The 60,948-nt window shown below is 38.2% G+C and overlaps 2 protein-coding genes across 3 annotated transcripts in view; both read left to right on the top strand.

Annotated features, from left to right (window-relative positions):
- Nucleotides 1-255: 255 nt before the first annotated feature.
- Nucleotides 256-38,193, top strand: CLCA4 (chloride channel accessory 4). 2 transcript variants are annotated; one of them, XM_074376069.1, is made up of 16 exons: nt 256-331; nt 5,578-5,615; nt 6,364-6,488; nt 17,579-17,719; nt 17,860-18,007; nt 21,314-21,422; nt 22,951-23,128; nt 23,458-23,676; nt 25,718-25,945; nt 28,602-28,779; nt 30,069-30,175; nt 32,826-33,041; nt 33,655-33,922; nt 35,859-36,029; nt 36,949-37,182; nt 37,540-38,193. In XM_074376069.1, the coding sequence occupies exons 4-16, from the start codon at nt 17,582-17,584 to the stop codon at nt 37,962-37,964; spliced, it is 2,619 nt and encodes an 872-aa protein (XP_074232170.1). In that variant the 5' UTR covers nt 256-331; nt 5,578-5,615; nt 6,364-6,488; nt 17,579-17,581; the 3' UTR covers nt 37,965-38,193. The 2 variants fall into 2 exon arrangements, with proteins under 2 accessions (XP_074232170.1, XP_010961609.2); XM_010963307.3 differs by lacking the exons at nt 256-331; nt 5,578-5,615 and having other exon boundaries at nt 6,259-6,488.
- A 13,553-nt stretch (nt 38,194-51,746) lies between these two features.
- Nucleotides 51,747-60,948, top strand: part of LOC105075470 (calcium-activated chloride channel regulator 1) — a 20,976-nt gene continuing 11,774 nt past the window's right edge. Inside the window, exons 1-6 of the mRNA XM_010963308.3 lie at nt 51,747-51,946; nt 53,115-53,255; nt 53,455-53,602; nt 54,386-54,494; nt 56,516-56,696; nt 60,221-60,448. Of these exons, the coding sequence (XP_010961610.1) occupies nt 51,788-51,946; nt 53,115-53,255; nt 53,455-53,602; nt 54,386-54,494; nt 56,516-56,696; nt 60,221-60,448 (966 nt within the window). The 5' untranslated portion in view covers nt 51,747-51,787. The remainder of the gene's footprint in view (nt 51,947-53,114; nt 53,256-53,454; nt 53,603-54,385; nt 54,495-56,515; nt 56,697-60,220; nt 60,449-60,948) is intronic.

Raw genomic sequence — 60,948 nt, 5'->3', positions numbered from 1 at the left:
GGAAAGAGAGTCAAGTGAGGTGCTGATTACAGGTGAAGTCCCATGGAGGTGGCACCAGGCTGATTACACAGGGATCTCTAGCATGTAAGTTACACCTTGGAACTTGTCTCAACCTGAAGCAAAGGTGCTAAGATTTCATATCTCTGCACTAGTCAGTCATTAGCTAAGGACCACCTGGGAGGATATAGGCTGCCTCTGGCTCAGAGTATAAACAGATAAAGCAGGTCTGGTAGCCTGAGGGCCATCCTCCAGAGAAGAGTTGCCAGTGTGAGCCACTGAGAGAAAAATTCCCCTGACACCAAGAGAAGAGGTATACAGGAACAGTAAAAAGGTATGAGGAGATTGGGGCGGAGCACCTACAGGGTCCACTACCATACCCCAAGGTGTAACAAACCAGGCAAAATATAGCATACCCATAGCATGATGTAGAGACATAAAGACATAAAATCAAATCCCATGTCCTTCCCTCTCCTGGCTATGCAGACTTGGACATACTTAACATCTCTGGTCTCTGTTTCACCATTTGTGGAAGGAGGAAGACAGTACCTATCTCAAAGAGTGATTATGAAAACTTAATGAGTTAATGTAAAGTTAACAGTAGGAGTATTGGACATGGGCTCTCAGTAAATACCAGTTCTCCCTAATCCTTACAGGATTCCCTAATATACGTAAAGAATGGATTATAGAGATCACTATGAACAGACGAATCTGTAAGTACTTAAAGTTCTTAGGGCAAACTTTCTGTTTAAAGCAATTTTGTTCAAGGGATTTTTTTTTCTACTTACGGCTCTTCCAATTCTTCTAATTACATGAACAGAAATTAATTTAGGAGTCATATGTTACAATATTTCTGTAGCATCTGCTAACTTGGACAACTCCTAAAGAGAAAGGAGTATCTTGAGCTCAGAATACAGCTGGTGTAGCAAATAGCAAAGCAGCAGCCAGCGAGAGGATGGAGGGACTGGCTCAGGGGTAATGCGGTGGAAGCCATGAGAGGTGGTCACACTGGGCCAACAGTCAGATGTTCTGATTCGAGCTTTGCCACTTAGTCACTTATCTTCCTAGGACATGCTGTCAATCACAACATCAGTGGTTGAGCTAGATGTCTCTCAGGGACCTTCCAGCACTAAATTCCATTATGAGGGTATTCAAAACCTCAACTCCTCAATTCTGAAATTTGGAGGATTTCCTGTGTAGAAAACCCTGTTATTATCCAAAGGGTACGAAGTTCAGAGAAGGGTAGGGACAGGATGGATTGGTCAGGGAACCCTTCATAGGAAGTAGAGTTCAAGGCAAATATTGAAGAATAGGCAGGAATTAGAAAAATGAATGTGGTCAAGGATATCATGGTGGAAAGTAAAAATAATTTTTCACAAAAATGTGAGTAGACCCCATTGATTAGAGGGAAAGCTTTATTACAGGTAGTGTTGGGAGATAAAACTGGAAACTAAAAATTGACCAGATTGCGATGTGTTCTGAATAGCTAGTGAAGGACTGTCCCAATCTAAAGATAATGATAATCTCTTGAAGGATTAGAGAAGGGAAAGATGGCATTGTACATTAGATAATTTGGTAACGCGCAAGAATTGGAGCTGGAAAATCTGTTGGCTAAGAATTCTGTAAGAAGACTGTCAAATTGCTAGGTTATGAGATAAAAAAATTTGAAAATTGAGGGTTTTATATCATTTGGTTGGTTTTGTAAAGAGATTAGTTGAACAGGGCATATAGTTCCTCTAACAATGAGAGAAAATGAAATCATCTCTGACTGTCCATCCTCGTGGAGAACCTGTAGGGAGGTAGACTTCCTTTTGTTTATATAAGTCTATATAACTCCTTATAAGCATAAATACCTTTCCTTAACAGGTGTGAATGTGCAAGTTTGGGAGCAGGAGAAGGAGAGAGCTAAAGTACTACTTTGCAAAATAGAGAGGTTTTTGAGGTTCTAGGAATTTAACAATCCTGAAATGAATGAGTGAGAAGCAGAGAGGGAGGGAAGAAAGGGGAAAGCTGGTCACTAGTAGGAAGAAGGGCCAATAAGAACCCTTTATTGGTGAGATCTTCCAAGAATATACAAGAATATGTGATTTTACATTTTTCTCTATTTAATTAATGCATTAGGCTCTAAAATGACCAACCAACCAACCAACGAACCCACCCCAGCCATTTCCCTATGAGAGTTTGGAACTAATTTGGAAACAGACATGGGAGTCAGACAGATCATCAAAATATTAGCTATATCAGTGGCAAAACTGCACTAAGGTAAATATTACTGGACCTGAAGTCACAGTTGGGATTTCTGATGCTTCTCTCCAAGTCTAGAACTCAGAAAGACACTCCCTTTACTACCACAAAACAGTCTGCAAAGCAGATACTTATCTGACTAGGTACAGAGGGAACCACAACCACAACCACACCTAAATTCGACACTAGTAGTAGGGAAGGAGAGACTGGTTTCCAGATCTAGCTCTGGAAGGCAGGACAGGATTCTGACCTCATGTGTGCTTAGCACAAGGAATCCAGAACAGAATGCACACACTGTGGACAGGGAGATCCAAAAAAGAATGAGGAAGGAACAGTCTCAAAGGATGAATTCCAACCTATGTATTCCCCAAGTTCTGTGTTAACAGTAATTAACTCATAATAATAGAAATTCTGTTGCCTTCAGAAGATTACATAAGGGTAACTCAGCTTTGCAATTCAGAAATAAGCTCTTTTCATTTTTTAAAATGAAGATATTACAGATATCATTCCTGCCAGGAAATCAAAAGTGAAGTCATAAGCCACATGCCTGCCTCCATAACAATAATCCAAATCCTCTTCTCATAAAGAAAGAAAATGGCTGTTAACAGTCTTATCTTGCAACTGACTCATGATTTTAAAGCCCCATGACAGGAAACCTCTGTGTCATCACGGTAATCAGAAACCTGACTCTCCCTGGAGAATTCAGTGTTGTTTACCCAAATTCCCAGAGAAGAGAAGAATCTGGGATGGAATGTTAGAAAGAAAAATAGAACATAAAATTAATATCGCATTTTCTTAGCCTGGCATACTGATTTCTCTGTGAGAATGTAAGAAGCCATTAAATGCTCATCACTAAGGGAACTCTTAAATTACAGTTAATCTATGTTACAAAATTATACTCAATATTTAACAAGAATAAGATAATTCTATATGAACTGCTGTATACCAGGTTTTCTAACCTCACGCATGTGCATACTAATTTCAGGATTATTGCCATGTTTATGTACCCATTCTGTTATTTTTTAATGTATCTTTAAATCAACTCACTTGGAAAAAATTTGGCATCATTTTAACTGTAGTATCTGTGAAATCGTGAGTTTGATGTGTCGTATAACAACTAAATTTTTTCAAAGCTCCTTGGTCCAGTAATGGACAAGGAAATTAGAGCCCTAAGTGAGGTTATTTCCCTAAGCACAATTTCATTTAGACTGACTGAGTACAGACCTTTTTGATTTTTGACCAGCCAGCCTCTACCCCAAATGCCTACCAGAGGTTGAGTTGATGGAGACAGTGGCTCTTATAGCTGGGGCTGCCAACTGGGAACCTGGAAGAGGCTGACTAGTTATGGATGCTGATGGCTCTGAGACACCAGAGCAGTTCCTCACTTTCCTCTTTACAAAGAGTATTAGAAATTCAGCAAAGGAAGAGAGGGTGTGAAGAAAAGGGAACCTTCCTACACTGTTGGTGGGAATGTAGTTTGGTGCAGCCATTACAGAAAACAGTATGAAGATCCCTCAAAAGAACTAAAAATAGACTGACCATATGATCCAGCAACCCCACTCCTGGGTATATATCCAGAGGGAATTCTAACTTGGAAAGATACATGCACTCCAATGTTCATAGTAGCACTATTTGCAATAGCTAAGACTTGGAAACAATCTAAATGTCCATTGACAAATGACTGGATAAAGAAGTTGTGATATATTTATACAATGGAATGCTACTCTGCCATAAAAAAAGAATAAAAGAATGCCATTTGCAGCAACATGGATGGACCTGGAGATCATAATTCTAAGTGAAGTAAGCCAGGAAAAGAAAGAAAAATACCATATGATAGCACTCATACGTAGAATCAAAAAGAAAAAAAAAAGACACAAATGAACTTATATACAAAACAGAAATAAGCTTGCAGACATAGTAAACAAGCTCATTGTTACCAGAGGGGAAAAGGAGTGAGAAGGGATAAATTGGGAGTTCAAGATTTGCAGATACTAACTACTGTATATAAAATAGATAAGTGACAAGTTTATACTGTATATATAACACAGAGAGCTATATCCAATATTTTGTAGTAACCTATAATAAAAAAGAATATGAAAACAAATGTGTATATGACTGAAACATTATGATGTACACCAGAAATTGACAAAACATTATAAACTGTCTATACTTCAATTTAAAAAATGGGAAAAGGAGATAGATGAAAAATAAGTTAAAGGTGTACAATTATCTTCAATAACAAAGAGGTCCCTTTTTAGGCCCCACAAAGCAACACTCCTTTCTATGCTGCCAGAAACAAGTAAAGGGACACTGTCATAAATATTTGTCTATTTTCATGGGGCTGCATATGCCCAGTATTTCAAGGGAGCTTTTCCTAACTCCTCTGGTAAAGATGAAGGATCTCTCTTCCAACCTTCCAACCAAGAGTTTCCTGATTTTATTGAGGGAGTAATGGCATCTGCTCAAAATAACCTATATATCCCCCAAACATTAGAGAGGATCTTTCTTCAACATTTCAAAGACTTTAAACAAATTTTTCTTTAGGCATTGTGATATGTTGTTATTTGGGGTTAAAATGATAATGATTCACTAATTCAGTCAGTCCATCTGTCAAAAACAATTGCCTGAGCACCACCTCTATGGGATGAGAGCACACGTGGTTTGCTTTAAGCCCCTAGGCTGGAGTTCAGGGAGAAGTAGGGGGCAGTAGGAAGGGAGGGCAGGGCCACGCAGGGTGTATTTGTATGCCCAGTCGCCTACCACCTCTAGGTAATTGCCGTTTCCCTGAAGTGGCCAGTGTAACAGCTTCATCCTGTATCTTGCTCAATGTATTAATTCTACGAATGTACGATTGTCCCATAATATTCCTGAGAGAATGGAAGGAGGGTGTGGGATGCTGCCTAAAAGGGCAGAGTCTAGACACCTGTGATAAAATCTTTACCTTGATAAAAATCTCTTGCTTATTCAGAATGCAACATAGGTATCCTCCTACTTCAATTCTTAATTTAAAGATATTTTCTACTATTCTGTTTTTAGTTCTCTTTTGGGTTCTGATGAGCCCTGGCTCCTTTTGCTTTAGGACTAGACATTCTTGATTCATCACAACCCCTAATCTGACCCCCTTTCTCCACTTTAATAAAATCTTATATTATTTGCCTTACAAAACAATATTACCTTATTGTGAAGTGATTACATCTATGACTCTGGAGTAAGACTATTCAGTTCAAACACTGACTTTGCCATTTACTAGCTATGTGATCGTGGCAAGTTAGTGAAACTGTGTGCTTCAGTTTCCCCATTCATAAAATGAAGATAATATTTATACTTACATTACAGAGTCCCAGTGAGGATTAAGTGAGAGAATCTCTGCCCTGGTAAGTACTGAATAAATATTAACTATTAGTATTATTCACCCTTCCTTAGTAATAATCAACACACACCAGACTTTTTTGATATACTTGGGTAAAAACAAATTCATTCTTTACTGGACAGGATTTTTAAAACATTTATTCTAATTATCAAATCTGCCTTAGTTTATCAGTCTTTAAAATTTTTAATTTAGGTTTCAAAGTCATCTTACCTAATTGGGTATTATTTACATTTAGCAATCTTACATTCTCTTCTATTATTTATACCATTAGTAAATAATCTAAATAATAATTAAATCACTGTGTAAAACTGAATAATAAAATTAGCATTACTGTTTCTATTAATTTCATTATGTGATTGTATTTATTTTCACATTGTACTCTTCAGAAAATACAAAGTGTATGTCTGTACAGAGGAAATTAGTCAGAATTAGAAAGTTTATAAAACATGTTCCCAAAAGGAATACAATGTATTTTATAAAAAGGTTTGGATTTTTCTATGACTCAGAGCATTTTCATAATAACATACAATAAAATGACTGTGTTAACTGAAGTCAAATATTTTCCCACAAACGTAACATTGATCTTTGTACAGTCAATGTCCCATAATTTGCCAACATTGATAACGTTCAGGAATATATATACATGGAGAGATTAAAGGTGGAAGAAAAGCCTCTTGAAACAACCAACACTGGAGCCAGGAACAACTCAAGTGAAGTAATGGGCTTATTCAGAAGTTTTGTCTTCCTCTTAGGCCTATGCCTGCTGCAGAGGTCCAATACTTCCTTCATTCAGCTGAATGACAATGGTTATGAAGGCATTATCATTGCTATAGACCCTGCTGTGCCCGAAGATGAAACACTAATTGAGCAGATAAAGGTAAGGAAGAAATGGAATTTCTTCTGTTTGAATTGTAGAGGGAAAAATGGCAGTTATTAATTATTGTGGAAACTTCCCAGTACTCCAGGAAGCTTAAAAGCAGCATAATTCAGAGAGGATAAAGCTGGAATGGGCAGTGGGAATTGAAGGTTCTAGACAGGGTCCTACCCTGTCTCACTATAAGACCAAAGGCCAAAAAGCACAGGGCTTCCCTGATTCTCAGTTTCTTAATCTGTAAATTAGCAATTGGACTTGTCTGTTCCTAAACAATTTATTGAATGCCTGCTAATGGCATGCCAGGATAAAGAGCAGTGAATTTTTAAAATCTCCCGATCTCCTGCAATATATATTCTTCTCAGATGATGTAGATACAAACATGTCCATATATATGGTAGTAAGTTGCTATGGAATAAATCAGCAGAGGGGGATAGGCAGTGTTGGTGCAGCTGGGGTAGGAGAAGAATGTGGGTTACTGTTTCATGCAGGTAGTCAGGGAAGGTCTCACTGTTAATGTGACATCTGAGCAGAGGCCTGAGATGAGGGAGGGAAGAGCCCATTGAAAACCCGGGGGAGGAAACAGTAGGTGCAGTAGCATGGCGGTGACAGCATGCTTGATGTGACCAAGGAAAAAACTGTGAATGAGCAGGAGGAAGGGTGGGAAGAGCTGAAACCAGAGACGCAGCAGGCCCCAGACCACTGGAAAGATCTGGACTTTTACTCTAAGTGACATCAAAATCCATAGAAGGGGAGAGTTGTCTCTCTCGTGCTTATTCTGGGGCCACTCTGTCAGCAGTGTTGAGGAAACACTGTAGAGGGTTTTCCATTGTCACATCTGGTATAAGCTCTGTTGCAGCATAGAGGTTTAGAAGGGCATCGGGTAGGAAGCTGTCATAAGTGACAGGTGCTGGTGGCTAGGAACAGGGACACTATGGTAGAGATCACTAACATGGTGTGATTCTGAATGTGTCCTTTGTCTATGAGGTTATCATAGACAAGTTTGATGGTGGTTTAGATGTGTGGGGTAGGGGAGGGGAGGAGGGAAAAATAAAAGTCAAAGAAGTCTTCAAGGGTTTTGGTCTGAACACTTGAAAGTATGGAATTATTGATTGAGAAGGGAAATACTCAAGTGGAGAAAATTTGGCAATTGAAAGATCAGAAGCTAGTTTGGGAATTTTTGACTTTGAGATGCTTATTAGATAATAACATGGGTTGAGATAGGAATGTGAATTTGGTAGGGGGAATATGGGTGGAGATAAAAATTTGGGAGGGAGTCATCAGTGTGTGGATGAGATTGCAAGTCATGAGAATTGAAGAATTCACTAGGAGGGGCAGATAGAAAAGAGAAAGGCTCCAGGACTGAACCCAGGACTGTGATATTTAAAGTTCCATCCAACTATAACATTCCACGTAATAAAGAGACTGGTATTATATTATGGCTGTGTAGTAGTTTTCCCTCTCGCTGACATCAACATTTACTAATTCCTTACATTCAATTCCCCCACTGCTGTGTCCTTGTGCTCACTGTTTCAGTCTTCTGCATCGGTGTTGTTATCCATCAGAAGCCAATGGGCTTGACCTGAGTGGCGAGCAGGTGATTCAATGGCTGCTATTTATCATTTGTTCTGTATAATCTTAAGCACGGTGGCGTTCACTTATTGATATCTTTTGAATTCCAGGAAAATATAGATTCCTTTACTGAAGAACACAGGCTTGAAGAGCAGTTAATATTAGCTAATTCTGAATGACGGCTTTTTAGTGTCCAGGAAGAGCTGATCAGTGTCAAAATTCTCTGAACCTCAGAAATCAGTATTTGGAAAAATTTGTAAGGGAAAAATTTAGTTAAAATCATGGTCTACTGAATATACAAGTAAAAGTTTGATTTCTAGTAAATATTTCTAGATTAGAACAATATTTCCTGACATTTTCTGGGTCTTTACAAGGTCGTTGCATTAATATTATCAGGAAAACTTGTGAAATACCTTCATCCACATTGCACAGAAGAGAAAACCTGGATTTAGAGAAGGAAATAATTTTTCCAAGGTCACATTAAATCATACAATCAGAGCTGACATCCAGCACATGGGTTTTGAAGGCTGACAGGTCTGAGTTTGCGTTCTGGCTTATATAAGATGACAAAAATCACTCTTTTTTGTAATTGATGAACAAACTTGTGGAAATAACATTACCCTGAGGATACTATCTGACCATATTAAGATTTATGTTTATGTTGAATTGACTCATAATTCATAACCTGAGTTTCAATTGTCAACTTTCTTTTTTTTTTGAGGGGGTGTGCCCTTATTTTTAACATTTTTTATTGATTTAAAATCATTTTACAATATTGTATCAAATTACAGTGTACAGCACAATTTTTCAGTTATACATGAACATATATATATTCATTGTCACATTTTTTTCTCCGTGAGCTACCATAAGATCTTGTATATATTTCCCTGTGCTATACAATATAATCTTGTTTATCTATTCTACAATTTTGAAATCCCGTCTATCCCTTCCCACCCTCCACCCCTATGGCAACCACAAGTTTGTATTCTATGTCTATGAGTCTATTTCTGTTTTGTATTTATGTTTTGTTTTTGTTTTTTGTTTTTTAGGTCCCAAATATGGGCGATCTCATATGGTATTTTTCTTTCTCTTTCTGGCTTACTTCACTTAGAATGACATTCTCCAGGAGCATCCATGTTGCTGCAAATGGAATTATGTTGTCTGTTTTTATGGCTGAGTAGTATTCCATTGTATAAATATACCACTTCTTCTTTATCCAGTCATCTGTTGATGGACATTTAGGCTGTCTTCATGTCTTGGTTATTGTAAATAGTGCTGCTATGAACATTGGGGTGCAGGTGTCATTTTGAAGTAGGGTTCCTTCTGGATATATGCCCAGGAGCGGGATTCCTGGGTCATACAGTAAGTCTATTCCTAGTCGTTTGAGGAATCTCCATACTGTTTTCCACAGTGGCTGCACCAAACTGCATTCCCACCAGCAGTGTAGGAGGGTTCCCTTTTCTCCACAGCCTCTCCAGCATTTGCCATTTCTGCACTTTTGAATGATGGCCATTCTGACTGATGTGAAGTGATACCTCATTGTAGTTTTGATTTGCATTTCTCTGATAATTAGTGATATTGAGCATTTTTTCATGTGCCTATTGATCATTTCTATGTCTTCCTTGGAGAATTGCTTGTTTAGATCTTCTGCCCATTTTTGGATTGGGTTGTTTGGTAGTTTCTTCTTAAGTCATATGAGCTACTTATATATTCTGGAGATCAAGCCTTTGTTGGTTTCATTTGCAAAAATGTTCTCCCATTCAATAAGTTGTCTTTTTGTTTTACTTATGGTTTCCTTTGCTGTGCAGAAGCTTGTAAGTTTCATTAGGTCCCATTTGTTTATTCTTGCTTTTATTTCTATTGCTTGAGTAGACTGTTCTAGGAGAACATTTTTGAGATGTATGTCAGATAATGTTTTGCCTATATTTTCTTCTAGGAAGTTTATTGTATCTTGTCTTATGTTTAAGTCTTTGATCCATTTTGAGTTTTTTTTGTGTGTGTGTGTATGGTGTAAGGGAGTGTTTTAGCTTCATTGCTTTACATGCTGCTGTCCTGTTTTCCCAACACCATTTGCTGAAGAGACTCTCTATTCCATTGTATATTCTTGCTTCCTTTGTTGAAGATTAGTTGACCAAAAGTTTGTGGGTTCATTTCTGGGCTCTCTGTTCTGTTCCATTGGTCTATATGTCTGTTTTTGTACCAATACCATGCTGTCTTGATGACTGTAGCTCTATAGTATTGTCTGAAGTCTGGGAGAGTTATTTCTCCAGCCTCTTTCTTTCTCTTCAGTAATGCTTTGGAAATTCTAGGTCTTTTGTGGTTCCCTATAAATTTTATTATGATTTGTTCTAGTTCTGTGAAATATGTCGTGGGTAATTTGATAGGGATTGCATCAAATCTGTAGATTGCCTTGGGCAGTGTGACCATTTTAACAATATGATTCTTCCAATCCAAGAGCATGGGATATCTTTCCATTTTTCAAAGTCTTCTTTAATTTCCTTCATCAATGGTTTATAATTGTCTGTGTATAATTCTTTCACCTCATTGGTTAGATTTATTCCTAGGTATTCTATTACTTTGGGTGCTATTTTAAAGGGGATTGTTTCTTTACTTTCTTTTTCTGTTGATTCATCGTTAGTGTAAAGAAATGCAACTGAGTTTTGAATGTTAATCTTGTAACCTGCTACCTTGCCGAATTCTTCGAACAGCCCTAGTAGTTTTTGTGTGGACCTTTTAGGATCTTCTATATATAGTAATATGTCATCTGCATATAGTGACACTTTTACCTCTTCTTTTCAAGTTTGGATCCCTTTTATTTCTCTCTCTTGCCTGATTGCTGTGGCTAGGTCTTCCAAGACTATGTTGAATAGGAGTGGTGATAGTGGGCAGCCTTGTCTTGTCCCAGATTTTAGTGGGAAGCTTTTGAGTTTTTCACCACTGAGTACTATGCTGGCTGTAGGTTTGCCATATATAGCTTTTATGATGTTGAGATATGTTCCCGCTATACCCACTTTGGTGAGAGTTTTCATCATAAATGGGTGTTGAATTTTATCAAATGATTCTTCTGCATCTATGGAGATGATCATCTGGTTTCTGTCCTTTCTTTTGTGGATGTGATGTATTACATTGATTGATTTGCATATGTTGAACCCCCCTTGTGTCCCTGGGATGAACCCCACTTGGTCATGATGTATAATCTTTTTTATGTGTTGTTGGATTCTACTTGCTAATATTTTGGTGAGGATTTTGGCGTCTATGTTCATCAGTGATATTGGCCTATAGTTCTCTTTTTTGGTAGTGTCTTTGCCTGGTTTTGGTATCAGGGTGATGGTGGCTTCATAGAATGAGTTTAGGAGTATTCCCTCCTTTTCAATCTTCTGGAAGAGTTTGAGAAGGACTGGTATGAGTTCTCCTTTGTGTGTTTGGTAGAATTCCCCAGTGAAGCCATCCAGTCCTGGACTTTTATTTGTAGGGCGGTCTTTTATTGCAATTTCGATTTCATTTCTAGTGATCGGTTTATTCAAGTGGTTAGTTTCTTCTTGATTCAGTCTTGGTGGACTGTATGTTTCCAGAAACTTGTCCATCTCTTCTAGGTTGTCCAGTTTGGTTCCATATAGTTTTTCATAATATTCTCATATGATGTTCTGTATTTCTATTTTATTTGTTGTAATTTCTCCATTTTCCTTTCTTATTTTGCTGATTTGTGCTCTCTTTGTTTTCTTCTTCGTGAGTTTGGCCAGAGGTTTGTCGATTTTATTTACTTTTTCCAAAAACTAGCTTTTGGTTTGATTGATTTCTTCTATGGTTTTTTTAATCTCTATTTTATTTATTTCCTCCCTGATCTTTATAATATCCTTCCTTCTGCTGCCTTTTGGGATTTTTTGTTCTTCTTTTTCTAGTTCTTTTAGTTGGTGTGTTAAATTATTTATTTGAGATTGTTCTTTTTTGAGGAAGTCCTGTATCGCTATAAACTTCCCTCTTATCACTGCCTTTGCTGTGTCCTATAAATTTTGTGTGGTTGTGCTTTCATTTTCATTTGTCTCAAGGTATTTTGTAATTTCAACTTTAATTTCCTCATTGACCCATTGGTTTTTTAATAGCATATTGTTTAATCTCCATGCTTTCCTTTTTTCTCCTTTGTTTCTTTGTTGTTGATTTGTAGTTTCATGGCATTGTGGTCAGTAAAGATGCTTGAGATAATTTCTATCTTCTTAAAATTGTTGAGGTTCCTTTTGTGCCCAAGTACATGATGAATCCTAGAAAATGTGCCACGTGCACTTGAAAAGAATGTATATCCTATTTTTGGGGGGTGTAATGCTCTGAAAATATCCACCAAATCTAATTTTTCTATTGTATCATTTAGTTTCTCTGTTGCCTTATTTATTTTCTGTCTGGAAGATCTGTCTAGTGATGTTAATGTGGTGTTAAAATCTCCAACTATGATTGTATTCCCATCAATATTCCCCTTCATCTCTGTTAGTAATTGTTTTATGTACTTAGGTGCTCCTATATTGGGTGCATATATATTAACGAGGGTAATATCCTCATCTTGTATCACTCCTTTAATCATTATAAAATACCCTTCCTTATCTTTCTTTATGGCCTTTGTTTTAAAGTCTACTTTGTCTGAAATCAGTACTGCAACACCTGCTTTTTTTGGCTTTTGCATTTGCATGGAATATCCTTTTCCATCCTTTCACTCTCAATCTATGTGTCTTTCTCCCTAAAGTGGGTCTCTTTTATGCAGCATATTGAAGGTTCTTGCTTTATTACCCAGTATGCCACTCTGTGTGTTTTGACTGGAGCATTTAGTCCATTAACATTTAGAGTAATTAATGATAGATGTGTGTTTATTGCCATTTTGAACTTATCTGTACATTTGATTTGGTATTTTTCTTTGTTCCCTTCTTCTTCCATTTGTGGCTTGGTAATTTTCCTTTGTATTATCATGGATTTTATTTAGTTTTTGTGACTCCCTTGTAAGTTTTTGGCTTGTGGTTACCCTCTTGTGTAAGTCTATTAGCCCAGTACTATAACTGTTTTTATTAAACTGATAGTAACATAATCTGAAACCCATCCTACCAAGAACAAAAAAAATTAGAAAAGAAAGAAAAAAAATTCTATATTTTCCTGCCTCTCTCTTCCAATGATTTAGATGTCTTCTTCTAAAATTTCATTTTATTTGTAATTCATGAGTTATCACCTTTCCAGTTGTGAGTTTCTCATTTCTGTAGCATCCTGCTGCTTTTCTATTTAGAGTAGACCTTTCAATATTTCTTTTAGCATGGGTTTAGTGTTGCTAAACTCTTTTAGTTTTTGCTTGTCTGTGAAGTTCTTTATCTCTCCTTCTATCCTAAAGGATAGCCTTGCTGGATTAAGTATCCTAGGCTGCATCTTTTTTTTCATTCAGGACTTTGAATATATGTTGCCACTCCCTTCTGGCCTGTAGTGTTTGTGTAGAGAAATCAGCTGAGAGCCTTATGGGGGTTCCCTTGTAACTCACTCTTTGGTTTTCTCTTTCTGCCTTTAGGATCATTTCTTTATCCTTAACTCTAGCCATCTTGATTATGATATGTCTTGGTGTGGGTCTATTTGGGTTCTTTCTGTTTGGGACCCTCTGAGCTTCCTGTACTTGGATATCTGGTTCCTTCTTTACGTTTGGGAAGTTTTCAGTCATGATTTCTTCCAATACCTTTTCAATCCCCTTTGATCTTTCTTCCCCTTCTGGGGCCCCTATTATGTGAAGATTGGCATGCTTTATATTATCCCATAGGTCCCTTATGCTATTGTCATTTGTTTTTATTTATTTATCTTGTAGCTGTTCTGATTGGGTGCTTTCTGTTGTCCTGTCTTCTAGGTCACTAATTCGTTCCTCTACATTATCTAGTCTGCTTTGCACAACCTTTAGATCATTTCTCATCTCAGCCAATGAGTTTACGAGTTCTACTTGGCTCTTCTTTATAGCTTCTATTTCGTTTTTGACATATTTTATATCTTTAAACACTATCTCTTTTAGTTCCTTCAGTACTTTGATCACTCCTTTTTTGAAATCTTGATCTAGTAGGCTAACGATGTCTATTTCATTGATCATTCTTTCAGGGGATTTCTCTTGTTCTTTTAATTGGGAATGGTTTCTCTGCTTCTCCATCTTGGTCATACCTCTCTGGCACTGTGGCTTATGGAGTATCAGTTATCTATTGTGATCCTTATGGAGTTTTTTAATTTATCTATCTAATGGCTATGTAGGAATAACACATAAAATAAAAAGAGAGAGAGAGAATTTTAAAAGAAGGGAGAAAAAAGTTTTGAAAACAGTGTATAATGAATAATAGAAGAGTAAGTTGAAGCAGAACAGCAGTCGGGTTGAGATGTCTTTTAAAAACCTTTAAAAAAGGGGAAAAGAGGGAAAAATGTATTTGAAACCTGTGTATAATCAATAACAGGACATCAAAACCAAGAGAAAAATGAAATGACTTGGATTTTTAAAAATAATAATAAAAATGTTTTTTAAAAATTTAAAAGGGATTAAAACTGGGAGTATATATAATTGTTTAAGAAGTAAAAATTAACAGGGTAATATAAAATAGAACAGGTAAAAACAGATTTTAAAAAAGGGGGGTAGGGTGTTCTGGAGACTGAGTGCTCTTAATGCGAAGTCTCTGTCTTCGCCCTGTTTTGGAAGCTCAGCTTGCTGTTTTCAGAGGCCCTCTGTTGGTGCCTTTGTCTGTGCTGCTCCCAGTGCCTGTCCACAAGCAGATCGCGCCCCCTCCCAACACTGGGTCAGGTGCAGCTCTCCTTTGCTGTGGGCGGGCGGGTCGCTGCCCCTCCGGATGCCGCAGTCAGGATGTTGCAGACCTGACAGGTAGGAGGGCGGGCCGCGCCCCCTCCCAGCACCGCGGTCAGGGACTGCGTTCCTGCCCGAAAGGCGGGGGTCGCCCGCCCTCTCCGGGCCCCAGCGGCTCCGCTGCTCTGTGCGGCTGCGCGCTCCGCCTCGGGTCTGCGCTCCGCAGGCGGGCTCGGGGAAGACCGCGGAACAGCCCTGCCCCTGCTCCGGGCCAGAACTCAGCTCCTTGGTTGTCTTGGCGGAGCAAGTTCTCTGAGGGACCAGGATGGAGGGATCCTATCTGCCCGGGGCTGTAGGCAAGTCTCTGTCTGGCCTTTGAGGCTGCTAAGCCCTTCGGTGCGGATGCAGGTTTCGCCCCCGCCCCCGCCTGGGTGCTCAGCGCGGAGGATATGGCGGCTGTGCCTGAGCCCCGCCTCTCTTCCCCCGAAAACTTTCCGCAGGTTTTCAGAGATGGGGTTGTGCACCCTTCCCCCGAGAGCACATCAACCTTGCTGTTTTATGGAGGGCTCAGGTTGTTCTGCCCTGTGCACCCACAGCCACGGCATGCAGCCCCCTGCGTTCCCCCGGGGCTGCCTCCGTGCAGCCACTCCGTCCTCCACCTGGCTAGGGCAGCCTGGCCCTGCCCGCCGCTGCAGGCCTGCGTCTCAGGCTGGGTGTCGGGGGGACCGTTTGTGCCCGTTTAGCTTAGTTCTGTCGGTCAAGGGCTACTCTGTACAGATCCGAGCCTCGGAGGCTCCCCCTCCGTCCCGCTGGCCTCTCGGTTGGAGAGGGGAGACCCAGCGAGCGAGCGGCAGTCCTCCTTTGCCGCTCCCTCCCCGCGGGGCCCGTCCCGCGCTGCTTTGCCTTTTCTTCTTTCTTTTTCCCTTTTCTCCTACCAGATTTTTGGCGTCTTTATCTTTTGAAGAGGACGATGTTCTGTCGGAGTTCCGCAGGTGCTCTGGTTGGCTGAGTGGGTCTGTGGATGTGAGTCTTGGTGTATCTGTGAGAGGGTGAGCTGCGAGCGTCCTACTACTCTGCCATCTTGGCCTCCTCCAATTGTCAACTTACTTTATTCCTTTCATTCATGTGTTTTTGCTTTTGAGAGTACTTATTCTTTTGAAACTTTGGTATCCTAATCTTCTTTGATCCAACTAGGATATTATAGGAATTTAGATGGAATATTGTATACAATATTCTGCTTGGAAGCTTGTGAGAACCATAATTAGCCACCCCAGCATGCCCCCAAGGTATCACAGTCATCTGATATAGGGTCTGGGCCATCCCTCATGACCTGAAACATACCAAAGATAGTTGTATAGAGTTATGAGACTACAAAGTAAATGGTTCCCTTGCCCAGCCCATGCAACTGTATGCAGCAACCCTACTTCCCCAAAGTGTACCACAGTTCAAGTCGCCATATATACGATAGACACTCATAGGCACAGAGCGAGCCATCTCTTTAAGCAGAAGGTAAAAACTGATTGAAATCTAAATGTACCAAAACAAAGAGGAGAGGCATTCTTAGGGAACATTCTCAGGTAGAAAATTCTCTCTGAAGTAACCTTCAATCTACTTTAGGAGATCTTTGAAGTCCTTTTCCTAACTCCTAGCCAGTCCTCTGGGTCTTCAGTTCTTTATACCCTGACTCCTGATTGATCCCTGGCTCTGAATCCAATCAGTTTGCTGATCTCTTCAGTACAAACGAGTCAGCACATTGGATTCTCTTCACGAGAACAGAGGAGAACCCTGGAATTCCTGAAGAAGAGTAATTCTAGTGGGGACTTACGTAGGTCAGGAAGCAGCATGGAGGAGGAGAACTTGCCATGAAGAGAACAACACTGTTGACTGGGGTGTTGCCAGCAAGATGGAGAGGTTGGCATCGTTATCCAACATGCAGGGTCCCACAATTATTCAGTGGGGTTAATCACATAGAATAGATTACCAAGGAACTTTTCTGTTTCCCCCACTAGGTAGTAAGCTCTAGGGAGAGACTATTTCCTTCACCAATCATTGTACCTTTGGGCTCAGGATACTGAAAAATATAAGGAGATATTATTTTCTGCTTGGTGACAGAGCAAAATGATCTGCCTATGACCCAAAAGCTCTGCCTCACCTATGATTTCTTTCATCACTCCACTCCCTGGGCTCCCAATCCAGTCCTTTCTCCTGAGGTTGGGAGTGCAGTGAAAAATATCTTCTATAACCCCTCCTTATAGACAACAGCTGAAGCCGTTCTCTACTAAGACTTATAAAAAGTGATGGTATCAAGCAGGTTTATGACTGCCTGTGTGCAGAGTACTTTATAGCTTATTCCATGTTTACAACAATTTTAAAGATGGGCTGTAATAGTCCACTGAGGCCAAATTCTATCACCCAGAAAGTGCTAATGCCAGTGTTGGAACCAAGTAGATGACTCTAAAATCTACGCCTTTATCATTTTATACAATTTCTCTTAACAGCAAACAGTAGCACTCGCTCCTCGTTGAAGGCTTATGGAAAACTCAAAGACCTTGATGTGTGGGATCAAGTTGTACTTTTGGGCTGACAAGTGGCAAAGTTGCAATTGTGAGGGAGAGACTCTGCTCATTAGTTAGTTGCTTTTTCTATCTACTCTTAATTGGGGAAATGCCTGTGACGAGCATCTGCTCATTTAGTCCACACTCACTTGGCCATCTTCTCATATTTTTTCCTTTAATAATAGGAAATGGTGACTGCAGCATCTACTTACCTGTTTGAAGCCACAGAAAAAAGATTTTTTTTCAAAAATGTATCAATATTAGTTCCAGAGAATTGGAAGAGCAATACTCAGTACAAAAGGCCAAAACATGAAAGCTATAAACATGTAAGTGTCAAAAAGCTTCTCTTAGAAACGTTTTCTCTGCTGCCTCTCGATTTTGACCTAAATTGATCATCTCTGAGTTTTCTCAGACACATGTTATCATTTCTATTCTGATGTTTGAACATATTTTTAAACGTCCTCAGGCTGATGTTTTGGTTGCACCACCTACCCTCCCAGGCAGGGATGAACCATATACCAAGCAGTTCACAGCCTGTGAAGAAAAAGGAGAATACATTCATCTCACTCCTGACTTCGTACTCGGAAAAAAACAAGATGCATATGGACCGTCAGGTAGGAATTTTGGTTAAAACACATATATTTTGGAATGATTCCAACAAGCAGCTTTGTATCCACGTTCAGTGTACAAGTCTTGGAACCAGAGTCCCTAGGGTCAAATCCTGATTCCCCTATAGCTGTGTGTGACCTTGGACGAGTGACCTAGCCTCTCTGTGCTTATTTCCTGTGACTAGAGGAGTTCCCACCTTACAGAACTGTTGGGAATATTACACTAGATACTCCTCGTGATTGTACTCAGCACAGTGTCTACAGAAAACTGAACACATGGGACAGCCATAGTCAATGTTTTTCACAAGGAATACTTTTTAGATTTTAATTTTTAAGTTTTCCACTCCTGAATGTTAATTGATCACATGCCCCCTCCATGGAAGGCAGATGCGTGGCAAACTGAAAGGGGCCCAGGTGACAGTTTCTGGCCAAGAGAAAACACTCCTAGGCTGTCAGTTTCTGATATTACTATTCAGCCAATCCTTTGAGCCAGATGACCCTGCCTCTAAGTGACTGTTTTTACCTATAAAAGTGTAAATTTCATCTAGTTCAATCTAAAAAGTTAAGATCACTGTTTCAAATGAACTAAAGCACATTATTTTTCCGATAAAAATGAAAATCATTGTCAAAGGAGGGCCACCCCGCATGTCAGTACTCAGTGGAAGCCTTCCTAGATTCACACTCTCCAGACTCACCTCTTCTTCTTCCGCTGCCCCTTCAATGAACATTCACTGTCTCTTATCTCTGTCAGACAGTCAGCTAGTCGTGGTCCTCAGCAGTGCCTGGACCTGCTCCCCACCCCAATCTTGAAGCCTCCCTCATCCTGTCCCATTCCAACCCGACCTCTCCCCCAGACGTCAGCCTGACCATGTTTGTTGTGCTTGGCGCCTCTAGCCCTTTGTGCCCTTCCAGCTGTACTTTCTTCCCTACCTGGCCTGTCCAGCAAAGTCAGTCATGTCAACTACAAGTATAAACAGCTCAGTTTCCTCACCATCCTTATATTTTATTCAACTTGCCCAACCTCTGTACTAAATTTCCAGCCAGTTTCTTTTGGTTCTTGTTAATATGTTTCCAATATTGTGAAAGAAAAATATAAAACTAATTGGTGTCTTTAAAAAACAAAGTTTCAAAGCCACTCAGTGATGTTTGGACTTGCCTCCTCTCATCTCAGTTTCTCATTCCCCGTAGCAGCTGTTCTAAACATCCACTTTTCTCAAGACCATTAGCCAGTCTTTTCAACTCCATCACTGGTGCTCTGATTGAGAAAACAGAGGCCCCTGTCTTCTTCCTCTCTACTGCTAAATCTTGTCCACCTTCATGGCCCCCTACCTCCACCTGTATTAGAAGAGGACGATTTTTCTCCAGTTTCTAAAGCCAATGTCCTCATCTGAGCTCTCGTTCTTTTCCCATACCACCCACCTTAACCCCACCCCATACCTTACAGTTTCCCCTTCCCTCCTAGACAGGTGTTTCTGCCATAATGTGATACAAGTGTTTGTGGGAAAAAAAACCCACATTCTGCAAAACAGTGCTTTAAAAACAATGAGGCTTTTAGGAAAATAAAATTAAGAAGAAACTCCTCAAGATCTATGTAATCTGTAATAAAAATGATAACAGCAATAACAGGAGGTCCCTGAAAAGATCCTTTCGACTGCCCAAGCTGCAGCTCAGTATGGCTGGAGGCTGCCAACAGAGCAGATTTTAAGAGCACACACACACTCATGCTGTGAAATGGTACTGAAAATGAGAACAGGGCTAGTGGGGACAAGGACAATGATGGAGATAAGAATGGAATTCTGAGCTCAAAGGGGTTGCTTTTGTAAGATAAAAATTGTTTACATTTGAGAGGTACAAGATGATGATTTGATACACATGTACGTCGTGAAATGATCACTACTGTTAAGCTAATCAACACATCATTTCCTCACATAGTTCCCTTTTTGTATGTGTGGTCAGAGCACCTGAATTCTATTCTTTTAGCAAACTGAGGTGAGCATGGGAGCCAGACAACCTGCCATGAGCTGATAAGGAAATGAGCCTGAGAGTGGACTGTTCTAATAAGGGAGCCAGAGGTGGAGGCCGAATTAAATTTCTTAAAATTCACCAAATTCCTCTCACAGTGGCTGATGTGGGAGCTTCTTCCTCCCACACTGAAGGATATATATAATTCATGCTCACTAATTTGGCTCCATTTGCCTAGGAAGCCTAAAAACAGTGTTCTTAAAAGTTTGATGTGTAGAGGAATAACTTAGGGATCTTGTTAATAAGCAGATTTGGAGCCAGTAGGTCTAGGGTGGATCTAAGATTCTGCATTTCTTATTAGTGCCCAGTGATGCTGACATGGCTAGTGTAGGGAGCACATTTTGGGTGGCAAGTGCTTAAAGGAGAAGCATGACTTCTGCATGATACTGATATTTTCTCCCTATTTTCAGGCCTCATGAGTTAATTGAGTTGGAGAAACACAGACTGTAGCAGACCAGAGCATATTTCCAACTTCTCTTTTTCCATTTCTATTTCCTCTGAATTTTTCCTAATACTGCTAAAATAAAAATTCCACTTATTTCTTCTTCCCGTATTTCAAGCTTGGATTTGCCTTTATTCTTCTACTCACCCTGAAATTTTTAGGGGAAAAGAACGATTTAATTCAGACTCCCTCTTTCTATCTTTATCCTAATCAAGGACCATATCTTATTTATCTTTATATTTCCTAGTAGCTAGTACCTAGTGCTGAATATATAATTAAAAATAATTGTTTCCATTTAATGAATGCTTATATGTGCTAAGTACTATAAATTAATTACTGCATTTAGACCCACCCTCCAAATTATGTATTGTCTATAGCAGTGTTTTTCAATCTTTTCTTCTTCATTATCAACCCTTTAAGGAACATATATAGATATTTTTTAACTAATCACACTTCTACGAAATTTTAATACCACAAACGTCATATATCTGTTTATGTTGTTGGTAGGACTGAGTTTGTAGAGCCAAAAACTACTGTAATATCTGAGACTTTTTGCCCCTCAAGAACCAAAACTCAAAGCCCAATCTGTTCCACCTATAGCATATACATAATAAATGTTTCGTTGATTTAACATGTTGTGGAATAAGAAAATAATATGCTAGAAAAGCTATATAACAGTAAAATGAAATGGAATACAATATGCTTTTTTATAAACAAAAATATGAATGTTAGCAGTTATTTAAAACCCAAATGTCCTGGATTTTAAAAAAAACCCACATCTTAAAATATATGAGGGACAAATTACGTCACTTGAATTATGATCATGTGTTTGAAATATTTTCCCACAGGCAGACTGTTTGTCCACGAGTGGGCCCACCTCCGCTGGGGGGTGTTTGATGAGTACAATGATGATGAGCCTTTCTACAGCGCTTCGTCAAAGAAAATCGAAGCAACAAGGCATGGCCACTTCAACTGTCTTAAATTACTTCAGGCAGTAATTTCTGATTTTCCTTAGCCTGGTTTCTTTCAAAATCCATTTACTTATTTTTGTTCCAATGTGGGTAACAAATGCTTTGTCACAAATGGTGCCTTCCTGTTTTTTTAAAAAAATATATCTTAAAGTAGCTGGTTGATCATTTAAAACACACATAACTTCAAGAGCAGTTTGCAGCCAAGCTAGCATATCTTTACACCTCTCCACATCAGTTGCTGGAACTCATTTGTGCTGAAGTTAGTGCTCTGTGAAGAGGGTTGCACTTTGTGCCAGGAGATCAAAATTATTTATGCTGCTAAAGAAAGAAAGGGATAGCTATACTTATGGAGTAGTGTGAATGCCGACTGAGTAGGAAATCAACCAGCTTCAAAGAGCCAAACAGAAATGTCTTGGGATTTATAAAGTTCACGTTAAACTACCAATCTAACATCACAGTTAATAACAGACAATCCTCTTGGTTCTGAGATCAAGAGAACAGAATGTTTGGGGGAATCAATCTAAAATTGGGTGCCATCAGCTTAATCAATCTTAGATGCCCGGCTGGGGTTGGAGATTATCAAAAATACAAATTTCAGTAAAATCTGAATTTCCTCAGAACCACTGCGCCAACTTGCAGGATGCTTATTTTAAAGACTATTGTGTTGATTACATTTGTTTACATTGCATTCACCTAAATGTCTAAGTCTCTGCCAAAGAATATTCATCATGATTGTTAATACAGATAACATCATTACATTCGCTGAGTTTTGAGGCAATAAAGGCATGCATATATTTAGAAGACTCCATAAATTACTGAATGAAATCTAGTCATTGCTTTTTGAATTTGAACTGGATGCACATTGAAAAGATGAGATACAGTCACATTCCAGCATATTTATGGTAATCACTGCCACTTGTGGCCAATTCCACGAAATAAAACACAAGCTTGAAATCCCTCCACCAGTCTTTACCACCCTAGGCAGTACCCCAGTCTTTCCTTCAAGCCACATTTCACTTTGGATAAAACTGCTCATTGAATAATCAAAAAACCTGTAGCTATGCAACACTTTATTCTTTGAGGATATCTTCTTTGAATAAGAAATATACAAAGAGCCTTAGGTAAAGTGGTACCTAGAGTAAGTGATTTCACAGGTTGCCTTGTGCAGGTGCCTGCAGTGCACTTACCTACTAGGAGAGACGTGTGGGAAAGGGGAGCCTACGGATCCATTAGCATAAGGACAGCTGGGGCTTTAATTCCCACAGAGAACTCAGCCACTGCATATACTGGGTTGCCCACTCAAAATTTCCCTCTGAAATTTCTTGAAAAACAGATAAGTTCCCTGATAGAACCCTTAAACTTAGCTCTCAAAATAGGAAGTGTATGGTATACAAATAAGAATAAAAATCTTGATAAAGATCATTATTAAAAACCTTGATATAAAGACCACTTATGATTTTCAAAAACTGTTGATGATTAGGTTGCCTTAAAGACTAACTGTCATTTATTTTCAGGTGTTCCACAGGTATTACCGGTATCAACAGAGTTTACAAGTGCCAAGGGGACAGCTGTATAACTAGTAGATGCAAAACTGATTCTAAGACAAAACTGTATGAAAAAGATTGTCAGTTCTTCCCTGATAAATATCAAACTGAAAAGGCATCCATAATGTTTATGCAAAGTATTGATTCTGTAAGTATGCCAACCATTACTTCAGACTGGATATTTATAATCAAAGGATATGTTATCATGTTTATAAAATATCTGTGCAGGTGACCTGAGGGATTAGATACATTAATAAAGGGTCCTTTGAACATTGACTGGCGCACAGTAAAGCACTTAACTAGTGCTAACCATTATTACTATTAATGAAAAATCATCTTACTATTATAGGTTTCCTCAGTGAATCATATTTCATTCAATAAACAACACACTTGGAGAATAGATTTTTGATTTTTTTCAGATTTGTAGTTGAGTTTTCAAATGCATTGTATATAAAGATTATTTTTATTAACATATAGGTCGTTGAATTCTGTAATGAAAAAAACCATAACCGAGAAGCTCCAAGCCTACAAAACAAAATGTGCGATTCTAGAAGCACATGGGAGGTGATCAGCAATTCTGAGGATTTTAAAAACACAACGGCAATGGTGACACAACCTCCTCCACCTGTCTTCTCGCTGCTGAAGATCCAGGAAAGAATTGTGTGCTTAGTTCTTGATAAGTCTGGAAGCATGCTAGTAAGTTCAGGGGTCCATTTTTCCTGGCTGTAGGGACAGAGCACTGAATGTCTAAGAACACTGACTGCTACCTACACCTGGGTTCTTCTAAGTTGCGTGGTACTTATGCCATCACTTTCTGTGACCTTGATCTCAAAGGGGCAATGAATATTATAATGAAAGAAGGATGGCAATAGAGTTAGAAGGACCTAGTACAAAAATCTCTATTTTTTTCCAGAAAATGGAGAGTTTATTGAGGAGGAATTTTAGGCCCCTTAGTAAAGCTTTTGTTAGAAGAGCAGAACTAGAGATTGAAATACGGAGATGTTTCCTGACCTTGCTCCCTTTATGTACTGGGAATGCTTGATGGGCATGGGGACAGAACAGATTGGGAGGCTTCTGAACTCCATCCCAAATTAAGGAACAAGACTAACCAGAAGAATTCTTAACATGACTTTATCTTATGTGCATCATATATATGAATTACCTCTTTATGCTCAAAGACATAGAGAAAAAGCATCACCATAAAGAAGATATGGCCAGATTCAGCTACTCATTCCTTCTACCCTCATTAAGTGGATGGTAGACATTGTACTAGGGTTTAGGAATAGAGATCCATATAGTTCATAGCTGAACAGAGAAAATTTTCTCTCTGTTTCCCATCATGAATTAACTTACAATCATCTTTCAAAATTTTGTGTAGGCACTCACTTCCTCCAGGACATGGTCTGATCTTCCAGACGAGGCTAATAGCCCTTCTGCAGATCTCCCACAATGACCTGTGCAAACTTCTATTATTATCTATATATTATATTGAAATTACACATTTCTTTTCCACTATAGTGGGACCTCCTCTAGGACTTGGAGCCATTTTCCCTAGGAACTGGGTCACCTAGGACTTGAAGCAGTCATTCATATTTGTATTGCTTTTGCCTAGAATAGGGTTTACCACATGTAGGCACTCAATAAATAATTGTTGAAAAGAATTGACAACAAATTAGCAGATGTAATGTGATTAAGGTACCCAGAAGGATGGCATATTTGAGGGAGAACAGAGCATGCTGAAGATCAGGAATAATGTCTTCAACAAATGGGGGTTGGATGGTTAGTGGAAAGGGCAGAGGATGGTACAGCTGAATGAAATAATCCATAATAGACAGGGTTTCAGAAAGAGCATCAGTGTGCTGGACACCAGCACATGAACGTGTTCTAGGAAGTGTCACTGGGGAGAGATGAGGTTCTTGACTGGGAGAAGACAAGTAGCTTCCCCTAGACAGAGCCAAGTTTAAAGGGAAAGCAAAGAGGTAGGGAGAACCCTCAAAGATGAGGGTGTAGAAGTTCCTCACTGTGATTTGGTTTTAGGGAGTTCAGAGGAAAATTTGGGCATGTGTTGGGAAGAGGTACTACGGATCAGCTGGTATTGAGGGACTGATAAAAGACAAATGAATGAAGTGTACATCCTAGGAGACAGGGATGTGAGTCTTAATGGAATACCAAAGAACCAATTCCAATTAATCCACTACTGGAAATACAGAGGGAGATCAGAAGAGGAAATAGGTAAGGTAGGGATGGAGTCTCTCAGCATTTAGAGTAAGTTTCATCTTTGGGTCGTGTAGTGGCCAGGGGATGGGGAGATTTCAGTCCCTAGGTAGAGTCCATGATAATCTGGTTTGATACTGTGGGACCCGGAGAGTAGTTTCATCTTGATACAACTGGAACAGAGGATCCCAAGGGGAATTAGGCAGTCTCTAAGGTGTGAGTCATCATTCCTCAATGCCAATCCAACCCCCATCCTACCTACAGCTCTAATTCGGGTGCTTAGAAGCCAAGAATCTGCTCTAGTTAAAACCCTCCGTTCCTTACTATATTAAACATGTGAGTCCCATGATAAACAAAACTATATTTTTAAATTTTATCAATTGAAAAAATGCTTTCTTTAATAATACCATTACTATTGATAGAAAATCTTTAAGTAGATATTTCGTTCACTCAGCTTATGTGATCTTCTATTGTTTTCCAATGAAAAACTACTTGTTTGCTTTTCTTATTCTTTTTTATTCAGAATTATAACCGCCTAAACCGAATGAATCAAGCAGCCAAACATTTCCTGCTGCAGACCGTTGAAAATGGATCCTGGGTGGGGATGGTGCACTTTGATAGTTCTGCAAGCATCATAAGCAATCTAATCCAAATAAGCAGCAGCAGCGAAAGAAACAAGCTCTTGGAGAGTTTACCTACACGTGCTGGTGGAGGAACCTCCATCTGCTCTGGAATTAGAACAGGATTTCAGGTGAAAGTCGTACTTCAAGTATAGTCTGTTTGTTTATTATTAGAACATTTTTGTAAGCGCTGGCTGCACATACTTGCTCCCTAATTTTAACGTAACTAATTCTAAGAAGCAGAGATATAAGCATATAGAAAAAAAGTCACTTGCCAATTTTGATTGGATCAATGAAAAGTGAATAAATTAATGGGTGAGTAAATAACTATTAAAATTCCACTGGAATATAAGTCAAACAAGGTCAGAGACGGTGTCTTGTTACCATGCAGTAATCAGTGCTTAATAAATGTTAGTTAAAGAAGTAACAGTGCTTGGGCAGCAAAAGTCACCAAATTTTAAGGCAAGGAAGCAAGTTATATGGTATGATTCCACTTTAGGCCAACCCTTGTTTTAGTTTCTGAGACATTCAGTTAGGGAAACTGTTTATCCGTCAAAGCAGAGGTAGCAGGAACTGTTAGTTACACTCAGGGTAAGGAGTACTGGTCGGAACATGCGTTTTGACATCAGAGCACTGGCTCTACTACTCACTAGCTATGTGATCTAAGAAAAGTTTTCCGTCTCTTTGAACTCTCAATGCCTTAACTATAAAGTATAGGAAAATAAGAATGCCCATCTCATAGGATTATTACGAGACTTAAGTGAAATGATTCGTGTTCATACTTAAGACAATATGCATTATATTCTAAGGTAAACATATAATTCATAATAACTATTGCTGTGAGCCTTGTTTTTATCCAAATGGTCATCTTGAGCCCATGATTAATTAATATTAATGATGTCATTTTCCTGCTTGGAAATCCTCACTGTCTCCTAATGGTTTATAAAATTAAGTCCTAATTCTTCAGTCTGATGTTATTTAAAAGCTTCTCATCCTCTGATAAACTTGCCCTCACCTCTTTTGCCAGCCTTTTTTCTCAGTTCTCCACTCTCAACGCTCTATGCTCCAACCAATTTACTGCACACATTGTTCTCCAAGCACACTGTGTACTAACAGCCTCCATACATTTGCCGTGCGATTCCTCTGCCTAAAATGCTTCTTTCTTTTCCATCTTTGCATGTTGAAATTCTACCAATACTACTAAGTCCTTGTTCCTTCATGTAAATTTTCCTGCTACTCCCAAACCTACTGAATCTCCCTCTTTATGCGTTGCATGGCATTTAGCTTTCTAACATGATGTCCTGGGTTCAAACCCCAGTTATCACTTACTAGCTTTCTGACCCTAAGCATCACTTCCCTAATCTTTAATTACTTCATTGGTATAATGGGGTGGTGAAAGCTAGCATGCATTGTTGTTCATGTTTAATTTATTCAACATAGTAGGGAGCAGGGAGCAAGAATAGTGTATTTGAATTTATTCAACATAAAGTTATTTATGGGTCAAGCAAAGCTTGCTTGCTAATTCAGTGGGGAACAAATAATACATTAATCAAAAATCAACCAATCAATTAATTTTATAAAGCAATAATTGAAGACTGTGGAGAATGTGTTGTAAAGGAACTCAACAGAGTGGTGTGATAAAGTGACCGGGAAAACAGTGGCAGTCCCAGCTTTAGGCAGAGAGGCCACTGAGGCGCTCTCTGAAGGGAGACGTTTAAGCTAAGATTTGAAGGATGAGAAGGAAACATTGGTTCAGGCAGAAAGGAAAGGAGCTCAATACTAATGTCATGTATTCTTTGAACACCATCAATATGCTTAGCTTTCTGGTTCGATCTATTAGAGGTAAAATAAAAGTTATATGAGTAAAATCCCTAACCTTGACCTGCTTAGAACTGTCCATATCTTTTCTTTAAAGGCATACTGAGGACTCCCTAATTTAGAATCATTAACTTAAAAAAAAAGTTGAAGTGGACTCTTCTTTTTTTTTTTGATATTCAATTTTTAGGTAATCACGTTTATTGGCAATTTGAGGGTTGATATCCACTATTAAGGTAAAAAGTATCTTTTGTTGTTGTTTGTTTTGGTGTTTTTATTTTTATTTTTTTATTGAGGTATAGTCATTTTATAATGTTGTGTCGAATTCCAGTGAAGAGCACAATTTTTCAGTTATACTTGAACATACATACAGTCACTGTCACATTCTCTTTCGCTGTGAGCCAAGGTAAAAAGTATTTTAATAACAACCTGTGTTTTTTTTAATGTTCTTTGGTTCAATGCTATTTGGAGTTAAGGGTTTTCAAGGGGGGTTTATTTTATTTTATTTTATTTTATTTTATTTTATTTTATTTTTGAAGTGCACTGAATGCATCTAGCTGTATATGCAACAGACTTTATACACTGAAGGCTTGTCAAGGGGCACTCTGCTCAAAGAAAGAAAAATATTTAATGCCACGTTCTGCCATCATGTTTTAGTGTCTGGTTGCCCTGAGTTCCCCAGACTGAGATGTCATTGTCATTTAACTCAAGTAGGATTTTCCACAGCCCTGTTCCCGCAAAAATTCATCTGAGCAGACATTCCTTACAGTAAGCAAACAGAAAATAAGAAGCCATGTTTAAGTTCCCTTGGTAGTGATTGACTGCAGATTCTATGATTCTATAATTTAAAAAAAAAAAAAAGCTATCTCTTCTTTTCTGCACACTTTATTTTCTATGTCCATTTTTTCCTAATCTTTCATAAGTCTGTCTGATCTAGGAACACCTGTAATAATGCTCTAATTATATTTGTAGGTAATTAGAAGCCTTTACTCCCAAATAGATGGATCTGAAATAGTACTGCTGACTGATGGGGAAGATAGCTCTGCAAAGACTTGTATTGAAGAAGTGACAAATAGTGGGGCCATCATTCATTTTATTGCTCTGGGAGAAAATGCTGATGAAGCAGTCATAGAGATGAGCATCGTAACAGGTAAAACATGACTTATTCTAGTCCTCTGGTAGCAATGCATAAGTGTACAGGCGACAACAACAATTTCTCTTGAGGTCTTGCTCTGCAGATGCTGTGCCAGGAACTTGGGACCAGAGTTAAACCAGACCGAATCTCAAGGCACTCCCAGTCCACCTGGCTGGAGAAACAAATGAAACTACTAATCAGACAGCATAATCAGATAGGAGACATACGTAGGAGGCAAGCACTGTGTGAGCAGAGGAAGGCACTAATTCTTCCAGGGTTGTACAGAGTCAGGGAAAGAAGGCCTGAGAGATGAGGTGACTTTTGAGCTTTATCTTGAACAAAATGTTGACTTTTTCTGGAGGAAAGAGGAGTGAGAGAAGATGATCAGGTTATGAGTAAAAAAAAAAAAAAAAGAAAGAAAGAAAATCACATTGAGATGACAATGCACAGAATGTTGAGGGATAGTAGGAAATCCATGAGACCAGAGAGCCCAGGTTGTGGATTAAAGGATGGGAGATTAACAGAAGCTCAGGTTGAGTAAATATAGTAACAACAAGGTTTCTAGATTAAATACACAATAGCTATTATCTTAGACAGAGACATGATGAAAATGGACTACATGTTTTCAGTGCCTTCTTAAACATAGTAGAGAATACATAATTTATAACATTATGAATATCAGTTATTGTTGTGAATTGACCTCCAGTGTTACCAAATATACGCTTGCTTTTTAATGCTTAATTGTACAAACTCCCATCATTTCAAAGTACTTTCATTGCCACTGTGAAATATTTTTGTCCCAAGTATTCCCCCTAGAGTAGTCCTTTTTTGGACTTATTTCTGTTGCTTACCATTCTTCGGTCTCCTCATTGCCAGCTGTTGTCAGGGTACCTCAATATAAAAGCTCTTTAACCTTTCTGCTTTTCTGATCCACTTGTGCTGGAAAACCTGAAAGCTGACACTGTCAGAAATGTATCTTAAATGGAAGTGAATGATCCCCCTAAAGGGTTATGTGAAGTCTGTGAGCTTTAGAACGTGAAACTGTAACATCTTCTCTGATTATTTCATGCATTTCAGCCAGGATGATTTCTATACATGGGCTTTAAAAGTAGCTTACACTTTCCAGGTGTGACATTTTAAAGTTAACACTTGTGAGTTAATCTTCACATCTATCTGATTTTGGTCTATTTTGATAATACATATTGAAACTATGATTTTGTTTATCCTGTTACCTTATTAATCACTAAAATGTGAAAAACACTCATTTTCTGAAAAGCAGCCTAGTTAATATATTTACATTTTAGGGGGAAGCCACTTTTATGCTTCGGATGTAGCCGAGAACAATGGCCTCATCGATTCTTTTGCTGCCCTTACATCAGGAAACACCGGTGCTTCCCAGCAGTCCCTTCAGGTCAGAGTTCCCAGTCCTTGGGTTTTTGTGTTTGCGTTTAGCAATAGCAAAAAAAATAGTAATAATCTGGTTGTTATAAGTTTTGAGTTATATATCTTTCTCAAATAAAATTTTAATTAAAATTAAAAATCTGAAATAGAAATTATCCTTTAGATAGGACCAAATTAAACAGCGAAATTGTGAAATAAGCAGTGAAATAGCAGATGTGTTTTTTTTTCTGTTTCCATAGGGTTTGGTTAAAGGATAACATCAAAACCTAATATTGTTAAATTTTCCACCAAAAATAGACTTTGTTCAATAATCCAGCATCCATTCTTCTATGAATGCATTAAAAAAAATCTCATGCTTCCAAGATTTCCCTCTCCTGCTACAAAATAGATTTAAATTAGATAAGTGAACTCAAGAACCTGGTTTGGAAACGGAAGAATTATATCCTGGAAATAAATTTGTCAGGAGAAAGAGAGTGAATAATCAGTGCATAGCGACAAGCCTACGGTTTGTCTTACCTCTTCAATCACTTCTTCACTGGCTTTTTATTTTATTCACCCCTCTTCTCTTTGTTCACCTCAATTCCCTTTCTCTTCTGTGTTCCAATAACACAAGCATTTTCTGTTATTTATGTTTTCAAAAACCTCGAGTAAACTGATTCTTCTTTGTTTATGTCCCATGCAAAATGTCAACACAGTATGCCTCCTTTAAAATATATTTTACAAAATTCTGTTTCTCTCCACATCCATTCCAACTTAAGTCTATATCATGTCACTTTTTGCCAAGTCATCTGTCTTCCATCTCCCAATTCACATCACTGCCTACATTAAAACTTGCCATATTCATCTAAACAAACCTATTTGCCTCTACTCTCTAACAGTGAGGAGGACAGAAGTTACAGGATGCAAGGTTAGAATAATATTGCAGATTGGTTTGGAGATCTTGTCTGTAGTTCAACCTATAATCAAATTAAAAATTGGTCTCAGATTTAGCTTGGCAGCGTACAGAGAATAAATTAAAGGAAGATAAAGCTCATTTCTGAGGGTTTCAACCTGGTTGACTGAGAGACTGATGATACAATTGTCTAAAATTGACAAGTAAGGTGAGAGATGTGATTCTGAGGATATTATTTTGTCTTTGTTTTACCTGTGGTAACTTTGAGTGGATGGTGATATATTAAAGTGGAATACACCAAAAGAACTTTTAAAATAGAAGAGCAGAGAGTGGGAAATCAGCTGCAGATGAGACATTCTCACTCAGGAGGTGCTCAAAGTTTTGAGAATGGACTTTATAAACAGCGCAAAAGAAGGAGGAATAAAGTTTTGTTCCCATCATTTAAAATGCTGGCAGTTTCTTAAATAGAGAAATTACAAAAAGAAAGCAAAGTTTTCAAAGGGTTATCTGGACTGATGGACATGATGAGTACGTCTTGGGTGAGAAGAGTGACAAGGTAGAGGTATACGGTAACAACCTGAGTGGAGGGGAACTTGGATTTGGATGGTGGTGCCAGAAGATAGAGAAAAGGTTGCATCTCACTCTTTATTTAGCTATTTTCCCATAGTACTGCTATGTAGACAAAGCCTTCTAGCTTTGCTACACTTTCCTGATGGGGAGGTTTAAGGAGTCATTTACATTCAAATTTCAGTCAATAATAATATTTTGTTCACTCAAAGATATGTCCATTTAACATAGAGTAAGATATTTGTCATTGCCATCATGTTTCAGTGGTACAATTTATGCTCTTCTATCAGCATTGGTGTAAAGGTATCTTTGGTTTAAGACTGGGTTGGAATAGAAGTGGGGTTCCCCATCATTCTGGAAATGACACATCTGGAGAAAACACTTTCTTGGTCAGTCAATAAAGCTGGCTCTCCTTGCTAAGAGCTGTCCACAAAGACTTGAAAAACTTTCCTTTAAACTCCTCTCAGAAAGGTCCTATCTTTCACTTCTCTTCTCAGGATTCCAACCTTCATAGATGTCAGTTTACCCTCTTTCCACTCTTGTTGGACATGATTACTGTCCGGTGCTACATGCTCTATAATGTGTGAAAAATTATTTCAAGATTTCACATCAGGAAAGATATCCCTAAGTGCTTGTCTTATTTGCTAGTCCCGATGTTCTCTCTTGAATTCCACCCTTACTGTGTCTCTACTCAAATCCTCTAGCCACCGTCACTAAGTGTTTTCTTTTAGGTCATCATGAAAATGATAAGCTGAGGGCACCACACACACACACACATACACACACACACACACACACACACACACACACACACACATATCTTATAGCTAACCTCCTCAGAGGCAGTTTCATCCTCTAACGCCGAATCCTAGGGTGGGGATTCGCCAAGACAAATGGGAAAATAAAAATAGGGCCATATCTCCAACTGTGAAACCCATTCTCCCGCTCTAATGTTTTTATTATCCCTGTCCTGTTCTCAGTCCTTATATTTCCACACTGACAACTGTCAGTGACTGTCAGTGACAACTGTTCTGACTGACAACTGTCACATCCCAATCAGCATTCAGGGCACTCACAAGACTATAGGAGTATGCCATATTTAAGTTTGTTTTCAGGGAAGAAATTAAAAACCATGGTAAAAAGTAAACAGAATAAAATTGCTCTCTTCTCCATTCATTAATTTTTTAATATATTTTAACAGCTTGAAAGTAAGGGATTAAAACTCAACAGTAATGCCTGGATGAATGGCACTGTGGTAATTGACAGCACTGTGGGAAAGGACACATTCTTTCTCATCACATGGAACCAACAATCTCCCACTATTTCCCTCTGGGATCCCAATGGAACACCGATGGAAAATTTCACAGTGGACACAGATTCCAAAATGGCCTACCTCAATATTCCAGGAAATGCAAAGGTGAACAATCAGCTTTTAGATGTCCTTGCAAATTTGTTTTATAGGTGAAAACACATTGTTTAATATCATAAATAAAGGTGCCAATACTTGTATCATTTCAAAATTAAGATAAGATAGAATGTACTTTCTATGCATATATGGTCCTGAAAATTTTGGTGATAGGAAAAAAAAAAGAGAACTTATGCATTAGGAGAAAGGAAGAGAAGGGGAAAAATTAGGTAGACTCGGAATAACTTCGAGGAGGCAATGTGGTAAGAGTCTGTGCAGCTTGCTGTGTAGACAACTACACAGTCACTTCTTAGTACTACCAGATCACAGAATCTGTGGACTTCGAGATCAACAAATAAGGCCAAGGCCAAGGCCAAGGCCAACTTTCCAAGATTTATTTTTCCCAACTGAGATTTCATAAAGTTTGGATACCAGGTATGACAATAGTCAGGATGTTCTGTCCAAACTGCCTCAACTTTCATCCTTTTTCCCTCAAAAACCTCAAAACTCTCAAAACCCTGTTTATCCTGCAACAAACTTACAAAATTTATTTTAGAGTCAGAAAGTGGAAATCCAGAAAATACTTTGATCTTGGATACTTAATACATTTCCATTAAATTTTTAGGTGGGTGTTTGGACTTACAGCCTTCAAGCAAAAGTAGACACAGAAATATTAACTGTAACAGTAAATTCTCGGGCAGCAAATTCTTCCGTGCCTCCAATCACAATGAATGCTAAAATGAATAAAGACACAAACAGCTTCCCCAGCCCAATGATTGTTTATGCAGAAATTCTACAAGGGTATTTACCCATTCTTGGAGCCAATGTGACTGCTGTCATTGAATCACAGAGTGGGAAAACAGAAGTTTTGGAACTTTTGGATAACGGTGCAGGTAATTCACAGGTTTTTCTGCATAAGCCTATATTTCCATAACTCAGGATATGCTATGGGTCCCTGTGGCAGTGTGGGTCAGAGGGACAGGCACCAGAATTGGTGCAAATTCCAGGTGAAACTTAAAAAGGGTTTTGCAAGTATCTTGCACATTGTAAGGACTCAATAAATGTTATTAACTGTGATTACTGCTTGTCATCTAGACGACCAATGTCTATCACCAGATAGGAAAGTCTTGTTCAGGAGATTGAGTGCAGCATCCAGAATTCTGAACAAGTGTTTCTTAGGGGCACATCATCAAAAAAAGTCTGGCCAGAGAGAGTGAAACAGCAACAATATGGAATTAAGCGGTACAGTTTGAGCCCCTGGCAGGGGAGAGGTGACAGGCAGGAGCAATTCCCAACAGCTGGGGAAAAAAGTGCACTGATAGTCTTGGGAACTGAGGCCCAAGGGCAGGCAGACCTGCCATAAGAGAGGAGGGGATGTCACTGGGGCATCATCAGATACCAGATCTGACTGGAAGGAAACAAGACATACCGCGTTGGTCATGCTCTATCTCCTTGGTCTGTGTGAGTGAATGGTACTTAAAGACCTTTTCCCAGACTCTGGATTATTCTGGGAACTAAACCTTCTTTTGAGAGATCATTGAGCAAGGAAATTACCATATCAACAATCTTCTGAGTTGTCAGAATTTTCTGTCAGCTTGTTTTCAATGTAATTAAATCAGTCAGCTTATAATCCTACCATCAACTATAGCTGGCCCTGTGAAAAATTTAGAAGGCAAAATTGTTCTTTGGTTCACCTCAGTACCATCATCTGATGTGACAATATTTTCCTAAACTATCCTGTGACCCTTTGCTTTTCCCTCACGCACTGATGCTACATCAGAACTCCAGCATCTTGTTTCATTTCTCAAGGTGAAATGAAATTTCTCAAATGAAACCTGATGACTACTTAGCTAATTTGGAATGCCTTTACCAAAGAAAGTATTGGTGTTTGACAATGACTTGGAGCAGGTGTTCTCAAACTTTAGTGTGCAAGGGAACGACCTGGAGGGCTGTTTATAATGCAGAATGCTGGGCCTACTCTAGGGGGTCTAAGAGATAGACATTCCTAACATGATCCAACAAGATGCAGGTGCTGTTGGCTCAAGGACCTCACTGCAGGAACATACCCCTTGGAGTATTAAACCCCCTGAGAAATGGGTTTGTAATTTAACAAATGACTCTAGTATTGGTGATCTGAAGAAGTGTCCTTATGATACAGTATTCTTGAGCTCCCCCAAATGTTTATTCTAACAATGGATGGGGTTTTCCACTGTCAAACCAAAAATTTAATGAATCACAGAGTAAGAGGTGAGGATTAAATATAAAAAGGAGCGGTTGAAGATAAGTCAAAATAAGTAATTTGTAAGTGACTGTAGTGAGAATTAAATCCTCTGCAAGACACTTTCTCTTTAGTGGAGATCCTTTTCCTTTGAGTAGAGAGATGACGTAATTATGTTTAAAGTAAGAGCTGTAAGCAAACTATTTGGCAGAGAAATGGAAAGAGTACTATAATACCTGCATGTAAGTCGATAAGATGAAGGTATTTATCACATATACACAGCCATCAGTATGTGAGGATGTGTGAAATATCAGTACACCTGACACTGATATAATATTGTAAATCAACTCTACTTTGATTTTATAAAACTCAGTTTAGAAAAAATCATATATATTATTTTGTGCATACATACATAAAATAACTCAAGGGAATGAATTCAATAAGATATTGGATGGCAGAGCATAATGGAAATATTCCCCAAGGGGTCAATCACAAAACAGGGGGCCCAATCAAGGGGATATGCTTACAAAGGCCACATGCTTGGCTTAGAAAATGCTTAAATTTCTCATTTTCTTTACAGTAGTAACTTATTCCTTCACTTCTATAACAAGGTGCTGATGTTTTCAAGGATGATGGGGTATACTCAAGATACTTTACAGCCTATTCAGAGAACGGCAGATACAGTTTAAAAGTGCAGGCTCATGGAGGAGACAGTGCTGTCACACGAAACTTAAGGCATCCGCCGAACAGAGCTGCGTATATACCAGGCTGGGTAGTGAATGGTGAGTAACTCGCAATATCTGAAACCCAGTGCTGGCTTGAGCAATTGTGAATTGATACAATGAAGGCTTCAAATACTTTAAAACTCAAAGGATAGCCCCATTTCTGGAATGAAGTTCTCAAGCTACAGTTTGCCTCCAAGTCAGCCTAAGCTTTGGTATAGCGTTTGGCATCTAGTAAGCGCTCAAAAAATGTCAGGCATTATTATATTAGTTCAGAGCATCTTCCCTATAGCAACAATAATATGCCACATTTTCGGCTCAGGATGAAGGAAGCAGGCTAATGTTATATACCTAAGTATAAGCTAGTGGTAGAATTTATCCTTCAGATTACATATGCTGCAAAAGATACATACAGAAGTAAACATTTATTTGGAAAGTTTTTATTGAGTCAAAAGAAAAACAATGTGCAGTGGAAGGTGATGGTAAGGATTAAACAAGCATTCTTTGTTAGCTTTCCTTTGTCTTGTCCTTCATCTTGCGACTTTTAGGGGCTTTCTGTTGGCAATTGGAAAATAACCTGAAATATTATTCCTTAGCACTCGCAGCAGGGAAGAAGTGGTTGGAAGAGAACCGTCAGCAATTTCCCCAGATTTATTCTCAGCTTGGAGATAATTTGAGAAGCAATCCCTTGATTTTTAAAGCACATATTGAAATATATGCCAATATTCCCATTCAGTGCAGCCTTAATTCCAAAGCGATCATCATCCAGTTCTACCCTACAACACCCTCCCTGGTCAGGATGCTAAAGAAAAAATTCTTCCATCAATTGCACGCTTATGACCTTGTCACCAAAATTAGTAAAATATGACTGTGTATATAGAAAAAAAGGGGAAAGATGTGGATTAGGAAATACAATTCACTGAGTTCTGAAAATACTAGTATAGATTTGCGCATTTAATACCAAGAATTTTTAATGCAGGAAACATTGAAGGGAATCCACCAAGACCTGAAACTGATGAAGACATTCAGACAAACTTGGAGAGTTTCACCAGAACAGCAACAGGAGGTGCGTTTGTGGTTTCAAATGTTCCAGCTGGTTCCTTACCTGACCTGTACCCACCAAGTCAAATCACAGACCTTGAAGCCACATCAGATGAGGATGAGATCAGGCTAACGTGGACCGCACCAGGAGATAATTTTGATGTTGGAAAAGGTAAGGATGAAATGTTATGCAATGTTGATTAAGAGAAACTTGTTCAAAAGTAAGGGTGTAAGGGTGTGTGAGAGGAAAATAATTTATAATTGATAGCTCAGCAAAGTATTAATTTTATAACCTTATGTTTTGAAACATCAAATGTGATACATTTTAACCTGCTACCACTTTTCATACAAAGAAGGTAGCATTTGGTTGAGTTTAAAAATCAGAATTCAGCTTTTATGGAAAGATAAATATTGGCTCTGGATACGAGTATAAGCTTGGCATAACTAAACAACATTTTTGAGGAAAATTAATAAAAAAATTTAACATGGTATACTCTAGTTTCTAAACTACATGTAATTTTTTTCTTAGTTCAACAGTATATCATAAGAACAAGTGGAAGCATCCTGGATCTAAGAGACAATTTTGATGATGCTCTGCAAGTAAATACTACTGATCTGTTACCAAACGAGGCCAACTCCAAGGAAACCTTTGCATTCAAACCAGGAAACATCTCAGAAGAAAATGCAACGCACATATTCATTGCCATTCAGAGTGTGGATAAAAGCAATCTGACATCAAAAGTATCCAACATTGCACAAGTACCTTTGTTTGTTCCGCAGGCAGATGAAGATCCTCTGCATCCTGATGACAGTCGCCCTAATTCCGGAGTCAGCGTTTCTACCGTGGTGCTGTCAGTAGTTGGCTCTGTGGTCGTTGTTGCTGTGGTTTTGAGCACCACCATTTGTATCTTAAGCAAGAAAAAAAATTCTAGTAGACCTAGAACAGGGTTTTAAAAAACATCAACAACAAAAGTGACAGACGTTTCTGAATTTTAAAATTTGTCATGTGTGATCATGAACTCGTAAAAAAAAATGACTTTAAGAGTTCTAGAAGGGATACTTAGATTAAATATAAACATGCAGAGGTATTTGAAAAATTGTGAATCAACATTAAATTTAAATAATTGTATTTATTATTATTTAATCATAAAAGGTGATGAATAAAGATCTTTTTCCCTATTCATACCTGGCTGTGTATTATCTGACACAAAACTTCTTTATAAAAATTCAGATTTCATCAAGAAGTTGAAGTCGTCTACCAGACTAGCCAAAATACAAGTGTAAGAAAGCAAATAAACAATATATGAGAAGAATGAACTTTGTCTTGGTACTTTCGAGTATAAATTGATTTTGTTATTTTTGCCCAAAGTCTTAAGTTATATACTACTATACACAATATAAATAAAAACACATTTACTGGACCTCATTGATATGGAAGACACTATTAAGGAAGCTGGGAAGAGGAAATAAGTGGAGACCCCTGATGACTGGGAATGCGGGTTTTATTCCCGTAGTATTCCTTGGGAATTGACCTGGGCAGTAGGGCATTTGGGGACTGTGCTGTTGAGATGGAATTTCTGTCAGCACCATTGGTTCTGCTAGTGGGCTGGCACCTGCTTGGCCAGTGCTAAAGGCTGTGAATGTGCAGGTAAACATGAAGAAAACAGAAAAGATATAAGTGTAGGGCAACTGGCTTTTTATTGAGAGGGGGAAAAAGCCTTGAATTCCGTATTAGAAATAATAAATAACATACAACAGCCAGACTTTCCCTGTGTCCTTCCCACCCACCAACCACACAGCTCTGGAGGCAAAGCCTGCTAGCCTGTAGTACCCTCCCTGATGCTCTGGGGCAATAGTTGTGCTCTGGTGGAACTCGGCTGTAGGCTCTCCCCTTCCAGGGCAGGCTTTGATTTAGATCTATTTTCAGGACTACATCAAGTAGCTAATTGTGCATTAGTAAGAATCAGAAAAATAACTAAATGGTTACCATTGTTGTATTCTGAACAAGCTATAAAATGTGTAGGACTTAGTACAAAATGAAAATGAGGAGCCCCTGTTCAAAAATTAATAAGAATTTCACAACAGCAACAGCAAAGCATTACACCAGGTACAAGGATCTTCTAAGCATGGGGCTCTGTGCAAATGCACAGGTCTCATGCCCATGAAGCTCGCCCTGTCTACAGTCCAGGATAAAGTAGTGAGAGCACCTCTGGCGTAAAGCTTCTGCATGGGTTTTCCATTGTAGCCATATAGCACTCACTATTCATGGTCTAATAGTTGATCTAGTTACCAAGAAAATATAAGATTTGGAAATGAAACCTGGGCACCATCACCTCTGACAGGACATCTAGCTCCAGGAATAAATCTAAGCTTTCCCAGTAAAGAAAGAGGGAGGCCAGTGTGGGGAAGGACAGCCCCTAGTCAACCCCAGAGGTTCGAGTGACAGCAGGATTCCTGAAGAGAAAAGAGACCACATTAGCAACCATCTAACTGGCTGCTGCCCCTGGAGGTGGGCAGTTGGCAGTGTCACAAGCTAAGTATCTGCCTGCAGGGGTCTATCCAAGCTATGGGACCAAGGGTGGTGTACATTCACAACCTCAGCTATTCAGCCAGGACTGAGGAAACCACTTTCTCATGCTCCTACCCATGTTACCTGGTGTTGGCTGGTGTAACAACGCACGTGTAAATGGCAGGACCCAAACCACAGTGCCTGATGAGCATGCACTATGACGCCAGCATAAAATGGGACTCGGAAGCGCACAGCTCAAAGTAGCTGTGAAGTGAGCCAGGACTGCTGCAGCTCTAACAGGAAAGTCTGGTAGCTAATCTCCAAAAGGATTTCTAAAGATCCACAGCTCCTATTGTTCATGGCCTTGTGTAGTTGCCTCCCATGTTAGGGTATGGGATGGCCACAGTGCCTTGCTTTAATTAATAGAAAGGAGCAGAAATGATGGACAATGCTATTTTTTGTGTTCTTGGGAACCCTGAGCTGCCATTTACAAAATTCAGCCCTGGTGATAGACAGACCACGGGAGGGGTCCCCAAAACCATACAGAGAATGAATGAGGCCTAACTATCCCTGCTTCCCAGTCACATCTCAAGGTGACTCTCTTTGCAGTCATTAGCCTCCAAGCATGATCAGCAAAGAAATCCCCTATTTAAGCCCAGTAAACCAACAGAATTACGGAGAAGACAAAATGGTGTTTGTTTTAAATCACTAAGCTTTCAAATGGTTTGGTCCATAGCACTAGATCACTGAAACAACCAGTGATGGTATTAGTCAGGCTTCCATCTGGCAGTCAGAACCGCCATAGACATTACAGAATTGAGAGTTTATTACAGGGTTAATTGGGGCAGCAAAGAACTGAAGAAAGAATCAGAGAATCAGAAAGAAAGTTACTAACAAGCCTCCCTGGAGCAATGGAGTTGGTTTTCAGTGTTGGATGTTGGAAGCTAAGAAGGCCAAGACCTGGCCTGTGACCATGAGAGGGCTGGTGCAGAAGTTGTGGGAGACTGTTGCCTCTGCATAGCTGCCACCTTTGTGAGTTCGTTGCCAAGTGTCTTGTGGCGGGTCTGGGATCACGACAAGTCAGCAGACCAGCATTTGAGAAGGAGTTGGACATGGAGTTGGGAAGGGCAAGGCTGCCAGACCATCTGCATCGGCTTCTTACTGACTCCTCTCACCCCCTCCCTTCAGTTACCAGGGCTGTCGCACTTCTGCCTTCCAAATCTAAAGCAAACGTCTCTTTCCACCAAATCTAACCTAAAACCCTACAGTTTCTGTGAAATGTATTTCTATTTTCTCCAAGTTACCTTAGCAAAGTCAATTCAAACATGGAAACATGTAATGATGACACTGTTACACAGCAAGGAATTTCCTTATGTGGCAGTAAGTGGACCCTGTCCCTAACCTGATAATAAAAATGGAAGCAAACAGGAAACTATGAACTCCGGTGACCTGGCAAAGCACTCTCCACATCGGCTGCACTGATTACAGAACTTCCACTCCTATGAGGAACTGTGCAGGCATGTGGCATTGTGTTCACTTATCCAATAAATCCGTATCTTATAAGCCTCTTACACTGTTTATATGCTGATAAAGCCAAGCGAAAACAATATAAGAAGCAGTTTCCAAACGATATACACAGTTTCGATAGTAAATAGAAGAGGAAGAACTGCAAGGGCTTATGAATACAAATGAGAGAACTCAACTGTGTGAGATCAAGGAAAGAAAAGGAAAGAATGATTCAAGAAAGAAGGAGCAGTCAGTTGCTTTTTTATGTTTTTGTTTTTTTTAAGGGGGAAGTAGAAATTTATTGAAAAGAGTTTTGTTTATAAATGGGAGTCACATAATTAGCCTAACACACAAATGCAGCATAATTAATGCTATTAACCAAAATGTATGTTGTAAAATATCTAGGAAAATTATATAATTATAATGTGATTGAAGCCATTTAAAGTGAAGCTCTGCCCTCTTCTTTGGGCTTGGATATTTTTTCCGTTGTCACATCCATGTTTTCTGATTCAAAAAGGTAAAATATGTTAAGGCATATCAGATCTCTAGACTTCTTTTCCTCTGACAAACAGACATATTAACTTGTTCATAAATATTCTTTGTTACCGTGATCCAGTGTCACATAAAATTCACACTAACAAAATACATATGTATCACTTTGATGAAATGTATAACTAGTCTCAACATTACATGAAAATCCCAAATATAGTTACAAAAATAGATAATAGTATGAGCATACGAATAATCCATGTTTCTATGGTTGTAATGATGCCAGTGTTTTCATAATAGTCCCTTTTTCAAAAATTATAACTTGACCCAAGGATTTTATACTAAGATTTAATGTGGTTTTTGAGCTCTCAACCAGAGAAATTTTTTTTAAAGTGATTTTCAAAGAAAGATTTGACATTTCTTAGTATGAGACAAGTACAGAAGGAGGACTGACTTCCTCATTACACCGTCACTTCAATGTCCTCATGTTACTGGAACACACTTGCATGCAAGAGAGGGCCATCTGCATCCTTGGGTCTATGTCATGGGCTGTCTTACAGGGCAAACAACTTATCCAATTATGAGACTAGTCAATCATTTTTTGATTAATGTTGAAATATGGTCAGTGAATATAGCAACACAGTTATTAGTGACCTCAATAAGAGAAATCTTGGTAAAGAAAAACTGGGGAGTGAATAAATAGAGAAATTGTGTATCCACAATTCTTTCAAGAATCTTGACTGTGAAGCAGGGCATAGACAAGGAGTAGAAATTAGGGAAAGTAATATGTGGTCAAAAGAGGTTTAATTTGTAGTATAATTATAAAATTTGCTGTAAATAGTATAGAACTATTTTTTATTGAAGTACAGTCAGTCTACAACGTTGTGTCAGTTTTTGGTGTACAGCATAATAGCAGAACTATTTTGTTTTAAATTCTCTATATACTGAACTGATAAAAAATTTTAACAATTCTTTGTAATTAGACATTGGTATGATAACAACAAAAATTAAGCCTTAGTTTTCTCATCTGTAAAAATACTCACCTAATACCCACCTCAAGAGTTGTATAAATCTCATGAGATAATGCTAGGTACTTGGCCTCATTCCTGAGTGTACTTAGGGTTCAATTCATAGCAGCTCCCATGCTGAGAAGCTTTGTACTGTTGTACCCCAAACTGGAGGATCTTAGCACTGAGGGCCACCTGTCCATCAGTCAGGCAGGATGTTAAGCTCTTACTGTTTATCAACACTCTGTAGCTAGGCACTGTGGATAGAATGGTGAATGAAAAAATAGTCTAAGTCCTCATGGAGGTTAGAGCCTAACAGAAAGACAGACATGAAACAAATCACAAGATATAAATAATTACAAGTTATCAAGGTGGTCTTCAGTTTCATTCAGTAATTGTATATCCCATGATACGTATCAAGCCCATAAGCAAATAAAATTCTCAACTATCCACACCATTGACCTTCCATTCATATTCAGATATTTCAGGGGCATAAGTTTTTACCTTCAGTGTGACCCTTACTATTGGAACAAGATAGTATTTAGTATCCATCAGGATACCATTTCCCCCAAATCAACCATGCAGGCCCAAATCTGAGAACAAAAGATAGTACCCCAGATTCTAAGCTTAGAATATTGCAAGCCACATCTTTCTGCAGCAAGTGAGAGGTACTAGGTCAGCCAAAACTATAGTATCAACACCCACCAATTCTACCACCCTGACCACATCCCCACCCAGGAAGAGGACTAGGAGAGAGAGAAAGGGCTTGGCCTTTAGGGGAAGTGCAGTATTCTGAAAGGATGCTCCTGAGTAAAATGTAAATCTCAGGAAGCCATGTAAGTCAAGAGGTGGTAATCCTTTCACACCAACATTGCTGGACCACTGGATGGGCAGAGTTCCTGATGTTGCTGAAATGGAATAAAGGGCAGGAGAGTGAGGGTGGGAAAGGCTGATTTGCTAGCGTAACCACCTTCATACACAAAAGATTTCATGCATGTTTGATACATTAAGGAGTGTAGAGTTTCTTAGAGTGGAATTGTAGAATGTGACTGGGCTTAATCTTGAGATCTCTCATGTCAAGAGACTGTGTAGAGAAGAGAGCCTCATAGGATCCATCTGAGAACATGGTAGAGAACAACTTTTGAGCATCTACAATTCTGAGTGACATCTGAACCCATACAATAGCAGGGCAGGCTCACGAGGAAACACCAGCCCCTCTTACTCCTCAAGCGGAATACCCCTAGGAAAAGGGGGGACATACTGAGACTGAGGCCTTCTACTTCCTCTTCCCCTACTTCAAGTCAGAGGCACAAGTCTGGCTTGAGTTAGAGAAAGGGAAAGAGAAGTGTTGCAAGTAAAAGACAAATATCTTAAAATGAATAGGATTGGGTCTTAACCATCAAGCCAAAACTGTCTGAAAACTCAAAACGCACAGTACTAACGTAGCTGGGCTGTCATGTCAGCACGTCAGAGAAACTGCCACCCAGTGAGACAGGGGGGCTCAATAGAACACGGCTCCTTACAAGTACTGAAACACATTATTTTCCCATCCTTATACCCCGGAGAGCACGCATTTATGGTGCACAATTTTATGCTGACACAAATATACGGTGACAAAACAACTGATATCCAGGCTCCATTCCCTAGACACCAAACTCCTACTGTGTTTCCATTCCCTCCTTCCTGTAAAGAACACGTGTTCATCTCGCCAGCACCCATTGTCCCTTCCTCAGGCAAGGTCCAGGCATTTTTCATGCTGAATTTCTTGGCAAGTCCTTGTCTTCATTTCTAGTCAACCCTCCTACCATCACCCTCTACTTCTGGTGCCTGGTGAGGCTGCATCCCTTGGATTGGCCCCACTTCCCTCTATTTCTGGCTTCTGTTTCCATAGAATCCCAGTTCTTACCTAGGACCACCACACATACAACTCCATAAGGATTCATTCAAATCATATCGTGTATTAATGGTACCCCTGGAGTTTCACAATGCACAGCCTCTGTGTCCTCATGTGATGGAGGGCCACAGAATAAAACTGACATATGAAAAAACATGTAGTCTTTGTAGAAGATTGTAGACGTAGCAGGAAGCAGCTATGACAGCCTGTTACACATCTGTTCAAGGAACATCTGTTGCAAAATAATTATTTGAATTATTATCCCAGTGCCCTGTTTTCTTTAATAATCTATGTGATGATCTGTACAGTTCACACGTGCTACACACCATGTGTCCAGTTATCTACTGTCACATGGTACTGGAAATAAGGGAGTGGCCTTTACACAAAATTGTCATAGAGGCATATGAGAAACTGAAAAGTAGCAATTTGGTGATATGGAAGGACAGCCATCACTCACTCCATAATTTGAATATCTAGTTGGACTGGAAAACAGCAACAATCAAAATTCTGTGCTTCTCTCCAAACGTGAATCCATGCATGGTTTCTCAAATATGCCTGCATCCCAGATGGAACTTTCTTCCTAAAGTAAAATAAGGTGCTCCAGATTCCAGAGAGTCTAATATCAGGGCATAATGCCATCAGAGGGAAGTCCGCTATTGAATTTCCATTCCACGTGCAACCATGTGCAGCTTCTGTTCCATCACCATGAACATCTCTCTTTCTCATACACACACACACACACACACACACACACACACTTTTTAAGCCAACATGGAAAATGAGAGTAGTTTAGAGAGCTGTTTAGATACAGATTTGTCAATTTTGGTCAGGAAACAAAATAATTCTATAAAACAGACATCATTCTCTTCACCCATACCTCCTTCTGAATTTCTTATCTCTGAGAAAGAAAAATATCTCACCACATATTCATTCAAATGAGAGACCAGGAGACCATTCAATAACATCTCTTTTGTCGCTCCCCACCTCATTTTCAGTGATGCTGCCTCAGTTCAGCATCCATCATCATCTCCTGGATACAGATGGTCTCTACCTTGTCTCTCTGTCTTCATTCTCTGCTCTCCAACTATCACATTGCCCCCAATGTTACGAGCAAAACCAAAATAGCTCCCAAACTATTTTCAAAATAAAGTCTAATAAACAAAATAAAGTCTAAATGCCATGAAGGTGTAACTATGACTGTTTATACATGACTTTTCCCAGGCACCAAGCACAAAGGGACCAAAATATTTGTCAAATGATAAGTGTTAGGTCCACCACCATCTGGCCCTTTCCTCCACTTCCCTACCTCTTATTGTACCATCCTCTGGTCTCTTTAATCAAAGACTTTCAATTTTACATCTCTTGATCTTTCTCAGGAACACTGTACTCCCCTCATTCTTCTTCATTTCTCATCTTACCATCTTCAGATGTCTGCCTTCTGAACACATGCCCCTCTTTTAAAATCCCACTCCTACTGCCTTTCCTGGCTGCTTCCCCCTCTCTCAGGCAGAGTAGAGCACTCTTTCTTTTGTGTCCTACTCTCGATTCTTCCTATAGAATTTTAAATCTCAAGTGCATTTACTTGCTTTTACATTTGACATAAGCCTCCTTAGCCCTTATCAACTATGCAGGGAGCTCTTCGGATAACATGACTGCATCCTGCAAAGAGAGAATAAAAGAGGAGAGGGGGAAGGATGAAGTACTGAATATATGAACACACATACACATACAATAATTTCCCCATTCTTTTTCCTTGCCCTCTTACAACCAGTTAGTCACCAAGTCCTGTCAATACTGAATATCTCAAAAAGCTCTCTACCTGTTTTTATCCTTAGTTCATGCCCCCAGCATCTCTCACCTGGATTCCTACATAACCCTTTGCAAACAGAGCCACTATGCACCACTGTGTCAGCTGTACCCTGCCTGAAAGCACCCAGCCTTGTCAGGGGCAAGGAGACTGGGGATGGAATACAGTCCAAACTCAGCTCCTAAGTCTGAGGTTGAGCGGGGGCACTATTTGATCATTTGTCTGCCCAAAGGGGACACATTTTCTAATTCACAAGTTGTTTTTCTAATTCCTACCACATATGTGCTAGCAATGCAGCTTTGTTTCAACCATTCTTCATCCTGTAGTCAGAGTCTTTCTAAAGTACAAATCTTATCCTTCTACTCTCCTTTTCAAAATCTTCTAATGACTCTCCTTTGCACTCAGTGTGAAGTTCAAGCCCATGATATGACTGATAACGTCTTTCATGTTCCACCTCTTCTGCTTCGGTGTTGCGTCTCCAGTCACAGTTCTCACACTTTCTGACATTGTGTTTACTGGGTTCCATCCACCCTTTCCCTATCCCCAGGCTGTGAGATGATTTTCCGTCTCTTGGAACAACCGTCTCCATCACCCATCCATTTCTACGTCTGCAGTCACATGGATGACTCATGCTCATCCTTTGAGTCTTAGACGAGGTGTCAGTCCCCTGGGAAGAACTCTCTAACTTCTTCAGTCCCCCTTTGATTGGGTTAAGTTCCTCTCCCCTCACCTCATTCTTACCCCTTGGATAACACTTAACCTTCTATGTTTTAATTGACAATTTATTTGTCTTTGTTTCCTTCCAGATGGTGAGCTTCTTGAGGGCAGGAGACAATCTCTTATTATCACTGTACCCTCTATGCCTATCACTACTCTCAGTAAAACCTTGTTAAAGGAAAGCAGGGAAACTGTCTCTCCAGAGTTTCAGTTGTAAAGAATCAATCCCAGTGCTGACAAAAGGACCACAAAAGGAACCAGTAACAACCTTACTCTACGGGTTTACACTATAGGGAGACAGTGTTACGCCTTTAGACAGGAATGCTAAGTCACCCCACCCAACAAAAGCATCTTGAACTATATCCTCATTGCTACTGGAATGACAAACCTTTAGCCTAACATTTCCTCTTAAGTAATCTCCCAACTAGCCTTCAGCCTCTATTTAGGGTGATTCAAAATTTTTATACAAATATAGTTCTGCCTAATATATTCCTCCAATACCAATTGCTTCTATGCCCAGGATTTTACTTTAATCCTTCAAATTAGTTTCAAATATCTTAAGGTCAGATTCATTCAAAAGTAGCTAAAAACTTACTTCACACTTGAGAAAGGCAGTCCCTCTTCACTCTCCTACATCAGCTGGCCACTCTTCCCACACTCCTGCGTGAACAGCAACACTGGTCTGCCCAGGTGCCTGAGCTCAAATGCAGAAGTCATCTTTTCTTTGAAACGCTGTCCTTTCTATCTGATTTTTCATGGCTGACTCTCTTTGTACATCTCTGTTTAAAGATCTCCTCATCTCTGTCAGCCCAGTTCTAAGCAGCAACTCAGTCAACATCACATCCTTCATTTTAAAATTCTCTACAAGAAAACATAGGCAAAACATTATCTAACATAAATCTCAGCAATGTTCTCCTAGGTCAGTCTACTCAGGCAATGAAAATAAAAGCAAAAATAAACAAATGGGACCTAATTAAACTTGTAAGCTTTTGCACAGCAAAGGAAACCATAAGCAAAACAAAAAGACAACCTACAGAATGGGAGAAAATATTTGCAAAAGAGGAGACCGACAAGGGCTTAATTTCCAGAATATATAAACAGTTCATACAACTTAATAAGAGAAGAACAAACAACCCAATACAAAAAAGGGCAGAAAACCTAAACAAGCAATTGTCCAATGAAGACATACAAATGGCCAATAGGCACATGGAAAAAATTCTCAAAATGGCTAATTATCAGAGAAATGCAAATCAAAACTACAGTGAAGTAACACCTCACACCAGTCAGAATGGCCATCATTCAGAAGTCCACAAACAATAACTGCCAGAGAGGGTGTGGAGAAAAGGCAACCGTCCTACACTGCTGGTGGGAATGTAGTTTGGTGTAGCCATTGTGGAAAATGTATGGAGATTCCTCAAAAGACTAAACATAGACTTCACATATGATCCAGCCATCCCACTCCTGGGCATGTAACTGGAGGGAGACTTAATTGAAAAAGATACATGCACCCAATACAAGCAGCACTATTTACAATAGCAAAGACATGGAAACAACCCAAATGTCCATGGCTCTGGCTCTAACTCCTCCATTTCCAGCCCTGCCTCCCGCCAAGGTTATAGCCACCAGCATACCCTGAGGAAAGACGTAATTTCTGTTCACATCAAATCCAGCTCTCCCACCAAAAGCACTGGACACAGACTCTATAGGGATGCCCTCACAGAAGAACACCCCTTCCAGACTGCAATAGGTAACTATTTCACCTAAATTCATAGAGATGTAAAAAGTTAGCAAAATGAAAGACAGAGGAACTGATCTCATTTGAAAGAGCAGAAGAAAACTCCTGAAAAAATTAAAATGAAACAGAAACAAACAATGTACCAGATGAAGAATTCGAAGCATTGCTAATAAAAATACTAACCGAATTATGGAAAACAATAGATGAACACAGTCCGAATTTTAACAAGAAACTAAAAAGTAAGTAAAAGAACCAGTCAGAACTGAAGAACAACAACTGAAATGAAAAGCACACTGGAAGGAATGAGCAGCAGACTAAGCGACATAGGAGAAGGCACAAGTGGTCTGGAGGACAGAATAACGGAGGTCACCCGATTAGAACAGCAAAAAGAAAAAAAGATTTAAATGAAACAGTTTAAGGGAATCTCTAAGACAACAGCAAGCACGCCAGTATTTATATTATAGGGGTCTGAGAAGAAGAGAGAGAAAGGGGTCAAATATGTATTTGATGAAATGATGGCTGAAAACTTCAATAGCTGAAGAAAGACTGTTTGACAAGATTCCACATCTATTCATGATAAAAACTCTCATCAAAGTTGTTGAAGGAATATATCTCAATACAACATAGGCCATTTATGATAAGCCCATGGCTAACGTCATACTCATGGTGAAACACAGAAAGCCTTTCCTCTGAATTCAAGAACAAGACAAGGGTGCCTACTCTAACCACTTCTATTTAACATAGTATGGGAGGTCCTAGCCACAATAATCAGAAAAGAAAAGAAATAAAAAGCATCCAAATTGGAAGGGAAGAAGTAAAACTGGAACTATTTGCAGGTGACATGATACTATGTATAGAACACCCTAAAGTCCCCACCAAGAAACTATTAGAACTGATAAATAAATTCAGTGAAGTTGAAGGATACAAAATTAATATGTAGAAGTCTGTTGCTTTTCTATACACTAGTAACAGACTATCAGGAAGAGAAAGCAAGAGTACAAGCCCTTTAAAAATCACATCAAAAAGAATAAGATACTTAAGAATAAACTTAACCAAGGAGGTGGCCTATACTCTGAAAACTATAAAACACTGATAAAGGAAAGAAATTGAAGATGATACAAAGAAATGAGAAGATATCCTGTGTTCTTGGATTGGAAAAATTAATATTGTTAAAATGTAATACTACCCAAAGCAATCTACAGATTTAATCTACAGATAGCATTCACTATCAAAATACCCAGGACACTTTTCACAGAACTAGAAAAAATAATCCTAAAATTTATATGGAGCCACAAAAGACCTAGAATTTCTAAAGCAATCCTGGGGAAAAAGAACAAACGTGGAGGCATAACCCTTCCATACTTCAGACAATACTACAATGCCATAGTAATCAAAGCAGTATGGTATTGGTACAAAAAACAGACAGAACTAGTCCTTAAGCCATTTTGGTTCTACTTTTGTGTATGGTGTAAGGGAGTGTCCTTACTTCATTGAGTTACATGACGCTGTTCAGCTTTGCTAACATCACTTGCTGAACAGACCATCTTTTCTCCATTGGATATTCTTGCCTTCTTTGTCATTGATTGACAATAGGTACATGGGTTTATTTTTGGGCTCTCTAGTCTGTTCCAGTGATCTATATATTTTTTGTGCCAGTACCATGCTGTCTTGATTAGTGTAGTTTTGTAGAATAGTCTGAAGTCAGGAAGCATGATACCTCTAGCTTTGTTCTTTTTCCTCCAGATTGCTATGGCAATTTGGGGTCTTTCATGATTCCCATGTTATTTTATTTACAATTGCCAAGATATAGAAGCAACTCAAGTGTCCATCAACAGGTGAATAGATAAAGAAAATATGATATATGTACATACAATGGAATACTACTCAGCCATAAAAAAGAATAAAATTTTGCCATTTGTAACAACTTGAATGGACTTGGAGGGTATTATTAGCATAGGGTATTAGTGAGGTAAGTCAGACAGAGAAAGACAAGTGCTATATAATTTTATTTATATGTGTAATATAAAAATAAAACAAATTCATGAATATAACAAAAAAGAAACAGATTCACAAATACAGAGAATAAACCAGTGGTTACCAGTGGAGATAGAGGAGTAGGGAAAGCAAGATAGGGGTAGGGGATTAAGAGGTACAAACTACTATATATAAAATAAATACACTACAAAGATATCTTGTACAATATAGGGAATATAGCCAAATTTTATCATAACTATAAATGTAATATAATATATAAAAATTGTGAATCAGTATATTGTATACCTGAAACTTATATAATATTGTACACCAGCTATACCTCAATTTAGAAAAAAAAAAGAATCATGTAAGTGTTAAATGACCGAGAAAAGGGTCAGGTTTAGATTCATCTGACTCCTAAGACAGCTCACAACACTATGTGTACAAGTATTCCAAGCTAAGAAACATTGGCAAATTTGTGTTCAATTCCAAAAAACAACTCTAATTGAAGTATATTAAGTTTTCAAGTTATACAAAGGCTTAAAGTATTCAATTCTATTTGAAAACTGATATATTCAAACAGTTATCATGGTAGGTAACCAAAAAACCCATTTGCTCCTTGACTCACAGCTGTCCCCAAACACTCAGCTTATATCACTTCCTTCTAAAGGAAGAATATAAATACTAATTAACTGTCACTCCCACTCTAGTTCCTTTATTCATTTTGTTTTGTTTTTCTTTTTAAGCTGGCCTTTTTCATCTGTTATTTCCTTGTGCTTTTCATTTCAGTTCCTCATTCTTCCATAGAATTCATTTCCCATTGGATGACAATGACAATTATCGCAATGAATGGCCACCATGATGAGGATGATGACTACACAATCAAAAAGAATTGCTCAGTTCAATAAGTCCTTAACACCTTAGCTGTCTTAGAAAGTATGATGAATGTTCAGCATAATCCCCATTGCTACTTAACAACTAAACAACTCTTTAGGTTAAGAAAAGGAAGTGCCTCAAGATATTTCAGTAATATATTATATTTATGCAAATATGTGGGTCTAGAGTCAAATATCTCAGTTAAGCAGGCACATAAATTCTCTGCTTACATTTCTAATAGGTTAATTTCAGCAAGAGCAAAAATGGCACTCAGTCTGAATGTTATCCTGTTCCTAACTTTCTATCTCTTACCTAGAATGAAAAGCTCAATGGTAACTTTGAATAATAATGGATATGATGGCATTGTCATTGCAATTAACCCCAGTGTGCCAGAAGATGAAAGACTCATTCAAAACATAAAGGTAAGAGAAAAATTTATTATCCAGTTACTTTTATTTCAGTATTTTCAACTCGTGTTGCCTAGGCACATACACACATTCATACAAAGTTATAACTTTACAAAATTGTTTTGACAGTATTCATCGTTTATGTAGTATGTATCTGAACTGCCAAGATTAATATCTGCTTAGTTTAAGTATTATTTATCATACATTAATAGTATTAGTCATTCCCCTAATGAATTATTAAAAGGCCAGACTATCAATACTTTTTCAACTCATTAAGCTGACAGAAAGACCTTAGAGATAGTGGAAAATTATTCTCAAATTTTAGCATTATAATGTTTAAATAACTAATTGACACTTAAGCCCTAGAGGTTTATTATCTTTTTTTTTCCCAATTTTTCAGTTGTTCATACTTGTTCAACTCTGAAAAAATTTGAAATTCTTCTGTATCTGATCTTAAGGAAAATATGTATTTTTGAAGTTGACTTACTTCCTAATTTTACTTGGGTTAGTCAGTATAATAAGACACTTGTTATATAGAACTTTATACTATTATCTTTGATCCTCCCAGGATCCCTATGAGGTAGTCAAGAACAGAGATGATTAATTATCTTTGTTGTATAAATGAGAAAAGTTAAGTGATTTGTACAGTCATACAATAAGTAGTAAAAGTGGAACTTGAAGCCAATGAGACCTATATATTTTTTAGAAAATTACTACTTGGTAAAACTTTGCCTTTTATAAACATGTGTCATATGAGAAGATAACTCAAAATAAATCTAGGAAAATTTTTTAAATTAACAACAATAAAAAAACAATAAAATCTACCAAACTTTAAACTCCCAACCCGATTATAAGCACCTCTGTTTAATTCAACAAGCACCTTGCCAACAGGCTCCCAGTCTCTGTCACCTTTATATCTCACTCAACACCCTCACGTCCTTCTCCAGCCTATAATGCTGAATGCAGGTCTGGATAGGTTTTAAAAAAGAGAATTGATTTCTAAGTATATGAAAATGGGAGTTTACAGACTAGAGAGATACAGTAAAATATAACCTATTTTTCAGTTAGTCTTTGCCAAAATATTTGGGGAGAGGGGCTTAGATTAGCTGCTTCTTGTTTGTATGTACACTTTCATGTTCATTTCATGTGAATTGTTACCACAAGGTGTTTTTAATATTGTCAGGAAATGGTAACTGAGGCTTCTACATACCTGTTTCATGCTACCAAAAGAAGAGTTTACTTCAGGAATGTAAGCATTTTAGTCCCAATAACCTGGAAGTCAAAATCCGAGTACTTAACGCCAAAGCAGGAATCATATGACCAGGTAGGGTGTTGTACTTAACTCCTAAACTGCTGCTTTCTTCTTGTAATTTTTAAAAATTAATACTCATAGCTTTTAATAATTAATAATCACGACTTTAGTATTTAAATTAGTAACATGACTGGTCTTAGTTTAGATGAAAAATTCCTTGTTTTTGTTGCTCTTGGGATCTGTTTTGGTTGTTTGTTCTTCTGCTTTTTAGGCAGATGTCATAGTTGCTAATCCTAACCTAAAATATGGAGATGATCCTTACACACTTCAATACGGACAATGTGGAGAAAAAGGACAGTATATACATTTCACTCCAAACTTCCTGTTGACTGATAATTTGCCTGTCTATGGGCCCCGAGGTAGGGATATCTATTTTATACTTCTGTTTTTATTCCCACTGGAAACAAATATAACGCTGTAGTTAATGGTATTTTTAAAGATTTTTAAAAGCAATAAATAGGTATTAATTAATCCCTTTGGAAATTTACTAGTTATGTTCAACTTAATTATACTTCTTGTGTTTGTGTGTTTAATAATAAAATTAGTCATTTATTGATACTAACGCATTTTAACCTTTTTGGTCTAATGAAAGTTGTCAATTTCTGGATTTCCCTGACTCAGTTAGGTTGAGGATATGGGGTAGGGAGTCTTAAAATATAAGGAAATAGTATTTAAATACAGGTTTCCCCTACTACCTGAAAGTAGTGTTCCTATGAAACCTTTCATAAGTCAAAATGGCATACAGCAAAGAAACAATTACTTTAGGACACGCGTTGTTAACAGATGCACAAAATACATCAAGATAAAGCACAGTTGCTCATAGACACAGTTCGAAGGTACGCGGTTTGATGCTGAGGTGCTGAGTGTAGCTCCCAGGGAAGGAGCTTGGTGGTGCCACCCTCCTTGCTCTGGGTGTGCACTGCCTGTAAAACAGCTGGCTGCAAAACCAGTGCTGAATGCTATTTTTGCTCTCTGCCTCTTTTCAAAAAAGCAAAAATGCTCTTTGAATTTCCTTCCATTAGTGAAAACAGGTACTAATGTAGGTCTTTTTAAAAAAGTGAAGTGATATAAAGTGAAATTTCAAAAAGCAGGGATACCTATATTGTAAATACAAATTTATAAGTGGCAATATTCTCTCATAGGCAGAGTACTTGTCCATGAGTGGGCCCATCTCCGATGGGGAGTATTTGATGAGTATAATGTGGACCGGCCATTCTATTTTTCCAGAAGGAACACCATTGAAGCAACAAGGTATCATTACATTGAACAAATCTGTTTTCACAACTTTTCACTTAAGAGTTTTTAATTTTTTATCCTAGGCAAACAAAGGCATTCTCAGAGGTTCAATGCTCACACAGTTAATTGCAATATCCAGCCTGCCCCACTATGTTTTTGTCCAGCAACTTCTGGGGATTACACGTTAGAATCAAGATCAATCAAAAACTGGGAATCATGTCAGTACTCATGGGGATTATGCTAAAATATGTTACTGTCAGAGGAGAAAGGAAAGAGTTGTAACCTAAATCTTAACATAGTTGAGAACTGGACTTCAAGTTCCTATACAATCTTTTGTTCCATTTGATTCATAACTTTTTAAGGTAAATTTGTTTCACTGAAATCAATTAAACTGTTAAATACATCATGTTAAATAGTCTCATGTTAAATATATTTTAATTTTCATTTAATCTTGAGCTTAAAGGGAAAAAAAGTACTTTTCATAAGGATAAGTGAGAAAATTGATTTTTTAAGAAATATAATTCTGTGTAAATTTAGACAGGCCTTATTTATGAATAGATACAATATTTAAATTAAAAATAATATCAAGCATACGGAGTAAAGAGCATTAAGGAACAAAAGAAATCAATGTAACAGGAAGTTAGTCTTTGAGATAAAAAACATACTAGAGGAAAGAGGTGTGGCAGAAAAATGCCTTTCCCATCCCATTTGTGTTGTTTGCATTATCTCTACTGAGCTGCCCACAATTTTTACAGACTAGGCTTCCAACCCAATACACTCATTCCTCTCACCTCCTCCCACCCTACTCCTCCCAGCACCACCTCCCTTATTCAAACAATGCTTGTTCATCCTTCAAGAATCAGTTTAAAACCTTCTTCCTTAAGTGCCTTTCCTCTCCCTCCATTTGGGTTCACATACCCTTTAAGACAGTTTCCAAAGCAGTGTAAGGGGTTTCTCTCACACTGGGCAGAAATTGTCTGTGTAATTTTATTTTCCCCACTAGATTTTAAGATCCTTGAGGACTGATTTTTTTTAATCCCCTAGCCTTGAGCATGGCATAAAGTAAAAGCTAAACAAAGAATGTATCAAACAACCAATTTTTCATAAATTAATGAAAAATGGATGAGTTTCCTTATTAGTCATAAAAAAGAGATATATTAGTTAAAAACGTGTATCTAAAATAACATTTATTGAGCCAGGCACTTTGTGGGAGGCAGTGTAAATTTAACTTTCATGCTCACTCTAAAGGTAACCCTCTTGGAAACTATGACTAACCATCTCCTCTAATCCTTGCAATACAAATAAATTTATTACAATGGGATTAATGTTATGAAGTACAGTATTAACACAGAATGGGAATGAATCCTGCAGATAAACAAGAACTCTTTGGAATCTTTTACCCACACCCCAACCCACTCCATTCCCTGCCAGGGACTTGACAATTATCTTACTTATTATTAAGACCAGAAGGTTTGAATGCATAAGCATTGTCATGCAGGGTTTATTTTTATTTCTTCCTTCAGTCTAGCTCAGCATTTTTCAAACGTAAATTGCAAAATGCTGTAAACACAAAACCACCTATGGTTTTCTATGTATGGGATATATATGTATCCATCTATATAACAATATATATGTATATATGAACCATACATAAGAAATTTAAGAGGGTTTTAAGCATAATGTTGACTCTCCCCTCTCCACTAGGAAGCACCTCCTCTGTATGTCGTAACTCACTTAATCTTCACATCCCTGTGAGTTAGGAATTATCATCTTTAGCTCAAAGTCACAAGGATAATAGATGTACTGATCACATTAGTGAGCAATAAATATTAATACATATGAATTAACATCATTATTCTTGTTGAAATCGATAGTAAATAGTTAATAGGACACTGTGCCCACCTCTGTCAAAATGGAACGTTGGTACATGATCTATAGCAACTGTCACTGAGGGAATGACTTTAGAATGTTAATCTTTATTCATAATTTCTCTAGCCTTCATCTATTTTTTCTTTCATCTAATTCTTTCATCATAGATGCTCAACTCGTATCACTGGTGCTAATGTAGTTTTCAAGGAGTGCCAGGGAGGCAGCTGTATAACGAGGCCGTGCAGACGTGACTCACAGACGGGGCTGTATGAAGCAAAATGTACATTCATCCCAGAAAAATCCCAGACTGCAAGGGAATCCATTATGTTTATGCAAAGTCTCCACTCAGTAAGTACCTTCTTCTTCTAGTCTCACAAAGGAAATTTTGGGGGAAAAATAATTAGGGAAGCTGGATTTTCTGTTATGAAATTATGTATACCATAGAAATGAAGGAAATTACAAAGACAATTAGTTAGCAGTCATTTTCTCCAGTCCTGTGTCAGGGTGTGTCTGGAAATTATTCCACTCTTTTTACTAACTTGTTTTTCTTTTTTTCTTCAGATGTAGAACTGTACCCTTCTCATTGGCATCACAGAATTTCTTATAACATCCCTTTCCTCATTTGACTTCTGTGGACTTGTGTCCACAACCTTACTTTTAACTCTTTCTAAATATAGTAATACTACTTTTCCAAAGTAATTCATTCAATAGCTTTGGAAAGTACTGACATTCCCTATTTTCCATTAACTTTACACTAAAACACACAAGTTATAGCAAAGCGATACTGTGAAGACATAAATGGTCCTGTCTCTACAAAACAAAGGGGAAAACTTCACAATCACCAATCACAATACAACAATTTAAGTTCCAAAGCTAATGTTTGACTCGAAATATCTGGTTTAAATGTATAAAGCTCAGTAGATAAGAACAGGTGCCTTGAAGTCAGATAGACTTGATATCAAAACCCGGTCCGTCATTTTCAAGCCATGTCACTATGAGCAAACTGTTAAATCTCAGGTTTAGCTCTCTCGTCTTTTAAATGGGGATTATAATGCTCACTTTACAGTGTCATTGTTGTTAGGTTTATAAGAGCTAATACATACAAAGTATGATCATAGTGCTTAGCACAAGCTGAGTACAAAATGAACTTAAAATTTTTTAACTTATAAAATATTTGGATAATAGTGAATTGTCTCTTCCCTTGGATAAATCCAGTCTTAATTAATGCAAACATATTATAGTTATATAATGAAAGTTTACAAACATGTAAAGAAGACTTATAAATGTGAAACATATGAGTTATTAAAAACAACAGATCAAAGTAAAGTATACCATCCCTAGATAGTAAACTAACATTTAAAAGAAGCAAATATTTTTATACCAAATTACTACAACATATACATCCCTGGGTAGTGGTTTATAAAGGCTTGCTGTTTCCAATAAAATTTTAATTTTTTTGGAGTCTAGGGCATAATGATGAAGGACTTGAGTAAAAATATAGACTTGATAATTTCTTCTAAAACTCCTAAATGAATCCAATGAAGATATTTAAGCAGAAATTGTTTTCCAGAGCTCCGTCCTGGAAATATTTGAAAGATGAGTTAAGAAGTTTCACTTTAACTTGCTGAATCTGGGTCAGCAAAGGCTAGCCAAATAATTCAGCATCCGAATAGGTATCAGATCATGTGACACAAGAGGATAACTGAAATATATACTGCCTGTACCAAACTATAAATTCCAAAATCATTTGACTGTGAGAAGATAACTCATGCCTCCTACCTGGTAAATAAGCAATAATGAAGAAAGAAAATCATGTAGCTGAAATATGGAGGGCAACTAATTATACAAGATATGGCTCAGAGACAAATACTGTGCTTTAACCATTTATCTTGTCCAGAATAACACTACCTTCTAATTAACATAACATAGACTAAATATATTACATAGCATCCGTACCCAGGGCATAAGCTCAGACCCAGGAGAAATAAGATCTGAAATGTTGAATGTTCAAGTCTATGATTCCCTTCCCTGAAACTTCATTACTCCCACTTCATGCCCAACACTGTGCTAGGAGCTGAAAAAATACTGAAATAATTTAAAATATCTATTCTTGAGGAACTCAGTTTAGTGAAAGAGGTAGAGATATAAGAAAAATATACTTGGGTACAAAGTAGAAAGAGATAGAAACCAAGTGCTATGAGAGTACAGCAAACCTCTCCAACTGGAGGTCAGAAAATGGTTTCTAAAGAGATGAGTTTTGAGCTGGGATTTGGAAAAAAATAAGTATGAACTTGCCAAAGCAGGACAGGGAAGGAAGGGAGTTACAAGCAAAGAAACAGGTTTACAGAAGCAAAGAGTGGAAAAATACAGGGAAGTCACACATGACTGTACAAGTTGAGCACTGCCCAAATTACTTGCATCATGGTCACTAAAGATTTTAATATTGATTAGAACAATTTTCCATAAAAAGCAGTAAAAAAGACTTGAGAAAAGGGCACCCTTTCCTAAATTGCACAAAATTTTCTCTCCTTTTTTCCATTTGGATTAGTGAGACCCTGTGAAAGTTTCCAGCACACTCTAAGGATAGGAAAAGGTTCAGTGTTCTATAAGCAAAGCATACATAGTGAGCAAGGGGCAGGAAATAAGACTGAAACAAGAAACTGGAACCTGCAAAGCTAGGGCGTTTGTATTTTATCAACTTCAGATTGCTGATGTGATCAGCCAATTCAGGAAGATAATTCTACTAGCTGTGAAACACAAAATGGAGCGAGATGACAGTGGAGGCAGGGAGACCAGCTGGAAGGCCACGGCAACAGGCAGATTAAGGGGCCTGAAGGCCCTGGATAAAGCCAGTGGGTGTAGCAAGAGGAGCTAGATTTGATGGGCATTTCATATCATCAAGATGATTACAAATTACTGCTTTGACTGAAAAATGTACTTTTCTCCCATCCAATATAACCCCTTCCGGGAAATGTAAATCGGAAACATAATAGAAGAAAAACAAACTCTTAAAACTTGAATAGAAGGTATTCAAGTTTAATAATTTAGTTCTAAATCTGAGCTTACAGCTGGAGATTTTGTATGGGGAGGGCATTTGAAAAAACAAAATGAGACTTATAAAGCTAAGGTTTTACTGCAAGATGAATTCTTTTCTGAATGCTGCATTAGTTTATGCGAGTGTCTATCCAAGTTACTACGTTTTCAGAACTTGGAGGATTTTCACAGATTCTTTAGTAATGAAACATCATGTGGCAGAATTACTGGATACAAATCACCATTTGCAACTGAAAGAGAAGCAATTGCATTTCCTTATTTCATCCTACATTTTCATTACTTTTTCGGAAGTATTATTTTATTTACAGCAGAGTTCATCAGAACTAACAGCATTTGAGGTTGTGAGAATATCTGTCATCAAGGTTTTCAATAAACTATAAAGAGACAGAAAATACCTAGGCAATTAAAGAAGGCCATTTTCTTTATCCCACTTTTAGGGGGCAGCTAGAAATTACTCCAAATCCTGTCCCCCTCTCCATTAAACTTAATTCCATGCTTGAGTCCCACCAGAGCCTAGAAGGGAAGGTAAGAAGTTAACCTAGCAGTTGTGCCAGCTGTCACCGCCCCCCATGCTATGATCTGCCTGTATCTAAAAGGAATCACCAAATAACTTCCCAGGATATACTGATGGTTTTACTTTGCTTCCTCTCCACTCAAGTATGCAAGATGGACGTCAGAATGTTAGATTATGAAACGATTTTTAATTGTCAGGAGATAAAATCTGTGAAGGATGTATACAGCAGCCAACTGTGTATTTGGGAAGGAAGGTAACGCCTCATCAGTGGCCATATTATTGTCTTTTAATTGATCTTTTTCAGGTGACTGAATTTTGTACAGCAAAAACACACAATACAGAAGCTCCAAACCTACACAACAAAATGTGCAATAGGAGAAGCACATGGGATGTAATCATGGGCTCCAGTGACTTCCAGAATGTATCTCCCATGACAGGAACAAACCCACCATCTCATCCCACGTTTTCACTGCTTAAGTCCAAACAGCGAGTTGTCTGTCTGGTACTTGATAAATCTGGAAGCATGGATTCAGTAAGATCTTTATTTGTTAGCTCTCCTAAATTAAGTATTTAAGCTAATAGAAATATAATTTAATCTTAGGTTTAATTCTACTAAGGTAACTAAAATATATTTTTGTTATTTTAATAAATTTAATTACAAGGATTTTATATGGACAAGCACTAGAAGATAATATACCAAAATAAAAAGTTGTTTAAAAAGGTTATTGGATTATGGATAATGTTTATTCTTTAACTTTAAATTCTAACAAACTAGAAATAACATAACTGACGAGAAGAAAAAGTAAAAATTATCCATAATTCTATCATTGAGCATATGTCATTCTAGTCTTTTTTCTGTTTATGTATTTGTTTTTCCTCCTCAAAAATGAGATTATATCTTATATAATGTTTTATAATATGATTTTTCTGCTTACTGTACCTTAAACACTCCCCAAGGAAAAAATTGATTCCATGACATAAATTTCAATAGTTTTATCATATGCAATACTATAATTTAGTCAAATAACCCCC

Source organism: Camelus bactrianus, chromosome 13, assembly GCF_048773025.1.
Source record: "Camelus bactrianus isolate YW-2024 breed Bactrian camel chromosome 13, ASM4877302v1, whole genome shotgun sequence".
In the NCBI taxonomy this organism is placed as follows: Eukaryota; Metazoa; Chordata; class Mammalia; order Artiodactyla; family Camelidae; genus Camelus; species Camelus bactrianus.
This window is presented reverse-complemented; position numbering and strand designations above follow the sequence as displayed.

Bases quoted from the DNA above. Each gene is read 5' to 3' on its own strand.
- CLCA4 (XM_010963307.3), top strand. From the start codon at position 6,330: ATGGGCTTATTCAGAAGTTTTGTCTTCCTCTTAGGCCTATGCCTGCTG. The intron at 25,946-28,601 runs GTGAAAGTCGTA...TTATATTTGTAG, and splicing joins GAATTAGAACAGGATTTCAG to GTAATTAGAAGCCTTTACTC. The intron at 37,183-37,539 runs GTAAGGATGAAA...TTTTTTTCTTAG, and splicing joins TAATTTTGATGTTGGAAAAG to TTCAACAGTATATCATAAGA.